Source organism: Myxine glutinosa, chromosome 5, assembly GCF_964187855.1.
Source record: "Myxine glutinosa chromosome 5, kmMyxGlut1.1, whole genome shotgun sequence".
Classification (NCBI taxonomy): domain Eukaryota; kingdom Metazoa; phylum Chordata; class Myxini; order Myxiniformes; family Myxinidae; genus Myxine; species Myxine glutinosa.
In genome coordinates, this window is record NC_136265.1 from 166,429,758 (window position 1) to 166,501,846 (window position 72,089).

The following is a 72,089-nucleotide window of genomic DNA, read 5'->3' on the forward strand; positions in this document are numbered from 1 at the left end:
ATCATCTGCATACAACAACTCCCACGGTAAACCATTCTTTACGGATGGCATACCTTGTAAGTAAGAGAAAATATCCCTTCAGAAAAATATCCCTTTTGATCACCACAATATAAATGGCATTCCTTTAAGGAATTTGAAGCTAACCCTGCCATGTCTTGTGTCATCTTTAATCTGCTTGGATGTCAGCTTACAGCACCTTTGTCAGACAACCTTGCTGCTTACATACGTTGCCAGCAAAAATCACTTCCATTTTGCTGTGTAGCTGTGTTGGATGTTTTGGTTTGAAGCTGCACTTAAAATGAACAATCAAACAATTTGAATGATTCTCACTCAGATTTCAACATCACTAGAATGCGCATTATCAAGTTGTTTAAACTTTCTTCGTACAAGAAGAAGATTGTTTGTCATACCAGATACCGATACCACCGGGTGGGACTAAACGATACACATTTACAGAGAAAAAATTGGGGTGTCCTCCCCATCCTGAACCCACTCCCACAGATATGCTACCCAGACAGAAACCATACTTGGGGTACCCTTCGGCAACATGCAAACTTTGAGTATTTTTTTTCGTTTTTGAAGAATATATTAAAAAAAAACTAGGGTACCCTTCGGCAACATGCAAACTTTGAGTATTTTTTTTCGTTTTTGAAGAATATATTAAAAAAAAACTATTTTCCCAAAACTTCATTGTCAACTGTGTTTGAAGATACTTGGTAGGGCGGGCAGCGCAGTGCAGGGTGTGGTTTGCTGTCTGAATGTAGAAAACACAATGAACCGATGCAGTCTGATTATCACCTTCACCACTGCATTTTTATTGTGACATTGTTTCTTATTTGTGACATTTATTTAACGACGGCTTCACAAAATCTTTATTTTCTGCAGGAATGCTGAGTCTAAATTATCAGATGTATCTGTTGATGAAGAGCCGCTAACTGGTGAGTTTTGAGAGTTAATATTTTCACTTTTTCAATTTGTTGGTGGTGGCTGCTTGTTCCTCATGACAGTGACACAAACAACTTTCCTCTCATCACAGTAATCTTTCCTGTACATGGTCCAAACTTTTTGTTTTGATCCTCCAGTAATGCCATGGCGGTTTCAACAGCTTCACTCGGTCACAGGTGTAACTATAGCGCAGAGGCATCAAATGTGTAATATTTGGCCAAGCTTAGCTGAGCATCACCTCAACCAATACAAAACAATACTGATTGGTAATATTGATTGAAGAGGAGGAAGGCAAGCATTAAAATGAACAGACAAGAATAGATGAGGAAGTTAACAATGCAGAATAAACTTTTGAATGATGATCTGTAAGAGGCAACCTCTGGATCGCAGATGGTACCTGATGATGGTGAGAGAGCAAATCAATTTCAATGAAAATGTAAAACGACATGATAAATGAGTTGGAGGAAAGAAGCAAGTAATAGGTTTGGGTTGGGAAGGGTTAATGCGGTTCATAAAGATCATGGTCAGGAGGATGGATGAGATGGTGGTTAAACTGGGTGTCCCAACTGCCAACATTAGGTGGTGAGCGTTAAAGATCACATGGTGTCCTTCGTGAAGAGTAGGCAAGCTATCTCTGGCACCATGGACAAATTCCTGCCATGACCAGCAGAGGGCATCAGCGGTATATCCTTCTTCTCAGCCAATGATCCTTGCTACTCCACAGTCTTGTGCTAAATATGAACGTGGAAGAAGACTGCTTTGTCTGGTTCTAAAATAGAAATCCCTTTAATATCCATCTACAAACCTAAATTTGCCTTCTTCATTGTTGTCCAACACTGTTTCAGATGCATCTGTGTGTGTTTTTTCCACCATTGTTTGTTTATTCTTTTCCTGAAGAGAATCCCCCATTTATATATTGTACTGTGTCCAAGGCTGCACAGACGTAGCGAATTTACCTCTGAACTGTCCGGTCTGCTTTACTTCTCACCCTGACCATGCACTGTCGAATAAAGAGCTCGTCTTGCCCGTGAGGCCCTGTGTCTTACTGTTTTTGGCTTTTTTGGTCCGATGAAGGGTAAATGCCAGAAATGCCAGCTTCCCCGCATTTCCAACTGTGGAAAGCATATCCTGATCAATGTCCTTCCTGGTGATTCCATCCGTTTCATAAAATCAAATGGTGCTTCACAGGTTGTGTGTTTGGTCACAAATGTGTGGTACCTCAGATGGACCTTGTGCTGGGTATTCTGTCTGGTATCATTAGTTTGGAGACATTAAACATCTCTTGGTGTCTTTCATGAAGAGTTGTCAAGTCAACGCCGGCACCCTGAGCAAACTACAAATTCCTGACTTTACCCACTACAATCATGTCAGGCCTAGCCAACCAGTTCCTGAAAGACTTGAGCCAATTCTGCATGTTCTCAGCACTTGACCTCTTACTAGAGGATATGGTATGTGAACACCTGGCTGGAGAAGAAGAAGACGAAGACGAAGACGAATATGGGAAATTTATGTCTAATTTGCACAATGCACACACGTCTCAACACGTGATATTCTGTCCATTGATCGTTTTCTGTCACAATATCTGTTTTATGTTCATTATGTCTCTTCTTTCCAGGATGTTCTCTCCATCATGATGAGGATAATGAGAGTCTTTGCAGTTATGAGGATGAAGAGTACGATGTGGGGCAGGTCGTGGTAAGCAAGACATTTGATTACCTTTTTACAGTAATAGTTCGGTTTGCATCGGGGATGCATTCTGAAAAGTGTGACGATTATCAAAACGTCCTGAATCAAAACAATTTTTAACTCAACTGGACTATGTCCAGCTGAGTTTTTGTCGACACCCAGTGTCCGCCATCCATCGTCCGTCTGTCGTCTGTCTGTCTGTTGTCTGTAAACAATTCGACGTCTACGTTGTAAAAGTCACAAATATTGATCATTTTTGATGAAACTTGTTGTGCAGCATCTTTAAGACATAAACTAGTTATTCCTGCCAGGGAGTAATGCATTCGATCGTGTCTGTGCGTGTGTGTGTTCGTGTGTTTGTGAACAAGATATCTGGAAAAGTTCTGAACGAATTTGGATGAAAGTTGGTGGGATGATTGCCCTTGGGATAAGGAAGAATTGGTTAGTTTTTGGTGAAGCTCAGGATATTATTCCGGATCCAGGAATTTTTTGAAGGATTGTTTACCATTGGAAGATGGGGCTCATTTTTTTTTAAACATTATCTTCTATATATTCTACATTTAACATTGTGATATGAAAATAGTTTTCATATTTGTTGTAAATGTAGTTTAAACTCGTGTTTATGCGTTAGAGCGGTGTATTTTGTTAGCAGCGTCGTCTTCAAGGTTCTTTTTTTTTTCTTTTTTTCTAATAAAGACATATTTAAATAAGACAAGTTCTCTGTTAATCCAGTTGGCGGTTTATTGCAACTTCAACAATGAACACGGTCTGAAAGACATAAAAACAAACATAATGATCAGTAATGATTAAGAATCCTCTATCTCCCCCCAAGTCTTTGGCATGGAAAATATAAGTGTATAACAAGTGTGTGTGTGTCTTTTGGCATGACAAAGACTGAGAATATGAAGAATATATGTGACTAACTTTGAAGCTAATTGAAGAACTGGTGAACCAGAAACCAAACACAATGTCAGTAATAGTCAATGCCAGAATCACATGCCATAGTCAGAGTGCCAGGCAGGCTTGCTAGTGCTTCGGCCGGACCGTCTGGGTGCAGCAGCTGGTTTGTCAAGCGCAGGGCGTGTGGTAACCGCATTGGGTTTTGGACCACTGACTTGAGGAGGTGCTTGACCGGGTGGCAGTTGGAGTGTTCGTTGTGAGGCGATTCAAAGAAAGGGGATTAATTCGTTGTTTTCCAAACTGTGCATGACCGTGTTCATAAATAAGACCAGTTCTCTTTGTTAATCCAGTTGGCGGTTTATTGCAACTTCAACAATGAACACAGTCTGAAAGACATTAACATAATGATCAGTAATGATTAAGAATCCTCTAATATTCTGTCATTTTAAAACCACCAAAGTGTGTATTAGGTTTCCCCGTTTCATAGAATGCATAGTTTGATACGTATAATGCTTTAAAACTCTTTTTTTTCTTCTTTTTTTTTTAACCTCAGAAGAGATGTCAACATTTACCTCAGCGAATGTCAATCGCGGTGTCAGTATTTGATGAACTTATAAAGACCTAGGTGACTTGTAAGTGTGACAAGCATGTGCACGGGATTCTTCCCAGAAGAATGAGTGGTCGCATTAGCTTGTACGACTTAAAATGAGCGAGTTTTGTTTTCACGTTTGGGCCAGTTTTACATGTTGTATCCCTAAGGAATGAAACGAACGTTTTTCCTGGCTAACAATTTTATTTGAAGTCACACATGCCTCAAAATGCACTCACTTATATAGAATTGAACGCTGAATCCGAAAATGTAAGTGAAATTGCCTTGTTTGGGATTGCATTTGGGCATTGCACGCCCAATAATGGGCGCGGCAGGGCGGCCATATTGAAAAATCAATTTTTGTCAATCTGAGAAAAGTAATTGTGGTTTTACTTTTCATGCGTCACTGAAAACTCAATTTTTTCTAATTTCCTGTTTAAACATGAGATACCTTCAACGTTACTGTACATATAAACGATATAGTTTGTGGTTCTATTTATGCATATTCTAACCATATTGATATGGACCAGTTGATTTCAGGTTCCCTGGAACCTCTAGTTTATGCTTCCGCTGACTGTCCAAAGGTCAGAGGGCATGTTCGGTAAAAAAATCTGTCATTGTTCTAACGTGTGAATCAATGATGGGATTTTGCCTAAACGTGGTTACACTGGTATAAGTGTATATTGTGATGCAAAGATGAACTGATTATATTTTGGCATCAAACGTGAGAAGTGAGGTGATTTTGTGATTTTGGTGAGGTCAGAGGTCATGTTCGGAAAAATGTGATACTTGAGAGCAGCAGAATGAATTTAAATCAAACGTGGTGCAAGTATGTATAATGTTGCAATAATGTGTGTGGAGGCATATCAGTCGATGTCATGACGTCGAAGAGTGGTGTTCTTGTTGTTATTCACATTAATAAGATAAGTGTGGGACGGCTGGGACGCGTTCCTAACGTCGCCATTTCCCGTATTGTATTTCACTTTTTACGGGTGATATTCCCTCTCTTGTTGATTAATGACAGCTGTATTCAAGTACATAAACGTACAGTTGTTCTGTCTACGATTTTGCAATCTCCCAATTTTGTACTTTGTGATGTATTATGGCGTTTCTATCAGTCTTGTAAGTTCTGAAAACGTTCGAGAATAAAAGGTATGGTTTATAAAGCAATGTAAGTGTGAGTTGAGGCGACGCAAGGCTGCTGGTGGTGTAATTACGTTACGACATAATTGGTGGTGTTGCTATATTAATTTATTGTACCAATTATTGTCCCCCACGCGGAGCGAAAGGGGGACTATGGTTTTCCCCTCCGTGCGTGCGTGCGTGCGTAAGCGAAGGACCGCATTCGAATTTGGTGTGTGGGTGCAACCCACGTCAAAATCCAAGATGGCCGCCGCCATGTATGTCTGATGCCATGTATGTCTGAACCTTGTGAGTGGAATATCTTGAAAAATAAGCGAAGTACCAATTTCTAATCTGGTGTGTGGGTGTATCTAGGCATAAGGAAGAAGCCTATTGAAAATTGGGTCGCCACGTCAAAATCCAAGATGGCCGCCGCCATGTATGTCTGAACCTTGTGAGCTGAATATCTTGAAAAATAAGCAAAGTACCAACTTCTAATCTGGTGTGTGGGTGTATCTAGGCACAAGGAAGGACGCTATTGAAAATTGGGTCGCCATGTCAAAATCCAAGATGGCCGCCACCACATATATGTCTGAACCTTTTGAGCGAAATATCTTGAAAAATAGGCGAAGTACCAACTTCTAATCTGGTGTGTGGGTGTATCTAGGCATAAGGAAGAACCCTTTTGAAAATTGTGTTGCCATGTCAAAATCCAAGATGGCCTCCACCATATATATATATGTCTGAACCTTGTGAGTGAAATATCTTGAAAAATACACGAACTACTAACTTCTAATCTGATGTGTGGGTGTATCTACGCATAAGCAAGAACGCTATTGAAAATTGGGTCGCCATGTCAAAATCCAAGATGGCCGCCACCATATATATGTCTGAACCTTGTGAACGAAATATCTTGAAAAATAAACGAAGTATCAACTTCTAATCTGGTGTGTGGGTGTATCTAGGCATAAGGAAGAACCCTTTTGAAAATTGGGTCGCCACGTTAAAATCCCAGATGGCCACCACCATATATATGTCTGAACCTTGTGAGTGAAATATCTTGAAAAATAAACGAACTACTAACTTCTAATCTGGTGTGTGGGTGTATCTATGCATAAGCAAGAACGCTATTGAAAATTGGGTCGCGACGTCAAAATCCAAGATGGCCGCCGCCATGTATGTCTGAACCTTGTGAGCGGAATATCTTGAAGAATAAGCGAAGTACCAACTTCTAATCTGTTGTGTGGGTGTATCTAGGCATAAGGAGGAACGCTATTGAAAATTGGTTCGCCACGTCAAAATCCAAGATGGCTGCCTCCATGTATGTCTGAACCTTGTGAGCGAAATATCATATCATAGCATGTTTTCTGCGTCTTCCACTTTGTCAACTCACATCACTTCCCCGACGGGGGACCTAGGCGTAACGCTTGTTTCCTCCTTTTTAGTTCCCATGAGATATCTTCCAGTCGTTGATGTGAGCTGTCGAGCCTGGGTTTGAATTCCAACCCAGCTATGAACTGTCATTCGGGTGTTTCATAGGCCGTGTGATTCATCAATGTGTGTGCCGTCCCTCAGTTGGACGTGAAACTGGTCATCCTTATGCCGGAATTAGTTTGTGGACATTAAAGATCCCATGGTGTCCTTCACAAAGAGGAGGCAAACTATCGCTGGCACCCTCAGCACATTTCAAATTCATGCCCAAGCTTCCTGAGCCGGAGTGGCTACGTGACCACCATTGTGGCCAAGTATCTGCTCTGACGAGGCTATGGAATGTGAATATGATGATGATGATGATGATGATTATCGAGTTGATGTGAAATAATCATTTAAACATGGCTTTGTTATTACTGTTTTATTTCAGAAGCACTGTTGTGGAGCTCTGTTTGTGCCTTTGTTTTCAGTTCAGGATGTGGGAGGTTATCTCCGAAATTGGAAAAGGAAGTTCTGGATTTGTTTACAAAGCAAAGAATGTCAACTCAGCAGAAGAGGTACGAGCTTGTGGTATACTTCCTCTGTCTTCATTTCACTTTTTGGGAGAGGGAACAGCACACGGGAGAGCGAGATAGAACACAGAACTGAACATGGTGGAAAACACAGATGGCAGTGTGGATGGACATGACAGAGAGACACATGGAAGAAGGAAGGATTGGAGCGAAGGGATCAGGAAATTCTCCTGCATCTGAATGTGTCTTCTCTCTTTCTGATGAGATGAACGATGCTTTTTCTTTTGCACCTCAATGTTTTGTCCTTCTTCCAATTTGTACCACTCGACTAGATTCACTTGTGGTGTGTTGATGTAATCGTTTACCTATTCACCTTTTTATTCCCCATCTGTGTGAAATTGTTCCTTTCTCTCATTTAGCTCTTCAGTATAAACAGAAATAATAATTGTACATCACGACACACCAACATCATTTGTTCTACTCATTTTCCTGCATTGTACCTGAGATGTTATAATACGATCTCTTGTCCCCTCTTTCAGGTTGCTTTGAAGAAGGCGAGATCTTTGAAATATTCGATAGAAGTAAGTTTATATTTATGTGGAGAAAGTGGTGTTTTAATTGCTGAAGTAAGAACACAGTTTAACCCCTGAACTCTCCTGGTAGAACTTTTGTCTGTGATACATCTTTGTCTCTTGGCCCCTGAGGCTGTGCATCTCTGTGTGTGAGTTTCAATCTTGTGGTTATTGTGATGGTGTGACTTTACCTTTATCCGGCTTAGAGAAGGAATTTGTATGATTTTTCTCTTTCTCTTTTCTCCTTCTTTTTGTAATTTTTAAAATTTTGTTGCAGCTCTGGGGTGAAGCTTCGATAATGAAGGCGCTAAATCACCCCAACATCAGTAAGTGCGGATTTTACTGAAACTTAATGAAGTTTGAGTGTTATTTTATTGACAGTATAATTATATAAATGTTTAGAATGGAATACACCGCTTTCTGTCAACTTCATTGACTTCAAGAAGGAATTCGATCGTGTTCATAGAGGAGGCCTTTGGAAGATGCTGAGATCTTATGGAATTCTACAGAAGATGATCACTCCAATCAGCAAATTCTCTGAACACTTCTATGAACTACATGTGCAAAATATTTATTTAAATATAAATAGACTCACAGCTGTAATTGCTGTCAAAGGTGTTTCCACCAAGTATTAGCTCAGGGGGTGGACACTTATCCACACCTCAAGAGGGTGGTAGATGGGATGCTAGTTTAACCTCCCTCCATGAGACGGCACAATGATTGAACCACCCTGCCTGTGAAACACCGGGATCATAGTTTATAGCTAGGCCGAGTTGCCAACCCAGGCGAAACGGCCACGAGGCGAGTCTGCGTACATCGAGAGGTCCAGGCCATCGTGTCAGGCCGCTTTTGGGTTGCTTGTTCTTAAATAGAAATATCGCTGGCACTCTATCATATCCTGCGAACGAACTGCTGAGTGCAAGATGTAAAAGTAACAAAAGAGGCACTCAAATTGTGTGGTGATGTGCCCACGATACAAACAAAAGTGGTCAACAACCGAAAAGAAGGAGAGTAGCTGGAAACCGGATCGTCTTATCAGCTCTTTGCTTTTCACTTTCATTTGCTTGTGTGTGATTAATCATGAGACTCCAATACACTGGAAATCAAATGTTCTCTGCCAACCGAAGCCGAGTTGTGTGTTTGCCAAATGTCGTCTTATCGGAATAATTCTCATCAGTTGTTTGCCTGAACCTAAATCTGCTCGATACGAATTGTGATCCGTACACACACTACCCAGATGTGTGTAAAAGTGGCAAATATATTGTAAAATGTGTGTAAAAGTGGCAAATCCATTGTAAAATGTGTGTAAAAGTGGCAAATTTCTTGCAAAATGTGGGTAAAAGTGGCAAATCACTGAGACCTGCTTTTCCAACCTCGTTTGGCCCATTTGTATACTGGTCTCAACACTTCCTGCACTTACCTGTGCTTATTTAATCGATGTACTTATGATTGGTGCGGTTCTGCCCAAATGTTCTCAGACAAGATCATGAATGGTGATGGTGAAAGGAGGATGTTGAGGCTCACCTGTTGACTATTTGTCATCACACGCAATGTGCATGTTTATCATGTCGTTTAAAGGTATTTGACTTTGGATGAGTTTCTTATGCCATATTAACTTGTGCTCCACCATCTTGTATCCTTTCAGTGAAGTTGATCGACATCCCAACAAAAGATCCACACAATGACAGCATCGTCCTCGTTATGGAGTATGTGGAAGCAGGTGAGGTTGCTGACGTCATTTTGCTGAAAATCCACTGTTTGTGTCTGTCAAGTCAACTTTTACTTTGGCAGCTAAATGATTTAGTCATTAGAAAACATGAATTATGATGTTCTGATTGTTGGACCATCTCATTCAGTTCTGACAAATCTCAGTTTCACCCTGTCACTTCGGCACAATTGTCAAAAACAACCAACTGATCTATTTTCCTGGTCAGACACAGGAAGTGGTTCGTTTTCTTGACTTTATAGGCTTCACCCATCAGCCATGATGTGGATCACATATCAAAGCTTTCTTCCAAACAGCTGCGGTTTCCATCATTCTAAATAATTCCTGAAACTCATGGCCTACAAGGTGTCTGTGTTGGTCAATGGAGACCTCGTGAGAGCTTTATATTCCACAGGATCCAGGAAACCTGTTTGTGATTGTGCAACCTCTCATTTAGGTGAAGAGATGGCAGCATCACAAACTGATTTGGTGTTTGTTAAATAAGAAGCTCTCAACATGATTATCATGTCATGTGATGAGGCTGAAACACTGCTAGTTCCTCACATGACAGATGGAGCGGCTCATCTCATTTATGCGGCCTGTCAAAAGACAGAGAGTCTTGGAAGATACTGATAAGTCTCCCACTCCTTCACTACACAAGTTCCTCCAGTAATCCCCTCCTGGTTATACTCAAAGAGCACACTTTCCACACACACACATTATGGTTCCTCTTTTCTCCCATTTCTGTAACTGCCCTCTGGAAACTGTTCAATCACATTCTCCCCTCCAAGACCTATTGCAGGTGGTGCACCACCATCTCATGTCACCCTCTATCCTTTCCTCAATATTATTTTGTCTTTGCCCATGAACCCTCTTATCATTTTATCCTTCACTTCCAGTGTCCTGTGTTAACCCCCTCCACCCCCCCTCTCTCTCCCTCTCTCTCTTTTTCACACACCCCACTTCCTGTTCATTCATTCCCCTACTTGTATCCAGCTGTGGCCCTCCATCACCTTGCTCTTCAATGACCTTTGCGTTTTCAAGCAAATTTTTATCTTCATCATTTTGTGTTTATTTTATCAATGAAACATTCAAATCTTCAAAAACCAAATAACTTTTCCTCTCCTCCTTTTTTCTCAGAAATGCAAAATTCTTCACTCTGCAGACTTGGATAAAACCACAAACTGGTCAAACAAGTGGAACATGTCTTTCAATCCTGGCATATCTCACACTCTCACTTTGTCTCTCCAAAAATACTGCTACACAATCCTCCCATCTACTTGCTCAACAATCCTCTCAAATAAGTTCTGTCACTCAAGCTTTTGGGTCTCACTATCTGCCAAGATCTTTCCTGGCAAAACCACATTTCCAAGCTGGTCTCGAAAGCCAGTCACCGATTGGGCATCCTCCATCGTGAGAGGTCCTTTTTGGGCACCTCTGAGCTCCTCATCATGTACAAAGCTTTCATCCGCAGCTCAACGGAATACTGCTCTCCCCTCTGGCCTGTGCTCCTGCCTCACACCTATCTCAGATTCACGCTGTTGAATCCAAAGGTTTCAGAATCATTGGTATCTCCAGTGATGAAGCTGATTCTGAGGGCCTATCACTCGGTCACCGCATGCCGGTTGGTGGTCTTTGTCTTTTGTCGACTCTTCTCCGGCCTAGCTCCCCCAGCTCTGTCTGTGCTCTGCTCCCCAAATATTCCTGCAGGAGGGCACAAGATGTGCCAGCAACCCTCTTCTGGTGAAACTACCAAAATCAAGACTCTCTGCTCACCTTCACGCTTTCATTCCTCTTTTCTCTCACCGCTGGAACAAACTCCCATACTCTATGCAATCCCACTTATCCCTCCAGGTCTTCAAAACAGCTGTTCACCATCTCTTATCTTACCCCATCCAAAACCTTGATCTTTTCTACCCCCGATAAAACACTCCAAATTTGACTCTTTGAATCTCTAACTTATTTCCTGCAATTCCTAGTGGTGTTCATTTGCGTTATACAGGTTACCCTCCCACCCACACCCCCCCCCACTTCCTCTTCCCCCAGTCCTCTCCCTTCCACAGATCTCCCGCCGTCCCTGTTCTCTGCTGTTTTTGTGCTTGTGTGCTTCCCTCTCTCCCCCTCTTGTCTCCCGCTCCCTTCATTGTATGTTTTATGTGTCTGTGCATGTTTTCATGTTTAATTTGTTCGCTCTGCACGAGCCGCGGTTCTGTACACACATTTAAAAAAAATCTCATTACCTTGCCCTTGTACGTTTCTGTCTGCTGTGTACAGGTTCACTCGCTTCCCAAATTCATTTTCTGAGGAAATTTACAGAAAGAGAATTGTGGTTTCCCATGAAACAGGTGAGCAGAAGTTAGTTACCATTTGGAGCAGAGGTTGGAGCAGAAGTTTGTAAAATACCCATTCCTTTCCTCATTCCACCCTCATTGTGATGTTTATGTTGTGGTTTGAAATATGACAGAAATAATTAATCTCAAAATTGTAAAATCTCAACAACCACAATCTGTGTCCATGTTTGAATATTTCATCTCCTCCTCCCTCCAGATGGCTGATGCTTTTGAGTACATGCACGCCCAGAACATTGTGCACAGGGATATAAAGGTAACCAACTGCACCAGTGCAGACCGTGATACGTTCTGCCTGACACTGCAATGAAAACCATTTTTGGTGCAGCGATGGAAGGAATGGGAGTGGGAAGTGGAGGGGGCAGGAAAGAACAAAATTCATATTGTTGGGTGAAACCTACAATGGACAGAAAGAGGGTGGGATCTGTCACATATGGACCCTTTTTGTGTTCATTATATTATGATTTAAACTTCAAATATAAATAGAAAATGAATGTAAATAGAAAATAAGAAATCAAAATTAAATACCCATTCCAGCTCGGTTGTGGTATGTGAAAAAGGCAGCCACCCACTTGGAATTTATGTGTAATTTTGATATCTATTCACGGTAGTCCCAAAATCCAATTACACACCCTATGTTATGGTCTCTTGTCCATAAATGCTGTTCTCCCTTAACCTTCTCCACCTTATTCAGATTATTACCTCATAAGAGGTCCAACACTCCTCTCCTCATGGGATTATTGACAAACTGCATTGAAAAGAAATCCTGGAGAAGATCATGAAATTCCTCCTCTGCCCTTTCCCTGTTTCTGAACCCAGTCTATCCCTGGCAAATTCATATCACCCACAATCAGCACTCTTCCCTCACCACAATACTGTTATGAATTTTTGGGTAGGCATATATAGATTTAGGTAGATCTGCATAGGTATCATGCTTCGTCTGTCGTGCTAGAGAATCTGGATATAATAAGTTCTGTGTTGAGGCAGTTTGTCAGATTCAGTGTGTACCTGTGATCATACGAGGATGATCCGGTGATAGGTAGAGTAAGGACTAAGCTAATTCCCCTGTGTCAGACCTGGTGATCATCCCTGTGACCCTTATGGCAATGCAGTCTTAGACATTAGATGGCCCCATTAGTGCACACATTAATTAATTCCCCGCCGCCATGAGGACTGACCGGAAAGACAAGCAGGAAGCGGGCCCGTACCATGGCGCCATGGCAGGCAGACATCGTGCAAGGCAGGCAATAGCCACGCCCAGAAGGACTCTTGATTGGCAGGAGGGGGAGGGGCCAACAACACCAAGAGCACCGATTGGAGAGAAAAGAAGAACTTCTGATTGGCCAACGACCAATGGCATGGGAGCAGGGCGCCAAGTGCTCAGCCAATGAGAGGCGACCAATGCGATCGGAAGCTTCGAGAAGAGAGCTGATGTCAGAGACGAACGGTTAAAAACAACTGGGAAGCTGACATTTTCTCTCTCTTGTTCTGGATGTGAAAGCAAGTGGTCAGATATCGACATTTGAGCTCTTCCCATGGCCCTTTTGCTCTGGACTGTCCGATTGAGCTCTTCCCTTTCTCATTCTCATGTTGGCTGCCTTCCTGTTGGACCTATTTTCTGCCCTTGCTTTTCGTTCCCGTTTTGGAGTTTTGCTTCAAAAGACGTTGGAGCACGTACGATTCTCCTCCCCGGCGTTCACGTGCGAACGGCGAGCGTACGAGCTGCAGCAGCCGGGAGACCATTGCATGCTTGCTCACTTGGCGCGAGAGGCCTGGTGAACAGGGCGGGGGAGCGGTGGAATGCCAGCAGGTGGGACCGAGCGGTTTGCGCTGACCAGAGCTGCGTCGGACGGAGCCTGATCGACCGATGCTGCAGACAGATAAGACGCACCACAGAACACAACACGATGATTCTTTTATTTGAATATTCCTTCGTCCGTGTATTTGAAGTGAGGTGTGAGGACATCCCGATTCAGAACATTTTTCTTTCGCTGCGTTTCATTGTTTTCCGTTCCGTTTGAGAAATATTTCTTTTTGTACCATAAATTCCGTGTTGGTGCGTGAGATAATTTCCACAGGGAGAAGACATCGGACCATGAAGATAGTGGCATAATCCCCCAATCCCCTTCCCGTGTATGATCCGCCATCAATTGGGAAACGCCTCGTTAAGCTCGATTATCCATCCGTGGCGTACTCTCGGTGTTAACTGAGCCAGCCACACGACAATACATTTTGAATTCTTCATGAACCTTTCAATCTTACTCGTCCGTCACACCAGGAGCCTGATTATACGTGACTAACTACTCTTCCATCCCTAATATCTATCCACACAGAACACTCTTCATTAATTACCTGCTTCAGGTCGCCCTTTTCTCTTGATATAATATTGTCCCTCACCGAGATTGCGAAACTTCTTCTGAGTTTCTCTTTCCTTTCACACCTCCATATCTTGAGACCTTCGATTCCTGACATTTAGCTCAACAAAGTCTCACTTCCTGTGACTTTGTACTCCTCATTTGTATATCATTTGTCAACCTCGCTTTCTACTCGCTTCAGCCGCCTCTATATTATGTAAACTCCTGACTGAAATTGATAGAAGATGTTTTTTTTTTTTTACTTTTCTCTTTCTGGAATTTTTTTTCCTGCCTTCACTTCACATTTACATTTACATCTTTCCTTCAATATATTTTATCATCAAAGGTTAAATGTTTTTTTTAAACATATTGATTTCTGTTTATTCTCCAGCTACAAAACGTGCTTTTCAGCTCTCGGTTGAGCGTCAAGGTCATCGACTTCAACATGGCCACACCTTTCATACATGGGAAAATTTTTTATGATGACTGGGGCACACCTGGCTACATGGCACCAGAGATCACAGATCATGGCTACGAAGGTCCCCCAGTCGATGTGTGGGCACTTGGCATCCTGTTCACGAAATTATTTGATGGACTTCAATTTGATGGACATAATATTATTGAAGTGAGTATTGTTACCTCCACCACCAAAGGTGGATGGAGGTTATGTTTTCACCCCTGTCTGTCTGTCTGTTTGTTTGTTTGTGAACAAAATATCTCAAAAAGTTGTGGACGGATTCGGATGTAATTTGGCAGAGAGGTAGCGAATGTGACAAGGCCGAAATGATTAGATTTTTGTGAAGATCTGGATTCGGATCCGGCAAGTATAATTTTTAAAGTGATTCTTCCACATTAGGAGGTAGGGCAAAAAACTATATACAGCAGAATATCTCAAAAAGTTGTTGACGGATGATTTTGATTAAATGTGATTCTGTATTGTGATTTTCTGGTCTACTCTGGGATACAAAACGTAAACTGTTCACCTGGTGGAGGTATGCTCTCCAATGGGTGCCGTTCTAGTTTATAATGGTGTCATGATTGTGAGTGTGGTGTGAAAGGAGATGCTGATGCGAAGGGTGTGTTGCGCGAAGGGAGTAACAGGTGTGACAGGTGTGAGTTTTCGTCGCTGGGTGGCGCTGTGCAACTGCTGCCGCCTTTCAACATCGACGAGTAGTTGGATGTGCTGCACACTGTATCGATTTATTGAAGCGTTTGCATTCTTTCACTCATGGAGGATGACTTGTTCACACATCTGGTGGGATATCTCGTGAAGCTCGCTTATAGTGCGGCTAAAATTTGCGGCCATGAAAGCCATGAAAACGCAAAGTACACAGCAGTGAATGTACAGTACTGTACTTACTGCACATTATAAGCAGGTCATGCTCTTGGCTCATAGAATAAGTTTTTTGCATTTGTCTAGTTGCTGTATGCATGGCTGGTAAAAGATGGGTTTTATAAATGTCAAGCTCGCTGCTTGTGAATTTTTTTTTTGAGCCCCTGAAAAACCGCGAATTCGTGGAACACGGTCGCGAATAGGGAGGGAAAAAAAACCGCGATTTCACAGAACACAGACACGAAAAGAAAAAAAACCGTGTATTTGCGTTTTTCCACGAATAGAGAAACGGTGAATATGTGGATTTTATCAACTGTGAATATGTGGATTCTGCGAATAGCGGAACCATGAATTACGGAACCGCGAATACGTGGATTCCGCGAATAGCAGCACAGCGAAGAAAAAAACTTTTGTGTTGTGCACCATAACTTATTTGATGAATGAAAATGTATTTTATTAGTTTTGAGTCAAACCTTGGTTATTGCATCATGAGTGCTTGTTTGGAATGTGCTTATTATGCAAATGTTAGTATTCGATTGCGACGATTGTTTGGGATTCGGTCAAAATACATTTGTTTTACTTCTTTGCAGATATCATATGGCAAAACTGACTTCAATGTGGAAAACAGTCCACCAACCTTTGCAAGGGAAACATTGGTTTCCCTTCTGGCTGCGATGCTTCGGGAGGATCCATTGGCGAGGCTCACTATGATGGTGAGGGATTGATGCAGTTTTCATATGCAGTTTTATTTGCATGAACAAGAATGTTTACTCATGCTGGGGTAACTGACCTGTTAGTGTGGATCAAAATGCAATTGCTCACCAGTGGAGGTGTTTCCTGATCGTGTTCATATTTGATTCCAACACATCCATTGTTTTGCAGGAGATTGTGAACCACACATGGTTCAAGGAAAATGACCCGATTAAATTTTGCAGGTAACCGGCACTCCTTTTGTTCTGTTTTTACATCTTCCATTGTTATTGCTTCTCTGCAACATGGAGTACCATGGAAGAGCATGGTGATAGAGAGCGTGAACTGATAGGGCAGCAGGGCAAGTTTTGAACAAAATAAACATGAACTTCCGTCCAGGTCACGGACCACCACACTCTATATGACTTGAATCGTGCCATGTATCCTTAAAGTTTATCAAAGCTAAGTGTTTGGACCAGATCCGTTGTCTCTCCATGTTTGTAGCTCCACCATCGGTGGGCACAAGTTATGGAATTACACTCCTGTCTGTCTATTTGTTTGTTTGTCTGTGAACAGGATATCTCAGAGTTGTGGATGGATTCGGAGAAATTTGGTGGAGGTTTGAGTGTGTGACAAGGATGAAATTTTGGTGAAGATTCGGATCTGAGATTTTAAAAAGTGATTCCCACCATTGAGTGATAAGCTCATGCTAAATCAGATATATTGCAGAATTGATTCAAATTTGATGAATATCCCAATACCAATACGAGAATTTTTTAAAGTTTAAGTGATTTTTCACCATTGAGTGATAATGCCAAAAACAATTCTTAGCATGATATTGTGGACGAGTTATAGCAAAACCAGTTGCATGATTTGCATAGCTGTCAAAAACAAGCCAATTCGATTTTGGTTCACGTCCGGAATCGGATCCGGCCTATTGTTAGGATACAAAACATAAACTGCTGAACCTTGCATAGGTATTGGCTCTACCGAATGCCTTTTCTAGTCTACTTATCTATTCTTCGCCAGTCTGTTTGTCTGTCCGTTCAGGAAGGGGCTTCAAAATCAAGTCACCACTGTTTTTAAGCGGTGAAGCTGCTCCAATATAGATGGCTATGTTCGTAAGCCTAAATGAAGAAGAAGAAGAAGAAGCTCTTTTTCATTCTAAAGGTTCCAAAGGGTAATTTTAATTGGTTCTAAGGTGCAATTCTAAAGGTATCTAAAGGATAATTCTAATAGGTTCAAAAGGATAATTCGAAAGGCTTGTTCTATCGGTTTATTATGGGTAATTTTAACGGATTTTGTGCGTTTCTCGGCTTTGCCAATTTCATATCAAAAATGGCAAACTGAACTGCTTCCTTCGGACTGGTGCGATTTTTTTTTTTTTCTCATCCTGTTTAAAAAGTCAAATGTTCCGATTTTTCTCGGGATTTGTTTGAGTCGAGTCTTAAACTTTGTCTGCAGCAGTGAAAAAGGATATCACAAAACGATGACATCATCAGAATAAATCGTGCAAGAGCCCAAAATGCTTTAGCTTTGTAAGGCCTCAAGGCACAGAACTTTTAAATATTAATAAAATCAAAACCTGAGTCCCCACAAACATACCAGTTTTTACGGCGTCGGGCAAAGCCGTCTGGAACAGTGTTTGTCTGTCCGTATGTATGTCCTTCACAAAAGTACACATATCAGAGCTGAGGATCTGGTCACATGACAGGGACGATGTGATGTGATTATGTCTGTGATGTCATTATGGTGTGCGACGGCTAACTCCACACACCGCCATTTTGATTTAAAATGCCATTCATGACAAACATATTGTTGAACCTGTCATATGTCACAATCACTATGCTCTACCTTTAGATTTTTTTTCTGTGTGAAACACAAACAAACGGATTGTTTAAACGACTATCAAATATCGAAAGCATCGGTGTTATGGGTTTTCCAACAATAATACGTTTCGGTCTGAGGCTTCATCCCTTCAGGGCTCGCCGTCAGGCCGTTTCGGACAAATTAGTCCAGGTTTCTTCATAAAGTAGTATCGTTTTCGTCATAATAATAATACTAATATAAATAAAAATGATGCAGTAAATATTATTGCAACACTGCAATCCCTTTGTCAGGACTGCAAAGTTACTGGATTGAAGAACTGCATGGTTCACTGATTCAAAACATATGGAATAAACCAGTGTATCAGTGCAGTCTCTTTACTTCTCTGGGAACAGACAGCTTGGAGACTGGCAGTAATTTAAATTTTTTTTTAATACTTACATTATTTGCTATCGACTAAGAGGGTTGGCATCAGGAAGGGCATCCGGCCATTATAACATTGCCTCAAAAAGAGAACCATGACAATTACAACACCATATGGGCAGGGTACAGCCTGAAGAGGAGATCGGTTTCTGAGGTTTGCGACATGGAATGTAGGGACTGTTGTGGAAAACCAATCGAGTCCACAACTTTAGTCCATCTGTTGGTTTAATTCCATTAAGACCTTGACATCATTCTGTAAATACAGGAAATGCAATAGGAATAAGGTTTGCCATCACATAGGTCAATCCATAACATTCAATGCAAGCAAGCTTAATATTCTATGCAGGCGTACCGTTAGCGAGTCTACTAGGTGTAACATGTCACAGGAGAAGTCCCCTGAGCACCGGCCGCAGCGTGTCTTATAGCCGCGCCCCTAGCGGTGTCAGCGAGCAACGAGCATCACCTGGGTTCAGCATTAATACGAATACTATTTCACTACATTCTCCCCACCGTTAGAATTACACTGCAGAGCGGCTAGAATCGAGCGAGCGTCAGCATTAACAGGGTGTGGAATATGGTATCAGTCAACCCAACCGTACCGGTCCGGGCGGCGAATTTCTCTGCCAGCACGCGTCCGAAATTCCCCGGGTACGGCATCACGTATCCCAGAGACCCCGGCGTCGGAGGAGCTACCGGAGTCAGGTGACTAAGGGGGTACCACCAAGCCTTCGGGCACGGGTAGATGTGGCGAAGGGAGGGTCGGCAGACTTTCAGCGACGGAAGCGTCGGAAGAGTCCATAGTCTCATAGATTGGTTCGATCGGTTCGTCCGATTCCCTACAAGGGTCGGCGACCCCACATGGGGCAAGATGACGTACGGAGACAGTGGTCTCACGTCCATCAGCCGTCATCACACGAGCATGCTCAGGATTAGCCTGGAGTATCTGCACTTTGTCCACTAAGGGGTCGTACTTGCTCGTGCGAACCGCCCGTTTGAGGTAGGCCGGCCCGGGCTCAGCGAGCCAACTGGGTAAAGACCGTATACACCCCGTGCTCCTTGGGTGGTGGAAAAGTCTCTCGTAGGGAGTCTGGTTGGTGGCCGTACACAGTAGAGCCCTGATCGAGTTCAACGCCGCAGGTAGCGACCAAGCCCATTTATCGAGGCCCCGGCCGAGGGTCCGGAGGTTGAGCATGACGGCCCTCCATATAATCCCGTTGAAGCGTTCGATCTGCCCATTTGCCTGGGGTCTGTACGGCGTGGTGTAACTAGAAGCGATGTTATTTTGGAGCAGATAGCCTCGCTCTTCCTGAGACAAGAAGACCGCACCCCGATCAGTATGCACATAGGCCGGGTACCCGAACATAGAGAACAAATTCTGTAAGCATCGCATTACCGTGGTAGCAGTCATGTCCACACACGTATAAGCGAAGGGAAATCACGAGTACTCATCGACGATAGTGAGCAGATAGCGAGAGTTACTCGACACCGGCAATGGGCCCTTGAAATCCATCGCCAAGCGTTCCTACGGCCTCGTAGCCCTAACCAGAGTCCCCATTGGAGGGTTATAGAAACGCGGTTTGATTTCCGCGCATATAGCGCAGTCGCGACAGATACGGCGGATATCGTCAATCGAGTATGGTAGATTGCCGCGCCGCACAAAATGAGCGAAACACGTTACGCCTGGATGCCCCGCAGTGGCATGCAGCGCGCGTAGGCCCTCCAAAGTGGCGATACCCGCGCACGTAACCGGTCTCGATAAGGCGTCGGCGGCCTGGTTATCCTTCCCCGGGCGGTATTTGATAGTGTAGCAGAAGTCGGCAAGCTCTATACGCCAGCGAGTGATTTTCTCATTCTTAATGCGCTGGGCGTGTAATGTGTCGTACATGAACGCAATACTTTTGGTCCGTGATGATTTGGAAACATCGCCCGAGTAAGTACGGGCGCCATCGCCGAATAGACTCGACGATCGCATATGCTTCCTTTTCGACAGACGAATGTCTCCGCTCATCGGAGGTAAGAGTCAGTGAAAAGAAAGCCACCGGACGCCCTCCTTGGGAGAGGGTCGCCGCGATGGCCTGATCCGAGGCATCACTTTCGAGGACGAAAGATCCGCTCTCATCGATCGTCGCCACAGCGGCACTGGCGATGTCGGCCTTAAGGCCTCCAAAGGCCGCCAATGCGGCCGGACGCAGAGGGAATGTGTCGCAGGCCACAAGGGGGCGAAGTTTCGCGGAGAAATTTTGGACCCATTTTGAGTAATGGGCGAATAGCCCGAGGGCGCGCTTCAGGGACGCCCGATCGCTGGGAGGGGCCATGTCGAGCAAAGGTCGCAGACGCTCCTTATCCGGAGCGACAGAGCCATGGGTCACGGTGTACCCCAGAAGATCTATCTTGCGTAGAGAGTATTGACACTTAGCCTCGTTCATGGTGAAGTGATACCTCTGCGCGACCTCGAGGAAGCGCTTCAGCTTAGCATCATGGTGCCCTTGGTCATACCCACAAACCGTAAGATTGTCTAGGTAGACGAAAACATCGGTTAAGTTCTCCCTTGCAATGAGGTTATCCATGGCCCTCTGGAAACAGGTGACCCTGTTCGTCACCCCAAAAGGCAATCGAGTAAACTGGTACAACCGTTGCCCCGACTCAAATGCGGTATAGATACGATCTGCCCTAGAGATGGGGATCTGATGGTACGCACTACGGAGATCGAGAGTGCTGTAGACCGAGTACTGGGCCACCTGTCGCACCAGCGCGTCCATCCCCGGAAGGGGGTAGGCATCCAGCTGTGTAAAGCGGTTAATCGTTTGGGAATAGTCGATTACCATGCGTCTGCGGTGTGCATCGCTTCGCACCACCAAGACCTGGGCTCGCCACGGCGACCGGCTAGGTTCTATGATACCGTCTTTCAAGAGCTGAACCGTTTCGTCCGCAATGAATTGCATGTCTGCTCGAGAGTAGCGCCGTGATTTTACCGCTACAGGGGTACAGTCGGAGGTTAGATTGGGGAACAACGAAAGCGGCTGGATTTCCATTTTCTCTAGGGCACACACAGCAAGCACGTCAGCCCCCACAACAAGCGTGTCAGGCCCACCAAACTCCATTTCCAGACGTCCATGTCGCTTAAGAAAATCGTGTCCTAACAGAATATCAGCACATAAAGCAGGTAAGACCATAAGGTGTACATCTGGGAAAACCCATCCCTTTATCACGAGTTTCAATCGGCATTCCCCCTTCGTGCTGAGTTGAAGTCCCTGGGAAGCCATGAAGATCCGTCTCGTAGACCTCAAGACCTGCCAACCATGCCTGTGCACTAGTCGCTGGTCGATAAAACTATCCGTAGACCCTGTATCCACCAAGGCACGCACACAATGGCCCTCGACCATGAGGGGAATAAGGGCTTGAGCCAGGCCGGACGAGCCTGCTGGGAGTGGGGCCGAACCTCCCGAGTGGGTCGGCCTCGCCTCGCGGGTGGATCCTATGCCAGCGGCAGTTTTCCGGGCGTCAGAGGGTGCCCGTGGAGTCTCGTATAAGTTGTCAGGGTGTGTTCCCATGCAATCTGCAGTTTTGCGGTCGTTGCCGGAGTATTCGTTGTTCATGGGGAATCCGTTAAAGCCATCAGAGAGCTTTCCCATGCATTCCGTTGCTTTGCGATTCAAAATCGCCGTTTGATGAGTATGGGCCTCCGTAGTATTCGAAATCGCCGTTTGACGAGTGTGGGCCACTGTAGTTGGTACCGAACTCGTGTCGCCGCCAGTGGACGCTGTACGCTCTTGAGAGACACAACGAGAACGTACCGCTGGGGCTTGGCGAGGCTCCAAAGCTCCTCGCGTGGCCCGGAGTCTGGTCAAGGACGCATGTGCCGTGCCCGATTGAGGATGAGACTGTTGTGGCTGTTCGGTGTCTCTCGCCAAGGTCGATTGAGCGACCAGGGGCCCGCGAGGAGGGACCCTGTCCATCAAAGCCGGGTAAGGCGCCGTGTTCCGAGCTCGGCTCGTAGGCTCTGCAATGAGCCCATTCAAGGTCGCGCGCGGCCGCGAGCCGCGTGCGGTTTTCCGGCACACTTTTGCGTAGTGCCCCTTTTGCGAGCACAAATGGCATATGGCGTCCCGAGCCGGACACACTGTCCGGAGATGTCGTCGTCCCCCACAGAAGTAGCATGTGGCTCCGCGTAAGGCCTTGGGTCTGGTCGTAGCGGCAGCCATCAGGACCGGATCCTCCTCCGGAGCATCCTGGAGTTCCGCGAGCAGTTCCGCTCCCTCGGCGGTAGCACTCTCCGGCCGTGCGTGTAGCAAGGTTCCCGCCAAGAGGCGCGCGCGATCATAGGCGTTCGACTGCAACCGCGCTTCAGTGTGTACCTTTCCTTGCTCGAGTGCCGCCGTGAAGGTCAGGTCGGTCTTCTCCTGGAGTTTGAGCCTTAGGGCCTGAGAGGAGACTCCGGCGACGAAAGCGTCTAGGAGAAGGTCACCCTGAGCCTGCTCGTGAGTCCGTGGCTCCCGGGTGCTGTCCAGCAGGAGTTGCCGGAGCTCCTGGCCATAGTGATCCATCGGCTCGTTGGGTTGCTGGCGTCGTGATAATAGCAAATGCCGAGCATACACCGGGCCCTTTTCCTTTATGTACAATCGTTTGAGCTCCGCAATAGCGAGGTCGTACGTCGCACATTGTGCAATACTGTTGTACACCTTGTAGTCGACTTTGGAGTGCAGCGTTGCTAGCTTCGCGGCAGCCGTCGGCTCGGTCTCAGGCTCAGCGAAATGGTTCTCCAACGTTTTCAGCCAGTGCTTCAGTTGCAATCCACCATCCGAGGCTTGCGGGTCGGCGCAGAATTGTGTGACCAACAGCGTCTTGTTGCCAGCCATGTCCGTAGATCGTTAATGGAATTAAGTGTTGTGGAAAACCAATCGAGTCCACAACTTTAGTCCATCTGTTGGTTTAATTCCATTAAGACCTTGACATCATTCTGTAAATACAGGAAATGCAATAGGAATAAGGTTTGCCATCACATAGGTCAATCCATAACATTCAATGCAAGCAAGCTTAATATTCTATGCAGGCGTACCGTTAGCGAGTCTACTAGGTGTAACATGTCACAGGAGAGGTCCCCTGAGCACCGGCCGCAGCGGGTCTTATATCCGCGCCCCTAGCGGTGTCAGCGAGCAACGAGCATCACCTGGGTTCAGCATTAATACGATGGTGGAAGTATTGGTCAGAAGAAGAGTGGACATATGTTGTATGCAAGAGACGGGATGGAAGGGAAGTGGTGTGAGAATGGTGAAGGTAGGCAGTGACAGAAATACAAGTTTGTGTGGCAAGTGTTACGTGCTCCTCCCCAAATCCCCTGGTCACGGTGTACCTCCGAGCCCCTTAGAGGAGTCAGGGCAGAAAGATGTGTTATTCTGTGTCAAAGATCAATGGTGAAACCACACCAATGGTTTCCAACAAACAAATATTGTATTAAGGTCACACAAGAATAACAGTACAACAACAATAGTAATCAATTGTACAACCAATATATACTTCCTATGATGGTACCATCAGGTTCGTACAATATAACTCACTGTGCTCCAAGTGAGCGAAAAGAAGAACATTCCCAATGTCTCTATTCCGGCATCAAGCCAAAGTCGATCCGCTGCAGCGATCGTCAGAACGATGTCTAATCGAGATCAGAATCCCGTTCGGATGACAGTCACAGTCACGCGGCCAAAACTGCGCAAAGCTGCCCTCAAGGCGACTGGGAAAACACACCCTCGGGTATGGACGTTCCACGGCTCCAAATCGGCGAACTGCAGATTTCGCACTCAAAAGCCGTGTTACACACGCACACCAGATTAACGTCTGAATGTGGTGAAAATGTTTGAAGCGAGATGAAAAACCTTGAGCGAAGCGCAGGTTCTGCGCGAGGTAAAATGGCCGACGGCCCGTTCTCATGGCGTAACGGCAATCCAACGATTCTCTTCGGAATCGACCGCAAAACCTGTCACGCAGGTTTATCTGTCACAGTGATGACAATGCTGTCGCAGGAATCCCTTTCCCGGGAAACCCAAAGTTCACTCATGACTCTCGTTCGCCAACGTTCACTCCAGACCTCGAAGCAGCTCGGCTTCTTCTCCGACTCACTCGCTCCGCCTTCTCTCCCTCTTCTTCTTCGTCGTCGTTCGGTTCCGGTTTCATTTAAAACATTAACTTTTTTACCTTTTGAAAATAGTAATATCTATTTCCCTTAAACGACAAAAATAATAGTACATGGAATCAAAAATGTTTGCAGTGGATGAAAACCACAACAACTGAAGTGACGAATCCGTAACACTTCCCCCCCCTCAAGAAAGAATTTTGAACATCATGAAAACTTTCTTTGCAGGCAAAAACTCTTTTAACAAGCGAAAGTAAAACTCACACCAGAATTATCAATTCACGTGAGCAACAATAATTAATATTCCCCAAAATAAAGCAACAAAACTTCCAAACAACCTACAGAAATTTCCAAAGTTAGTTCACTCTGGACAAAGCATCAGAAACGACATTGTCCCTGCCCTTTACATGCTCAATTTCCAAGTTGAACTCCTGCAAAGCCAAACTCCATCTCATCAACCTCTAATTTTTATTTTTTCATTTTTTTGAATGAAGGTTAAGGAGTTGTGATCAGTAATCCAAAGCAAAGCAAATCTATAGCAATTTTTGAAGGAGGCCGAGCTGAGAGCCAGGTTTCATGGTGGTTGGGTGGTGAGGCCTGGAAGTATTCACTGCATGGACGCATTTAGGAACTTGGAGTTCACGGGTTAATCCGTGTTGGAATCTTAACTCGGCTGCTCCTGAGCACTCAGTGCTTCCAACTCTTCTCTTGATCATAAAAATCATAATCACGGTTGTAGAGTAGGGTGCTGTAGTCACGTGAGTAGTGGTCCCCATCTCGGCTACCACCGTAATAGTCATCCCGTCGAGAGTTGCCAAAACTGCGCTGCTGCAGCTGGGAGCCTCCTTAGTAATCACGACTGCGGCCGCCACCAAAACTACTACTCCCACCCCGGGAGCCATAGCCACCCCTGAAACTACCTCCACGTTTTCCTCCTCTGTTGCCCCTTGACGCCCATGGCCTGCCTTCTCTACTGGTATGGTCCGACCATCCAAATCCTTGCCATTCAAATCCTTTTCTGCATCTTTGGCGTCCTTTGTGTTTTCAAACGTGACAAAGCCAAACCCTCTCGACTTTTGCGTCTCCCTGTCTTTTATCAGCAGCACTTCCAAGAGTGGTCCATATTTGCCAAAGATAGAGTTCAGAACATCTTCCCTTGTGTCAAAGTTCAGTCCACCTACAAAGAGCTTGCCAACATTGCCTCCATCCATGACTTGTGTGTGCTGACACTTAGTTTCAGGGTACTCGACAAGAAGTGCCTGTGCCAAACGTGACGTCAGTACCTTCTCCTTCTCTTCAGAGCGCTTCCTACCCGTAGCACGAGTCGCGGCACGGGATGGAAAGATACCCGGAATCTCCCGCTCCAACCGTGCGGTGTTATTTTCCATACTCGGCTTTTCAACAAACATCGGATTACCAGAAACTCGACCATCGGCCAAATCATTCCCGACAACAAAAGAGATTCCCTCTACAGGAAGAGTGGCTTGTAAACCTACGGTGACCGGTCCTGACACCAAATCAGACTTCAAATGGATGACATGAAGTGGAGCTTTAACATAGCCACCAACCCCCTGTAAAAGAACACTAACACCAGTTGCCGTCTTCTCTGACAATGGCAAAATTCCCTCAAGCTTCAAAGATTGATGTGCTCCTGTGTCCCTCAATACCCTAACAGGTCTCTGGTTCATTAAGTCTCCATCCAGTGACACAAACCCCTCTGAAATGAAAGGTTTGTAACCCTCTTGAACAAGGTCGTTCTGTGATGCCGTAACTTTGGCATGGGAACCATCACAAGGCACTGTCCTCCAAGGACGATTTCTCACATTTGCCAATGCATTCGGAGTTGCACTAGTTTGACTCCGCTCCTGATTTTTCCTTTTCAGGGCGTAACATTGGGACATCAAATGCCCAGGTTTCTTGCAAAAAGCGCAAGTAGGCCCGGAGGAAAAACTCGTGGTCTGCTTCGGGCCCCCCGGAAGATAGGTCTGTCTTGGAACTGTAGTCTTCTGATCCCTAAAAGTCACGGTATCAGATTTGTCCCCATAGTCATCTCTAGGCCGCCTCCATGAATATTTGTTCTCCGCACCTGATTTACCATAACTCCCCTGGCTAACTCTAGGCGGGAAGTTAGGTTTGTGGAACCCCATCCTGTGTGTCAAGGCATAGTCATCTGCCACGGTTGCTGCCTCATACAACTCTGGTACTTTCTTTTCATCCAGATGTACTTTAATGTCCGCGTGGACACACTGTTTGAATTCCTCCACCAAGATCAATTGTCGCAACAGGTTGAAGTCTTTCCCAATCCCCTTCGAGTCACACCACCGATCAAACATGGTTTCCTTCATTCTGGCAAACTCCACATGGGTCTCACTCTCCCTCTTCCTGGCATTCCTGAATTTTTGCCGGTAAGCGTCAGGGACCAATTCATAGGCTTTGAGAATGGTTTTCTTCACTATCTCATAATCTGCACATTGGTCAATCGGTAAAGCCGAATAGATACCTTGAGCTTTACCCACCAGAACACTTTGCACTAACATAGTCCAGGACCCCACAGGCCATTTTAGCATTTGAGCCACTTTCTCAAAGTGTAAAAAAAACTTGGCTACCTCCTTTTCATTGAAGGGTGGAACCAGCCTCACATGCCTACGAACATCCCAAGTGTTCTGACTAGTTGTCGAACTATCCGGCATGGATACTACTTCTCTCCGTTCTGCCATTAATTCCAGCTCCTTGAGTTTAAGTTCCTTCTGATACTCCATGTCACGTTCCTTTAACTCCCTTTCGGCTCTCCTTTCCTCTGCTCTTTCCTCTGCTCTTCTTTCTTCTTCAGCTCTCCTTTTCTCTGCTCTTCTCTCCTCGAGTTCTCGTTCCTGTTCTGCTCTTCTTTCCTCCAGTTCCCTTTCAGCTCTCCTTTCCTCTGCTCTTCTCTCCTCGAGTTCTCGTTCCTGTTCTGCTCTTCTTTCCTCGAGTTCTCGTTCCTGTTCTGCTCTTTCCTTTTCTGCTTTCCTTTCCTCTGCTTTTAACCTTTCCTGGCTCTGCAGTTGCATCTCCATTTTCCGGAGCTCCACATTTTCTTTTTCCTCGGGTAACCAATCCAAGGCTACCTCTTTCCATGTTCCTTGTCCCACCAGAGATTCTACCACCAATGTCTGCATCTCTGCTTTCTTCATATTAACTCGGACCTCCAAGTTAATATGTTTGGCCAATATCAAGAGTTCCGATCTTTTTAACGCTTGGAACTGTGCCTCATTAGGGGACGCCGCAAACCTTTCTGCATCAAACACCATGGTGACTATCAGTTAACACCTGTTAACCTTCATACAAAATATTTCAAATTTTTTTTTGAAAAATTTGGGAATGTTAGAAAAATTCCAACTTTGGGAATTTTGGGAATGTTAGGGAATTCTATCCCGGACGAATGTTAGGGAATTTAATCCCAGACAACATTTGGGAATTTTGTCAGCAAAGACGAGCCCCCAATTTCTCGGACGAGCCCCCAATTTCTGTTACGTGTTCCTCCCAAAACCCCCTGTTCACGGTGTACCTCCGAGCCCCGAGAGGAGCCACGGCAGAAAGATGTGTTGTTCTGTATCAAAGATCAATGGTGAAACCACACCAATTGTTACCAACAAGCAAATATTGTATTAAGGTCACACAAGAATAACAGTACAACAACAATAGTAATCAATTGTACAACCAATATATACTTCCTATGATGGTACCATCAGGTTCGTACAATATAACTCACTGTGCTCCAAGTGAGCGAAAAGAAGAACATTCCCCAATGTCTCTATTCTGGCATCAAGCCAAAGTCGATCCGCTCCAGCGATCGTCAGAACGATGTCTAAACAAGATCAGAATCCCGTTCGGATGACAGTCACAGTCACGCGGCCAAAGCTGCGCAAAGGGTGCCCTCAAGGCGACTGGGAAATCACACCCTCGGGTATGGACGTTTCACGGCTCCAAATCGGTGAACCGCAGATTTCGCACTCAAAAGCCGCGTTACACACGCACACCAGATTAACGTCTGAATGTGGTGAAAATGGTTGAAGCGAGGTGAAAAACCTTGAGCGAAACGCAAGTCCTGCGTGAGGTAAAATAGCCGACGGCCCGTTCTCGTAGCGCAACGGCATCCAACGATTCTCTTCGGAATCGACCACAAAACCTGTCACGCAGGTTTATCTGTCACAGCGATGACGACTCTGTCGCAGGAATCCCTTTCCCGGGAAACCCAAAGTTCACTCGTGACTCTCGTTCGCGAACGTTCGCTCCAGACCTCGAAGCAGCTCGGCTTCTTCTCCAACTCACTCGCTCCGCCTTCTCTCCCTCTTCTTCTTCGTCGTCGTTCGGTTCCGGTTTCATTTAAAACATTAACTTTTTTACCTTTTGAAAATAGTAATATCTATTTCCCTTAAACGACAACAATAATAGTACATGGAATCAAAAATTTTACAGTGGATGAAAACCACAACAACTGGTGACGAATCCGTAACACAAGGGTGCCCAGAGGGCGTGAATGGTGTTGGTGTCCTGTTTTCTGAGGAGTTTGTTGACAGTGTGGTGAGTGTGACTGGAGTGAGTGACAGGTTGATGATGGTGAAAATGATCATTGGAAAGCTCTTGGTGAACGTCATCTCGGGATATGCTCCACAGGTTGGTCGGAGCGATGAAGAGAAGGACAAGTTCTGGTGTGCGATAGAGAAGCTGATGGAAAACGTGAAAGATGAGGAAGTTGTTGTGGTAGGAGGAGACCTAAATGGACATGTGGGAAGGAGTATGGATGGTTTTGAGGGAGTTCATGGGGATTACGGATATGGTGTGAGGAATGGAGAAGGTGAAAGGATTTTGGAGTTTGCTGATGGAGCTGATTTGTTGATTTGTAATTATCAGTTCCAGAAAGAGGATAATAAGCTTGTTACATGCACGTCAGGTAGGTCGACGACAACCGTTGACAACCTGATGGTGCGTAGGCGAGATAGGGGGCACCTCCAGGACACAAAGGTGATCCCGGGGGAGGAGGCTGTTTCACAGCACCACTTGGTACAGCATGTACACCAGAGGCCTTTGACGCCTTAGAACCAACACGGAGAGAAAAAACAAAACCCATAAGATTTACCCTTTGGAATCCTGTGTAATTATCCTTTATAAGCCTGTAGAATGACACTTTAGAACTAAAAACTCTCTCGGATTCAATTCCAGGCAAGACAGCTCAGAGGTGAGTGTGGGAGTTTGGGACATGAAAGGGGAAAGAAAAAAGTGTGGTTTAAAAAAACACTCTTTGGTTATCTTCACCCCCCTCTTTACCATGTGACATTTATTGGCTTCATTGTCAACTGTGTTTGAAAATACTTGCTTGGGCAGCGCAGTGCAGGGTGTGGTTCGCTGTCTGAATGCAGAGAACACAATAGACCAATGCAGTCTGATTATCACCTTCCCCACTGCATTTTTATTGTGACATGAATTTGTGACATTTATTTGACGACAGCTTCACAAAATCTTTATTTTCTGCAGGAATGCTGAGTCTAAATTATCAGATGTATCTGTTGACGAAGAGCCGCTAACTGGTGAGTTTTGAGAGTTAATATTTTCACTTTTTCAATTTGTCGGTGGTGGCTGCTTGTTCCTCATGACAGTGACATAAACAACTTTCCTTTCATCACAGTAATCTTTCCTGTACATGGTCCAAACTTTTTGTTTTGATCCTCCAGTAATGCCATGGCGGTTTTCACAGCCTCACTCGGTCACAGGTGTAACGATAGTGCATAGGCATCAAATGTGTCATATTTGGCCAAGCTGAGCTGAGCATCACCTCAACCAATACAAAACAATACTGATTGGTAATATTGATGGAAGAGGAGGAAGGCAAACATTAAAATGAACAGACAAGAATAGATGAGGAAGTTAAAAATGCAGAATAAACTTTTGAATGGTGATCTGTAAGAGGCAACCTCTGGATCGCAGATGGTACCAGATGATGGTGAGAGAGCAAATCAATTTCAATGAAAATGTAAAACGACATGATAAATGAGTTGGAGGAAAGAAGCAAATAATAGGTTTGGGTTGGGAAGGGTTAATGCGATTCAGAAAGATCATGGTGAGGAGGATGGATGACGTGAGATGGTGGTTAAACTTGGTGTCCCGTCTGCCGGCATTAGGTGGTCAGCATTAAAGATCACATGGTGTCCTTCGCGAAGAGTAGGCGAACTATCTCTGGCACCCTGGACAAATTCCAAATTCCTGCCATGACCAGTAGAGGGCATCAGCGGTATATCCTTCTTCTCAGCCAATGATCCTTGCTACTCCACAGTCTTGTGCTAAATATGAACGTGGAAGAAGACTGCTTTGTCTGGTTCTAAAATATAAATCCCTTTAATATCCATCTACAAACCTAAATTTGCCTTCTTCATTGTTGTCCAACACTGTTTCAGATGCATCTGTGAGTGTTTTTTCCACCATTATTCGTTCATTCTTTTCCTGAAGAGAATCCCCCATTTATATATTGTACTGTGTCCAAGGCTGCACAGACGTAGCGAATTTACCTCTGAACTGTCCGGTCTGCTTTACTTCTCATCCTGACCATGCACTGTCGAATAAAGAGCTCGTCTTGCTCGTGAGGCCCTGTGTCGGACTGTTTTTGGCTTTTTTGGTCCGACGAAGGGTTAATGCCAGAAATGCCAGCTTCCCATCACTTCCAACTGTGAAAAGCATATCCTGATCAATGTCCTTCCTGGTGATTCCATCCATTTCATAAAATCAAATGGTGCTTCACAGGTTGTGTGTTTGGTCACAAATGTGTGGTCCCTCAGATGGACCTTGTGCTGGGTATTCTGTCTGGGAGCATTAGTTTGGAGACATTAAACATCTCTCGGTGTCTTTTATGAAGAGTTGTCAAGTCAACGCCAGCACCCTGAGCAAACTACAAATTCCTGACTTTCCCCACTGCAATCATGTCAGGCCTAGCCAACCAGTTCCTGAAAGACTTGAGCCAATTCTGCATGTTCTCAGCCCTTGACCTCTTACTCGAGGATATTGTATGTGAACACCTGGCTGGAGAAGAAGAAGACGAAGACTAATTTGTGAAATTGATGTCTAATTTGCACAATGCACACACGTCTGAACACGTGATATTCTGTCCATTGATCTTTTTTTTTTTTGTCACAATATCTGTTTTATGTTATTTTGTCTCTTCTTTCCAGGATCTTCTCTCCATCATGATGAGGATGATGAGATACCTTGCAGTGATGAGGATGAAGAGTACGATGTGGGGCAGGTCGTGGTAAGCAACATATTTGATTACCTTTTTGCAGTAATAGTTCGGTTTGCATCGGGGATTCGTTCTGAAAAGTGTGATGATTATCAAAACGTCCTGAATCAAAACAATTTTTTATGCTTCCCGCGGACTTTCCAAAGGTACCGGTGTATACCCCGGTTTAGAATAGGTACACCGTATCCCTGCGTGTCGTAAGAGGCGACTAAAAGGGTTGGCTTCAGGAAGGGCATCCGGCCATAAAAACATTGCCTCAAAAAGAGAACCATGACAATTACGACTACATATGGGCAGGGTACAGCCCGAAGTACCCCGTGGGGGACCCCACTCCCTCTCGTCAAAACTCAAGGTGGGGAGCCCGATCGAAGCAAGGGTGGAAATCATTCCATTTATGACGACGAAACGTCTGATGCCCGACACGTCTGATGCCCGACGTGGAGATCGGCTTCTGAGATTTGGGACATGGAATGTAGGGACAATGACAGGGAGATCAGGAGAAGTGCTGGAAGTATTGGTCAGAAGAAGAGTGGACATATGTTGTGTGCAGGAGACGAGATGGAAGGGAAGTGGTGTGAGAATGGTGAAGGGTAGGCAGGGACAGAAATACAAGTTTGTATGGCAAGGGTGCTGGGAGGGCGTGATTGGTGTTGGTGTCCTGGTTTCTGAGGAGTTTGTAGACAGTGTGGTGAGTGTGACTAGAGTGAGTGAAAGGTTAATGATGGTGAAAATGATGATTGGAAAGCTCTTGGTGAACATCATCTTGGTGAACATCATATGCTCCGCAGGTTGGTCGGAGCGATGAAGAGAAGGACAAGTTCTGGTGTGCTATGGAGAAGCTGATGGAAAACGTGAAAGATGAGGAAGTTGTTGTGGAAGGAGGAGACCTAAATGGACATGTGGGAAGAAGTATGGACGGTTTTGAGGGAGTTCATGGGGGTTACGGATATGGTGTGAGAAATGGAGAAGGTGAAAGGATTTTGGAGTTTGCTGATGGAGCTGATTTGTTGATTTGTAATACTCAGTTCCAGAAAGAGGATAATAAGCTTGTTACATACACGTGAGGTGGGTCGACGAAAACCGTTGACTACCTGCTGGTGCGTAGGCGAGATAGGAGGCACCTCCGGGACACAAAGGTGATCCCGGGGGAGGAGGAGGCTGTTTCACAGCACCACTTGGTTGTCTGCGACATAAGGGTGAAAGGTGCGAGGAGAGCTCGGCGGGTGAAGTACCAACCGAGAATGAAGGTGTGGAGGTTGAAAGAGGTGACAGTGAGGGAGGCATTAAAAGAGAGGCTGAGTATGGTGGAGGATGATGTGGTTGAGCTTGAAAGTGGTTGGATGTCAATGAAAGATAGTCTGTTGGGAGCCGTTGGTGAGGTATGTGGATGGACAAAAGGACCACCGAGGCACTCGGAAACATCGTGGTGGGATGATGAAGTTGGAAAGAAGATTGACGAGAAGAGGAAGAAGTTCAAGGAGTGGCAGAAGGCGAAGGGTACGGGAGCAGAAAAGGCAGAGCATGAAAGTTATAAGGCAGCCAAGAAGGCTGCAAATAAAGAGGTAGCAAAGGCAGAGGAGGCATGCAGGAAAATGTTCGGAGAACGCTTGGATTTGGAAGAGGGTCAGAGAGCGGTATTCAGGATTGCAACGCAGATAGCGAAAGAGAGGTTAGATGTGATGGGGGTGAGTTGCTTTAAGGATGAAGTGGGACAAATCGTTGTGTACCCAGATGGAATTAAAGGAAGATGGAAGAGATATATGGAAATGCTGTTGAATGCAGAGAATGAATGGGATGGCAACATCGAGAGTAACCCAGTTTTAGGACCGGCAGAGAAGATAACCGAGAAGGAAGTTGAGGAAGCGATAAAAGCAATGAAGAGTAGAAAAGCGGGAGGGCCGACGGGAGTTGTGGGAGATATGTTGAAGGCAGCGGGAAATTGGGGTGTGAAGAGAATGACAGAGATCTGTAATCTGGTGGTGAAAGAAGGCCGCATTCCAGTGGATTGGGAACTGAGTACTTTCGTCGCTCTATACAAGGGGAAAGGTGACCCTCTGGACTGTGGCTCGTATCGAGAGATAAAGTTATTGGAGCATGGAATGAAGGTATTGGAAAGGGTGTTGGAGAGGAGGATAAGGAAGAAAGTGAAGATTGACGAAATGCAGTTTGGATTTATGCCAGGAAGAGGAACGACAGACACGCTTTTTATTGTGAGGCAGTTGCAGGAGAAGTATATGGAGAAGAGGAAGAACTTGTTTCTTGGGTTTGTTGATCTGGAGAAAGCATTCGATAGGGTTCCACGTGAAGAAGTGACATGGGCATTGAGGAAGTTCGGAGTGGAGGAATGGTTGATCAGAGTAGTGATGGCAATGTACAAAAGAGCGCGCATAACTGTAAGGACGAAGGACGGGAACAGTGGTGAGTTTGAGGTGAAGGTGGGAGTGCATCAGGGGTCGGTACTAAGTCCACTACTATTTGTAGCTGTGATGGAGGTGCTGGCTCAGAACGTAAAGGAGGGTTTACCGTGGGAGTTGTTGTATGCAGATGATCTGGTGTTCATTGCAGAAAGTATGGATGGACAGAAGGAGAAGATGGACAAGTTGAAGGAATGTATGGAGACAAAAGGTCTGAAGGTGAATATCGGAAAAACAAAGGTGATGGCAAGTGGGAAAGCATGTGGTGAGGTGGAAAGAACTGGGAAGTGTCCGTGTACTGTGTGCAGGAAGGGTGTCGGAGTGAATTCCATTCAATGTGCAATGTGCGCTGAGTGGGTTCATCGAAAATGTAGTGGTTTGAGAGGGTCATTAACCAGTGTGGCAGCTACATTCAAGTGTAAGGTGTGCACAGAGGGAGCTGCAGATGGAGGAAATGTTGAGTTGGATCTTGGAGATGGCATGAAGCTGGAAGGTATGAACACATTTTGTTACCTTGGAGACATGCTGAATGGAGAAGGTGGATCAGACTCTGCAACGGCTGCTCGAGTGAGATGTGTATGGAAGAAGTTTCGGGAACTGAGTGGTGTGCTGACGAGGAGGGGAGTGTCATTGAAACTGAAGGGAAAGGTGTATGCTGCATGTGTGAGAAGTGTTATGATTTATGGGAGTGAGACATGGGTAATGAACGTCGAGCAGCAACGAAGGCTGGAAAGGGTGGAAATGCGAATGGTTCGGTGGATGTGTGGAGTATCATTGAGAGAGGAAGACAAATGATGAATTGCGAAAGATGATGGGAATAGAGCCTGTGATGGATGCTGTGAAGAGAAACAGGTTTAGATGGTTTGGTCATGTGTTGAGGAAGGATGAAAGTGACTGGTTGAAAAGAGTGATGGAAATGAATGTAGAAGGAATTAGAGGATGGGGAAGACCGAGAAAGACTTGGCTAACGATGGTCGAAGAAGAAATGCGGGCAAGGGCAAAATAGGGCAAAATAGGGCAAAATGGAGAACATTGTCATGGGGACCGCAAGGCTAACCCACACTCTTGCAGGGAAAATGGCCTTAAAATGCCTGTTATTGTTGTTTTGTTGGACTGTCCAAAGGTCAGAGGGTATGCTCGGTAAAAAAAAATCTGTCTGTTCTGACGTGTGAATCAGTGATGGGATTTTGCCTAAACTTGGTATAAGTGTATATTGTGATGCAAAGATGAACTGATTATATTTTGGCATCAAGCGTGAGAAGTGCGGTGATTTTGTGATTTTGGTGAGGTCAGAGGTCATGTTCGGAAAAATGTGATACTTGAGAGCAGCAGAATAAATTTAAATCAAACTTGGTGTAAGTATGAATAATGTTGCAATAATGTGTGTGGAGGCATATCAGTCGATGTCATGACGTCGTAGAGTGTTGTTCTCGTTGTTATTCACATTAATAAGATAAGCGTGGGACGCGTTCCTAACGTCGCCACTTCCCGTATTGTATTTCACTTTTTACGGGTGATATTCCTCTCTTTTTGATTAATGACAGCTGTATTCAAGTGCACAAACGTACAGTTGTTCTGTCTACGATTTTGCAATCTCCCAATTTTGTACTTTGTGATGAATTATGGCGTTTCTATCGGTCTTGTAAGTTCTGAAAACGTTCGAGAATAAAAGGTATGGTCTATAAAGCGATGTCGGTGTGAGTTGAGGCGACGCATGGCTGGTAGTGGTGTAATTACGTGACGACATAATTGGTGGTATTAAAACCACCTTCAGAGGCCATTTCCCCCCTTCAAAGCGGGGGTTGGCCTTTTTCGGGAACCGTGGTTGTTGTTGTTTTTTTGGTCCCCTTTTTGAAGCAATGTTTTACGGCCGGATGCCCTTCCTGACGCCAACCCTTTTTGCCGCCTTTAACGACAAACAGGGAATTACCAGTGAACTGGTACTCAATTAGCCGACCTCGGAAGGATGACAGGCTGAGTCAACCCCCCTGGCGTTAATTCAGCGATCGACCGGGATTCGAACCCAGGATCGTAGGATTCTAAGCCGGCACCCTAGCCGCTAGCCCAACACCAGGGTGGTATTGCCATATTAATTTATTGAACCAATTATTTCCTCCTTTTTAGTTCCCATGAGATATCTTAGTCATTGATGTGAGCTACCTCGCCTGGGTTTGAATTCCAACCCAGCTATGAACTGTCATTCTGGTGTTTCATCGGCCCTGTGATTCATCAATGTGTGTTCCGTCCCTCGGTTGGACGTTAAACTGGTCATCCTTGTGCCAGAATTAGTTGGTGGATATTAAAGATGCCATGGTGTCCTTCACAAAGAGGAGGCAAACTATCGCTGGCACCCTAAGCATATTTCAAATTCGTGCCCGAGCTTCCTGAGCCGGGGTGGCGACGTGACCAGCATTGTGGCCAAGTATCTGCTCTGACGAGGCTGTGGAACGTGAATATGATGATGATGATGATGATGATGATGATTGTAATTATCGAGTTGATGTGAAATAATCATTTAAACATGGCTTTGTTATTACTGTTTTATTTCAGAAGCACTGTTGTGAAGCTTTGTTTGTGCCTTTGTTTTCAGTTCAGGATGTGGGAGGTTATCTCCAAAATTGGAAAAGGAAGTATTGGATTTGTTTACAAAGCAAAGAATGTCAACTCAGCAGAAGAGGTACGTGCTTGTGGTATACTTCCTCTGGCTTCATTTCACTTTTTGGGAGAGGGAACAGCACACGGGAGGGCGAGATAGAACACAGAACAGAACATGGTGGAAAACACAGATGGCAGTGTGGAGGGACATGACAGAGAGACACATGGAAGAAGGAAGGATGGGAGCTCAGGGACCAGGAAATTCTCCTGCATCTGAATGTGTCTTCTCTCTTTCTGATGAGATGAACGATGCTTTTGCTTTTGCACCTCAATGTTTTGTCCTTCTTCCAATTTGTACCACTCGACTAGATTCACTTGTGGTGTGTTGATGTAATCGTTTACCTATTCCCCTTTTTATTCCCCATCTGTGTGAAATTGTTCCTTTCTCTCATTTAGCTCTTCAGTAAAAACAGAAATAATAATTGTACATCACGACACACCAACATCATTTGTTCTACTCATTTTCCTGCATTGCAGCTGAGATGTTATAATACGATCTCTTGTCCCCTCTTTCAGGTTGTTTTGAAGAAGGCAAGATCTTTGAAATATTCAATCGAAGTAAGTTTATATTTATGTGGAGATCATGGTGTTTTAATTGCTGAAGTAAGAACACAGTTTAACCCCTGAACTCTCCTGGCAGATCTTTTGTCTATGATACATCTTTGTCTCTTGGCCCCTGAGGCTGTGCGTCTCTGTGTGTGAGTTTCAATCTTGTGGTTATTGTGATGGTGTGACTTAACCTTTATCCGGCTGGGAGAAGGGATTTGTATAATTTTCTTTCTCTTTTTGGTTCACGAGTTATCAAGTGACCACTATATTCGTCGTGTGTGTGTCTATCTGTGTGTGTGTGGCTGTCTGTCTGTCTGTCTGTCTGTCCACAGCATAACTACCCGATGATATCATCCGATCTTGATGAAACCTGGGTGGGAGGTTGATATCCCGATCTCGTTGTGTCCTGCCGAGAGTGGGCGTATTGCGCCCATTGTGGGCAGAGCCACGCTTGAAAAAGATGTCTTTTTAGGGGGTAATCGAGTTCAAGCTTCATCTTCTTCGAGGAGTTTGGTGGAATCTGACGGGGGTTTCGATATTTGGTTAGGCCAATGTCATGTGTCTCGTGCAATGTCCCCACGGAGCTCAAATTTTCATTTTTCATTTTTTTTTCATATTTTTTTTTTTCATTTTTTTTCTCGATGCTTTCTTTTTGTTTTTTTTTCATTTCATTTTTCACTGAATTTTCGGTATTGTGTGGCTAACTAACCTCATAACTGATAATACATTATTTTCTATCTCATTTAAAGGTCAGTAACCTTCGTTTTGACATTTCCGGGCCTGTTTCGGTTACAGTCCGTCCTTTGTCATTGAATACCGCTCGCTCGTGAACCATCGTCGTCTCCTGACTTGTCTCCTTCTTTTTTCATTTTTTTTTTTTTGCAGCTCTGGTGTGAAGCTTCGATAATGAAGATGCTAAATCACCCAAACATCAGTAAGTGGATTTCACTCAAACTTAAAGAAGTTTGAGTGTAATTTTATTTATAATATAATGATATAAATGTTTAGAATGGAATACACCGCTTTCTGTCAACTTCATTGACTTCAAGAAGGAATTAGATCGTGTTCATAGAGCAAGCCTGTGGAAGATGCTGAGATCTTATGGAATTCCACAGAAGATGATCACTCCAATCAGCAAATTCTCTGAACACGTCGACGAACTCCATGTGCAAAATATTTATTTGTATATAAATAGCCTCACAGCTGTAATTGCTGTCAAAGGTGTTTTCACAAAGTATTAGCTCAGGGGGGTGGACACTTATCCACACCTAAAGATGGTGGTAGATGGGATGCTAGTTTAACCTCCCTCCATGAGACGGCACAATGATTGAACCACCCTGCCTGTGAAACACCGGGATCATAGTTTATAGCTCGGCCGAGTTGCTGAACCAGGCGAAACGGCCACGAGGCGAGTCTGCGTACATCGAGAGCTCCAGGCCATCGTGTCAGGCCGCTTTTGGATTGCTTGTTCTTAAATAGAAATATCGCTTGCACTCTATCATATCCTGCGAATGAACTGCTGAGTGCAAGATGTAAAAGTAACAAAAGAGGCACTCAAATTGTGTGGTGATGTGCCCACGATACGAACAAAAATGGTCAACAACCGAAAATAAGGAGAGTAGCTGGAAACCGGATCGTCTTATCAATTCTTTGCTTTTCACTTTGTCTTATCAGTTCTTTCCAGTGTGTTGAAGGAGACTCCAACACACTGGAAATCAAATGTTCTCTGCCAACCGAATCTTGTGTGTTTGCCAAATGTCGTCTTATCGGAATAATTCTAATCAGTTGTTTGCCTGAACCTAAATCTGCTCGATACTAATTGTGATCCGCACACACACCACCCAGATACCCCCCCCCCCCCCACCCACCTGCTTTTCCAACCTCGTTTGGCCCATTTGTATACTGGTCTCAAGACCTCCTGCACTCACCTGTGCTTATTTAATCGATGTACTTATGATTGGTGCGGTTCTGCCCAAATGTTCACAGACAAGATCATGAATGGTGATGGTGAAAGGAGGATGTTGAGGCTCACCTGTTGACGACTTGTCATCACACGCAATGTGCATGTTTATCATGTCGTTTAAAGGTGTTTGACTTTGGATGAGTTTCTTATGCCATATTAACTTGTGCTCCACCATCTTGTATCCTTTCAGTGAAGTGTATCGACATCCCAACAAAAGATCCAGAAAATGACTGCACAGTCCTCGTTATGGAGTATGTGAAAGCAGGTGAGGTTTTTGACGTCATTTTGCTGAAAATCCACTGTGTCTGTCCAGTCCACTTTTACTTTGGCAGCTAAATGATTTAGTCATTAGAAAACAGGAATTATGATGTTCTGATTGTTGGACCATCTCATTCAGTTCTGACAAATCTCAGTTTCACCCTGTCACTCTGGCACAATTGTCAAAAACAACCAACTGATCCATTTTCCCGGTCAGACACAGGAAGTGGTTCGTTTTCTTGACTTTTCGGCTTCACCATCAGCCATGATGTGGATCACATATCAAAGCTTTCTTTCAAACTGAGCTGCGGTTTCCATCATCTAAATAATTCCTTAAACTCATGGCCTACAAGGTGTCTGTGTTGGTCAATGGAGACCTCGTGAGAGCTTTATATTCCACAGGATCCAGGAAACCTGTTTGTGATTGTGCAACCTCTCATTTAGGTGAAGAGATGGCAGCATCACAAACTGATTTGGTTTTTGTTAAATAAGAAGCTCTCAACATGATTATAATGTCATGTGATGAGGCTGAAACACTGCCAGTTCCTCACATGACAGACGGAGCGGCTCATCTCATTTATGCGGCCTGTCAAAAGACAGAGAGTCTTGGAAGATACTCATAAGTCTCCCGCTCCTTCAGTACACAAGTTCCTCCAGTAATCCCCTTCTGGTTATACTCAAAGTGCACACTTTCCACACACACACATTATGGTTCCTCTTTTCTCCCATTTCTGTAACTGCCCTCTGGAAACTATTCAATCACATTCTCCCCTCCAAGACTTATTGCAGGTGGTGCACCACCATCTCATGTCACCCTCTATCCTTTCCTCAATATTGTCGCGCATCCGCCGAAATTAATATCTGGCGATCGCGGATGCCGATCACGAAGGCTTTAACTCCGAGGCGGAAGCTCAATGGCGGATTCCAAAATCTAAAACCCCTAAACGCGCGGAATGGAGGGAAGCGGCGCACGTCCCCGCAGCCTTATCTATCAAATGAAGCACCCAGTAAACTGCATTCAAGTATGATGTACAAAAAACTAATATCAGGTTTTATTGAATAACAGGCAGGGACAGGAAAATACGCGCCGGTAATGAACTATTCTAAATTGGGATCCCGCACACAACAGATATCAGAGACGAGACGAGGGAGATGAATACGAAAATAAAAACGTCCGTTATGTAATTGGGTACGCGGAGCTCGGTCTTAGCTGTCTTGTCGTCTTCAATTCCCGGCCTGGAAGAATCCTCCGTCCGCCTCGCATGCCCCGCTAGGCCCGAGCCAACGCCCGCGCCGCTGCACACGAGGTCCGTGCACCAAGCTCCAAAGCACCACGAGGTCCCACAGCAGGACAGCGAGCTCCACTCGGGCTACACCTCAGCCAAACTCGGGTCGGGGTCTCTGAACTGCGCTGCCAGGAATCCAACTGCTTGGGATCAACTACTGAACTGCGCAATGGCGTTCGGCAACTGCTCGGGCTCAACTCTCGAACTGCGAACTGCGCACTGCCAACTCCGCTTGGGCTCTCTGCGCTCAACTGAACTGCTCTCTGCGCAACTCCACACGCCGAGTCTCAACTGCTCAGGATCGCACCGGGACTGTAACTCAACTGCTTCTTCTGAACTCGACTCCTCTCAACTGCCCAATGCGAACTCCTCTGTTCATATCTCTGGCCGATGACGTCAGCTTTGGCACACTGCTCTGCCAATCAGAGCCTCCGCCGGTTCGTCCAGGGGCACGCCCACTGCGTCACTCCACTCCCGTCCCCCTATTCCTTGGTCACAGCACATGCTATGCGAGGCGGGTAGGCCTCCCAGAGGTGCAAATGGTGGCGGCCATTATCGGCGGTGTTCTAGCCCGATTTCTTCCTAAGTCATGTCAGGGGGGAAAGGACATCATTAATGTTGTACTAAGGGAATCCTAACTAGTGTCTATGTGGTCTGCAGTGCCAAAATGGACAAAGGTTTGGCAACCAGGTGAGACATACAAGGGCTCTACTCATTATTCCCTACACTACTTAACACACGAATCTCCTGGTAGATTCACAATCATACATCTTAGCCGACAAAACGCCTACACATGACTTATTACAGGTAGATTCCCTATCGCGACATCTCGAAGCATGTTACCTACTCAGATCTACTCTGCTCTACATATGTCACAGCCCAAATTCGTAACAATATGTTGTCTTTGCCCATGAACCCTCTTATCATTTTATCCTTCACTTCCAGTGTCTTGTGTTAACCCCCCCCCCCCTCTCCTCTCTCTCTCTCTCTCTCTCTCTCTCTCTCTCTCTCTCTCTCTCTCTCTATCTCTATCATTCATTCATTCATTCTCCTACTTGTATCCAGCTGTGGCTCTCCATCACCTTGCTCTTCAATGACCTTTGAGTTTTCAAGCAAATTTTTATCTTCATCATTTTGTGTTTATTTTATCAATGAAACATTCAAATCTTCAAAAACAAAATAAATTTTCCTCTCCTTTTTTCTCAGAAATGCAAAATTCTTCACTGCAGACCTGGATAAAACCACAAACTGGTCAAACAAGTGGAACATGTCTTTCAATCCTGGCATATCTCACACTCTCACTTTGTCTCTCCAAAAATACCGCTACACACTCATCCCATCTACTTGCTCAATAATCCTCTCAAATAAGTTCTGTCACTCAAGCTTTTGGGTCTCACTATCTGCCAAGATCTTTCCTGGCAAAACAACATTTCCAAGCTGGTCTCCAAAGCCAGTCACCGACTGGGCATCCTCCATCGTGAGAGGTCCTTTTTGGGCACCTCTGAGCTCCTCACCATGTACAAAGCTTTCATCCGCAGCTCAATGGAATACTGCTCTCCCCTCTGGCCTGTGCTCCTGCCTCACACTTGTATCGGCTTCACGCTGTTGAATCCAAAGGTTTCAGAATCATTGGTATCTCCAGTGATGAAGCTGATTCTGAGGGCATATTACTCGCTCACCGCAGGCCGGTTGGTGGTCTTTCTGTCTTCTATCGACTCTTCTCTGGCTGAGCTCCCCAAGCTCTGTCTGTGCTCTGCCCCCCAAATATTCCTGCAGGAGGCACAAGATCTGCCAGCAACCCTCTTTTGGTGAAACTACCAAAATCAAGACACTCTGCTCACGTTCACTATTTCATTCCTCTTTTCTCTCACATCTGGAACAAACTCCCACACTCTATTCAATCCCACTTATCCCTCCAGGTCTTCAAAACAGCTGTTCACCACCATAGATTATCTTACCCCATCCAAAACATTGATCTTTTCTACCCCCGAAAAACACTCCAAATTTGACTCTGAATCTCTAACTTATTTCCTGTAATTCCTAGTAGTGTTCATTTGCGTTATACAGTGTACCCATTCCCCCCACCCCCCACCAACTCCCTCCTCCCCCAGTCCTCTCTCCCTTCCACAGATCTACCGCAAACCCTGTTCTCTGCTGTTTTTGCGCTTGTGTGCTTCCCTCTCTCCCCCTCTTGTCTCCCGCTCCCTTCATTGTATGTTTTATGTGTCTGTGCATGTTTTCATGTTTCATTTGTTGGCTCTACACGAGCCTCAATTCTGTACACACATTTTTTTTAAATCTCATTACCTTGCCCATGTATGCTTCTGTCTGCTGTGTACAGGTTCACTCGCTTCCCAAATTCATTTTCTGAGGAAATTTACAGAAAGAGAATTGTGGTTTCCCATGAAACAGGTGAGCAGAAGTTAGTTACCATTTGGAGCAGAGGATGGAGCAGAAGTTGGTAAAATACCCATTCCATTCCTCATTCCACCCTCATTGTAATGTTTATGTTGTGGTTTGAAATATGACAGAAATAATTGACCTCAAAATTGTAAAATCTCAACAACCACAATCTGTGTACGTGTTTGAATATTTCATCTACTCCTCCCTCCAGATGGCTGATGCTTTTGAGTACTTGCACGCCCAGAACATTGTGCACAGGGATATAAAGGTAACCAACTGCTCCAGTGCAGACCGTGATACGTTCTGCCTGTCACTGCAATGAAAACCATTTTTGGTGCAGCGAAGGAAGGAATGGGAGTGGGAAGTGGAGGGGGCAGGAAAGAACAAAATTCATATTGTTGGGTGAAACCTATAATAGAGGGAAAGACGGTGGGATCTGTCACATACAGTGCATTCAGAAAGTATTCAGACCCTTTCACCTTCACTTTTTTCACATTTTGTTATGTTGCAGCCTAATGCTGAAATCGTTTAAATTCATTTTTTCCCTCATCAATCTGCACTCAATACCCCATAATGACAGAGAAAACATGATTTTGGAAAGTTTTGCAAATTTATTAAAAATAAAAAACTGAAATATCACATTGACATAAGTATTCAGACCCTTTGCTATGACACTTAAATTTAGCTCAGGTGCTTCCCATTTATCTTAATCATCTTTGAGATGTTTCTACACCTTGATTGGAGTCCACCTGTGGTAAATTCAATTGATTGGACATGAATTGGAAAGGCACACACCTGTCTATATAAGGTCTCACAGCTGACAATGCATATCAGAGCAAAAACCAAGCCATGAGGTCGAAGGAACTGCCTGCAGAGCTCAGAGACAGGATTGTGTCGTGGCACAGATCTGGGGAAGCCTACAAAAACTTTTCTGCTGCATTGAAGGTTCCCAAGAGCACAGTGGCCTCCATAATTCTTAAATGGAAGAAGTTTCGAAGAACCAGGGCTCTTCCTCGAGCTGGCCGCCCGGCCAAACTGAGCAATCGGTGGAGAAGGGCCTTGGTAAGAGAGGTGACCAAGAACCCGATGGTCACTCTCGCTGAGTGCCAGAGATCCTGTGTGGGGATGGGAGAAACTTCCAGAAGGACAACCATCACTGCAACACTACACTGATCTGGGCTTTATGGCAGAGTGGCCAGACGAAGGCCTCTCCTCAGTGAAAGACTGAGGCTTTGACATGCTTTGTCATGCTTTGTCTGTCGTGCTAGAGAATCTCGATGTAATAAGTTCTGTGTTTTGGGCGATTTGTCGGATTATGTGTGCACCTGTGATCATACGACGATGATCCGGTGAAAGGTAGAATAAGGACGAAGCTAATTCATCTGTGTGTCAGACCTGGTGATCATCTCTGTGTCCCTTATGGCAACGCACTCTTAGACATTAGATAGCCCCATTCATGCACACATTAATTAATTCCCCGCTGCCATAAGGACTGACCGGAAAGACAAGCAGGAAGCGGCCGCGCACCATGGCAGGTAGACATCGTGCAAGGCAGGCAATAGCCACGCCCAGAAGGACTCTTGATTGACAGGATGGGGGGGGGGGGGGGGGGGGCGGCGAACAACACCAAGAGCACCGATTGGAGATAAAGGAAGCCAAAATTTTCTCTTGTTCTGGATGTGAAAGCAAGTGGTTGGAGATCGACATTTGAGCTCTTCCCATGGCCCTTTTGCTCTGGACTGTCCAATTGAGCTCTTCCCTTTCTCCTTCTCGTGTTGGCTGCCTTCCTGTTGGACCTCCCTTCTGCCCTTGCTTTTCGTTCCCGTTTTTGAGTTTCGCTTCGAATGACGTTGGAGCGCCGACGATTCTCTTCCCCGCCGTTCACGTGCGAACGGCGAGCGTACGGGCTGCAGCAGCCGGGAGGCCATTGCACGCTCGCTCAGTTGGCGCGAGAGGCCTGGTGAACGGGGTGGGGGGGGGGGGGGGGGGGGAGCGGTGGAACGCCAGCAGATGGGACCGAGCGGTTCACGCTGACCATAGCCGCGTCGGACGGAGCCTGATCGACCGACGCTGTAGACAGATAACACGCACCACAGAACACAACATGATGATTCTTTTATTTGAATATTTCTTCGTCCGTGTATTTGAAGTGAGGTGTGAGGACGTCCCAATTTAGAACATTTATCTTTCGTTGCATTTCATTGTTCTCGGTTCCGTTTGATAAATATTTCCTTTTGTACCATAAATTCCGTGTTCGTTCGTGAGTTAATTTCCACAGGGAGAAGACATCGGACCGTGAAGGTAAGCGGCATAATCCCACAATCCCCTTCTCGTGTATGATCCGCCATCAATTGGGAAACGCCTCGTTAAGCTCGATTATCCATCCGTGGCATACTCTCGGTGTTAACTGAGCCAGCCACGCGACAATACATTTTGAATTCTTCATGAACCTTTCAATCTTACTCTTCCATCACACCAGGAGCCTGATTATATGTGACTAACGTCTCTTCCATCCCTAATCTCTATCCAAACAGAACACTCTTTAATTCATTTCCTGCTTCAGATCGCCCGTTTCTCTTGATATAATATTGTCCCTTACCGAGATTGCAAAACTTCTTCTGAGTTTCTCTTTCCTTTCACACCTCCACATCTTGTGGCCTTCGATTCCTGTCATTCAGCTCAACAAAGTCTTACTTCCTCGCTTCAGCCGCCTCCATATTATGTAAACTCCTGACTGAAATTGATAGAGGATGTTTTTTAAAACTTTTCTCTTTCTGTAAATTTTTTTCCTGTCTTTCCTTCACATTCACATTTACATCTTTCCTTCAATATAATTTATCACTCAAGGTTAAATGTTTTTTTAACATATCGATTTCTGTTTATTTTCCAGCTACAAAATGTGCTTTTCAGCTCTCAGTGGAGCGTCAAGGTCATCGACTTCAACTTGGCTACAGCTTTCATACATGGTAAAATTTTTTACGATGACTGGGGCACACCTGGCTACATGGCACCAGAGATCACAGAGCAAGGCTACGAAGGACCCCCAGTCGATGTGTGGGCACTTGGCATCCTGTTCACGAAATTATTTGATGGACTTCAATTTGATGGACATAATATTATTGAAGTGAGTATTGTTACCTCCATCACCAAAGGTGGATGGAGGCTATGTTTTCACCCCTGTCTGTCTGTCTGTCTGTCTGTTTGTTTGTTTGTGAACAAAGTGTCTCAAAAAGTTGTGGACGGATTCAGACGAAATTTGGCAGAGAGGTAGCATATGTGACAAGGACGAAATGATTAGATTTTGGTGAAGATCGGATTCGGATCCGGCCAGTATAAATTTTTAAAGCGCTTCTTCACCACTGGAAGATCAGGCCAAAAACTATATACAGCAGAATATCTCAAAGTTGTTGACGGATGATTTTGATTGAATACAACAACGACAACAGGCATTTTAAGGCCATTTTCCCTGCAAGAGCGGGGGTTAGCCTTGCGGTCCCCATGACAATCTTCTCCATTTTGTCCTATTTTCTGCATCTCCCCTTGTTAACCCCCTTGCCAACATTTCTTCTCCGACCATCTTTAGCCAAGTCTTTCTCGGTCTTCCCCATCCTCTACTTCCTTCTACATTCATTTCTATCACTCTTCTCAACAGGTCACTTTCATCCTTCCTCAACACATGACCAAACCATCTCAAACTGTTTCTCTTCACAGCATCCATCACAGTCTCTATTCCCATCATTTTTCACAATTCATCATTTGTCATCCTCTCTCTCGACGATACTCCTCACATCCACCGAACCATTCGCATTTCCACCCTTTCCAGCCTTTGTTGCTGCTCTACGTTCATTACCCATGTCTCGCTCACATATATCATAACACTTCTCACACATGCAGCATATACCTTTCCGTTCAGCTTCAACGACACTCCCCTCCTTGTCAGCACGCCACTCAGTTCCCGAAACTTCTTCCATGCACATCTCACTCTTGCAACCGTTGCCGTGTCTGATCCACCTTCTCCATTCAGCATGTCTCCGAGGTAGAAAAATGTTTTCACACCTTCCAGCTTCATGCCGTCTCCATGATCCAACTCAACATTTCCTCCATCTACAGCTTCCTCTGTGCACAGGGACAATGACACCGACTGTTGTGAAAGGAAATGCTGATGCTCAGGGTGTGTTGCGCGAAGGGAGCCTTGAGAGTTTCACACACAGTGTCTTGAGAAGGTATTGTTGCTTCAACCCTGTCGTGAACACCTCAGGGTGACGGATGGCCAAAAACGAGCTTCACACTCCGAGGCGTAGACTCCAATCTCTGGGGGAATTGTCTTTGGCGCTCGTGGGAAAGGCTCGAGGCCTTATCTGATCGGAAACACACGTGGTCATCCGATTCCACAGACACAGAGAATAAAATGTACAAAGAAATTTATTTACATGAATAAATGAACAAAGGAAAACATGAGGTAACTCATAAAACTAAACGAGATGTCTCCACATTCTGACGCACACGACGAACAAGGGGGAATAATAAAGTAAAGAAAATAAATGTTTAATTATCGGCCGAACTCAGCTCTATGTCCAAAGGAGGGCGTCGAATTCCAATCGGGGTTCACAGCGACACAAAGCCATGCGCAGGGAGGTACCCAAGATGGCGCGTATCACCTCAGCCCTTTTTCTCCTTCCTCAGCCGTTCTGAGCTCTAGCTATTTTGAAACCAGCGCCTCAGCACACGACGTATCCAACGCAATCGTCCTCGACCCACAAATCACTCCAACCACGAGCATAAACGACCTCTGTGGTCCACTCAGCAGGAGAGAAGCAAGAATGCGACCGCTCACTATTTCGCACCAAGAAGACGATAGGATGGCCAGTCTCTCTCTCAAGGTTTGTTGCGCGTCTCCCTGACGTCACCCTCCGCCAGACGCATGCCCTGTCACGAAGCTTTGGGTGTGGCCTCTCAGCTACAGGCCATCGAGGGGGCAGAGCCCAGTCTTTCAGGAATGTTCGCATGATGTTTCCTTGCCGATCGGCGAATGTGCTAGCTTTGTCGGAGCTGGTGGCATTGTGAGTGAATTGGTCCATTTACCATGCTTGTTGCAGTTTGCTTGTCAAGTGCCTTTTTTGATTCAACAACAACAAAGGGAAAAATCACAGGGCAATTACACACTGGGGTTTATCCTTGTGGACCCTATCTAGTTAGCATAGCTACACCCCTTGTATGAAGACACATATATGATCTTATCCGGACATTCGGCCTACTTAGATACAGAGGTGGTTCTACACAACATTCGGAGCACGCTAACCGACACAATTTCCCTCTCAACTAAGGTATGTCATGCCCACCCCACACACGGAAGAGTGTGTATTTTACACTTAATCACTTTTACACTTACACATACCACTTAATCTCAAAAAGTTGTGGATGGATGATTTTGATTAAATGTGATATTGTATTGTGATTTTCTGATCTACTCTGGGATACAAAACGTAAACTGTTCACCTGGCGGTGGTATGCTCTCCACTGGGTGCCGTTCTAGTTTATAATGGTGTCATGATTATGAGTGTGGTGTGAAAGGAGATGCTGATGCTAATGGTGTGTTGCGCGAAGGGAGTTGTTGAGTGTTTCGCACACAGTGTCTTGAGAACGTATTCACACCACTTGCCTTTTTTCACATTTCGTTGTGTTTCAGCCTGCATTTAAAATGGGTTAAATTTATATTTTTGTTACTGATCTTCACATAATACCCCATAATGTCAAAGTGGATTTAAAAAAAAAAAAATTTTTATAAAATATTTAAAATGAAAAGCTGAAATGTCAATAAGTGTTCAACCGCTTTGCTGTGACACTCTAAAATTGAACTCATGTGCATCAAATTTCTTTTGACCGTCCCAGAGATGTCTCCACAACTTGATTGGGGTACACCTGTGGCCAATTCGATTGATTGGACATGATTCAAAGTTGATCTAGGATTGACCCCCAAAATAGGAATTTGCTTTTTCTTCTGAAACTACACACACTATTTCGATGAAACTTGACTACAACCTTCATCACCCATGATGTACCAATGTTTGCTGCAGGTATTAGAAAAATCTGGGTCTAAGGAGGTGTATGGATCTTTGGGGGGGGAGGGGGAGGGCGAGGGCGAGGAACCCCATTTTTTTGTTTGTTTGTTTGTTTATAGTTTTTTAAATTGCGTTAGTATCATTCTACATGCTGCCCTGTCTTCCAGCAACCATTGAAATTGGTTTATAATACGGTGATACTGTTTAAAATACCTTTTGTCAGTGTAGTATACTGCTTTATTCTACCTGGTGAGTGCCCACTGGTTTTGCCCCTGTTTTTAAAAAGCAGCATTATATTCGACACATAATCTCTATATAAACATAGTGCACTTTAAATTTTTTTTATCTTCATCATTGCAGGCCCCTTCTGATTGGGGGCCTGGCATCTCGGAGTCATCAGAGCCATTGCAAACCCGGCCCTGGAGCTTTAAACATTCCCCGATTATGTGGGATATAGATCTACTGTTATATGTGTGACAATTGGAATATAATTGAAAATCAGGATTGATTGTTTTAAAGACTTTTTTTCTATATCTGTGTATTTACCCCACCCCCAACTTTTAACTTTTTTGTCGATAAAAAGGTGTGGTTATTACACCAGAAAATACGGTATTATGTATCAATCAGTGCAAAAAATCTAAATTTAATCCATTTTAAATTCAGGCTGAAACACAAAAAAATGTTTAAAAAAAAGTCAAAGGGTGTGAATACTTTCTGAAGGCACTGCATCAGGTATGAACAGCCTTGCCCAGGTTTGCTCGCCTGAGGCCAAATAAACCCACATATACAGTCGGACCCTGCTATTCGCGGGGGATACGTTCCTGGAAAATCCACGAATAGCGAAACCCGCGAATAGCGGGGCATTGTTTCAATGGAAAAATGGGGGATAGGTTCCCGAGTCGCAAAAACCTGCGAATAGAGAGGACCAAACCGCAAACGGCAATGCAAAATCCGCGAATGGTGATGCAAATCCTGAGAATATCGACAATAATCAGCGAAGGTTGATAAAAGTCCCGAAATGGCGAGACAAAACCCGCGAAGGCCGATGGAAATCTGTGAACGTCAATGAAAATCTGAGAAGGTCGATGAAAATCCCGTGAATGTGTGCCGTGGCATTGTTTCAATGGGGAAAAGAGGGATGGGTTAGTGGTTCAATGGGTTACAGGTTCCCGGCGGGTCCTGATTCAGAGAGGAATATTTTTAAAGTTTCAAATGTTTTCGATCACAAATGCACACGATTACAGTTTCACAAAAGATGCAAACAATTTTAAAAAATACGACAACACCAAGTACCATTTCCAATTTATTGAAGGAATGCTCTAACAGTTTATTAAATGTGCTGAACCATACCATATCGTGAAAGTAAAAAAAAAAAAAAAAAGCACAACACCAGGTGAAGTACCATTTCCGATTTATTGAAGGAATGCCCTTACAGTTTATTAAATGTGCTGAACCATACCATATCGTGAAAGTAAAAAAAAAAAAAGAAGCACAACACCAGGTAAAGTACCATTTCCGATTTATTGAAGGAATGCGCTTACAGTTTATTAAAAGTGCATAACCATACCGTATCGTGAAAGTAAAAAAACACACCACAATTATGTACCGTTAAAAATTTAAATTTTACAAACACACGCAACTTTCAAATGATGATGATGATGATGATGGTGATGATGGTGATTAATTAAAATCCAAAGAATTCCTCTAACTTTGAGGGCGACCCAAAGGATATTGCAGCAAAATCTTGCACTCGGGGAGAGCCAGGAGAGCCAGGAGAGGTTGGAGAAGGTGAGGACGCTGGTGAGAACGCTGAGAGGAAGGCAGGAGAGGGTGCTGGTGGTCTTGTGGTGGAGGGAGCGAGGCTGAAGAATTGGTTGATGGGGAGCTGCCTGGCAGATTGCCGCACGTTTTGATGCAGCTCTGTACGGGAGCAGTGCATCATCCAAGGCCCTCTTGAACTTGAGGTACCTCTCCACGACTGGGTCGGTCTCTTGCACCATGTCGACAATCGCCCGTATGTCATGCATCAACTCATCCCGGAACTGGACTGTGAGGTTGGACCTCGGCACCTCTTCCTCATTGCTGCCCGCCTCCGCCTCCTCCTCCTCAGAAACCTTTGGAATGGCGTCCAAAAAGTGCTCGATTAGCGGGTTTAGGAAAGGGTTCAGCATCATGGTTTTCAACATGAACTCCCTCGTCTGCGTGTTGTCCTCGATCCATATTCTGAGAGTCTTCTCCATCCTTTCCATGTGGACATTCCGGACATGGGTGACCACCTTGTATTTGATACTTGGTCCTCTCAAGGTGGTCGAGCAGCTCCACCTTCTGGCAAAGGCTCATGACTTTCTTTTGCCTCTTGGCAGTCGACTCATCTCTGGCACTGGTCTTCCGTTTGGGAGCCATTATTGAACGATGAGCAGAGCGACAGTCAAAAGGTCAAAGCAATGAGACTAGAACAATGATCGAGATCGAGGACACAATCTGTATTTACAGTGCATTCAGAAAGTATTCAGACCCCTTCACTTTTTTCACATTTTGTTATTTTGCAGCCTTAGGCTGAAATCATTTAAATTCATTTTTTCCCTCATCAATATAAACTCAATACCCCATAATGACAAAGAGAAAACAGGATTTTCGAAAGCTTTGCAAATTTATTAAAAAGAAAAAACTGAAATATCACATTGACATAAATTTTCAGACCCTTTGCTATGACACTTGAAATTTAGCTCGGGTGCCTCCCTTTTCTCTTGATCATCTTTGAGATGTTTCTACAGCTTGAATGGATTCCACCTGTGGTAAATTCAATTTGATTGGACATGATTTGGAAGGGCACACACCTGTCTATATCTGGTCTCACAGCTGACAATGCATATCAGAGCAAAAACCAAGCCATGAGGTTGAAGGACCTGCCTGCAGAGCTCAGAGACAGGATTGTGTTGAGGCACAGATCTGGGGAAGCCCACAAAAAATTCTGCTGCATTGAAGGTTCCCAAGGGCACAGTGGCCTCCATAATTCTTAAATAGAAGAAGTTTGGAACAACCAGGACTCTTCCTAGAGCTGGCCGCCCGGCCAAACTGAGCAATCGGGGGAGAAGAGCCTTGGTAAGAGAGGTGACCAATAATCCGATGGTCACTCTGGCTGAGCTCCAGAGATCCTGTGTGGAGATGGGAGAAACTTCCAGATGGACAACCATCACTGCAACACTCCACAGATCTGGGCTTTATGGCAGAGTGGCCAGACGGAAGCCTCTCCTCAGTGAAAGACACATCAAAGCCCGCTTGGAGTTTGCAAAAAAGCACCCAAAGAACTCTCAGACTGTGAGAAACAAGATTATGTGGTCTGGTGAAACCAAGATTGAACTGTTTGGCCTCAATTCTGAGCGTCATGCCTGGAGGAAACCGGGCACCGCTCATCATCTGCCCAATACTATCCCAACGGTGAAGCATGGTGGTGGCAGCCTCATGCTGTGGGGGTGTTTTTCAGCAGCAGGGACTGGGGGACTGGTCAGGGTGGAGAGAACAATTAACAGAGCAAAGTACAGAGATATCCTTCATGAAAACCTGAAACAGAGCGCTCAGGACCTCAGACTGGGCCGAAGGTTCACATTCCAACAGGACAATGACCCTAAGCACACAGCCAAGACAACGCAGGAGTGGCTTAGGGACAACTCTGTGGAGGTCCTTCAGTGGTCCAGTCAGAGCCCTGACTTGAACCCAATCGAACATCTCTGGAGAGACATGAAAATGGCTGTCCACCGACGGTCCCCATCCAACCTGGCAGAGCTTGAGAAGATCTGCAGAGAAGAATGGCAGAAAATTCCCAAATCCAGGTGTGCAAAGCCTGTCGCGTCATGCCCAAGAAGACTCGAGGCTATAATCGCTGCCAAAGGTGCTTCAACTAAGTACTGAGTTAAGGGTCTGAATACTTATGTCAATGTTATATTTCAGTTTTTTCTTTTAAATAAATTTGCAAAACATTCTAAAATCCTGTTTTCTCTTTGTCATTATGGGGTATTGAGTGTCGATTGATGAGGAAAAAATGAATTTAAAGGATTTCAGCATAAACCTGCAACATAACAAAATGTGAAAAAAGTGAAGGGGTCTGAATACTTTCTGATTTGAGCTGGGTTTTGAAGCTGGGTTTTCTGGGTTTTGAGCCTATCTGGTAATTTCAAGAATAGATTTAATTATGCATTGTATTCTATAACTCGCAAAGGTCGACTTGTTTGCACACCTGGTAGAACCTCCCTCGAAGCGTTTTCATTGTGTAACATCTCTGAGGATGCTTTACCGTAAGTTGCAAACTGTATCGATTTATTGAAGCGTTTGCATTCTTTCACTCATGGAGGATGACTTGTTCACACATCTGGGGGGATATCCTGTGAAGCTCGCTTATAGTGCGGCTAAAATTTGTGGCCACGAAAACGCAAAGTACACAGCAGTGAATATACAGTACTGTACTTACTGCACATTATAAGCAGGTCATGCTCTTGGCTCGTAGAATAATTTTTTTGCATTTGTCTAGCTGCTGTATGCATGGCTGGTAAAAGATGGGTTTTATAAATGTGTCAAGCTCGCTGCTTGTGAATTTTCTTTTTTTGCGCCCCTGAAAAACCTCGAATTCGTGGAACACGGTCGCGAATCGGGAGGGAAAAAACTGCGATTTCACAGAACACAGACACGAAAAGAAAAAAAAACCGTGTATTTGCATTTTTCCACGAATAGAGAAACGGTGAATATGTGGATTTTATCATCAACCGTGAATATGTGGATTCTGCAAATAGCGGAACCACGAATCACGGAACAGCGAATACGCGGATTCCGCGAATAGCGGAACCGCAAATAGCAGTTATACACGTTAGTCCGAGTCCGAGTTGTTATTTAGTTGTTAGTTGTTATCCTGGTGTCTGAGTTGTTATCCTGGTGGCGTCTGGTCAAATCTGTTTCTGGTGTTTGTTCCCCCTCCATCCCCTCCCTCACCTCAAACGGCTTAACGGCTGACTCCGCACGTGAAAAAGCTGAATGCCTCAACTCTGTGTTTGCCTCTAAATCTTGTGTCCCAAACCCATCCCTCTCTGTACCCACCGTACCCAGTCGTACCCAGCTGCTCCTGGACTCTGTGTCCTTTCCTCCTGACAAGGTGGAAAAGTTTCTGTCAACCCTCGACTCTGATTCTGCAACTGGTCCTGACGGCATCAGCCCACGGGTCCTAAAATCATGTTCTTCTGCTCTTTCACTCCCTCTTTCTGTTCTCTTCACCCTCTCTTTTGCTCAAGGTCATCTGCCATCTGCTTGGAAATCAGCCAACATCACCGCTTTGCACAAAAAAGGTGCAAAAACAGATCCAAGCAACTACAGACCAATCAGCCTTCTACCAATTATCAGCAAAGTCATGGAATCCATCATTGCTTCAGATATGAAATCTTTCCTCTTCTCCAATGGCTTGATCTCTGATCATCAATTTGGTTTCAGAACTGGTCACTCTACTCTGGACATGCTGCTTCTGCTTTCTCAACAATCGATGGAGGTCCTCAACGCCAAACAGGAAATTAGAGCTGTCTCCCTTGACATTTCACGTGCCTTCGATACGGTCTGGCACCCTTTTCTGCTCACCAAACTCTCCTCCTTTGGTATCCATGGAAATCTCCACACATGGCTGGCGGACTTCCTCTCTGGTCGTAGTCAACGTGTGGCCTTGAATGGGTTTCTCTCATCTCCTCTGCCTGTTCAGGCTGGAGTTCCCCAAGGTAGTGTTCTGGGCCCTGTGCTTTTTCTGGTCTTCATCAATGATCTCTCTGACTCTTGAAAATCCTCTCTATCTCTTTGCTGACGACTCTACTCTCTGTCGCTCCATTCCTCATCCCTCAGATCGGCAGTCTGCAGCCTCCTCACTCTCTGCAGACCTGGACAAAATCACAGACTGGGCAAACAAATGGAACATGTCTTTCAATCCTGATAAATCTCACACTCTTACGATGTCTCTCCGAAAAGACCGACTGGAAAACCCTCCCATCCACTTTCTGAATAATCCTCTCCAAGAAGTTCTGTCAGTCAAGCTTTTGGGTCTCACTATTTGCCATGATCTTTCCTGGGAAAACCACATTTCAAATCTGGCCTCCAAAGCCAGTCGCCGACTGGGCATCCTACGTCGTGCGAAGTCCTTCCTTGGCACACCTGAGCTCCTCACCACATACAAGGCTTTCATCCGCAGCTCTATGGAATACTGCTCTCCCCTCTGGTCTGGTGCTCCTGCCTCACACCTAGCCCGTCTTCACGCTGTTGAAACCAAAGCGTTCAGAATCATTGGAATCTCCCGCGATGAAGCTAACTCCAAGGGCCTTTCACTCACTCACCGCAGGCAGGTTGGTGGTCTTTCCGTCTTCTACCGACTCCTCTCTGGCCTTGCCCCCCCAGCCCTCTCTTGGCTCTGTCCCCCAAATATTCCTACAGGTCGCACAAGATCTGCCTGCAACCCTCTTATGGTTAAACTGCCAAAATCAAGACTTTCTGCTCACCTTCACTCGTTCATGCCTCTTTTCTCCTGCCTCTGGAACAAACTCCCTCACTCTCTTCAATCCCACTCCACCCTCCAGGTCTTTAAAACAGCTGTTCACCACCATCTCTTATCCTCCCCCATCCAAAACCTTGATCTTTTCTACCCCCGCTAATTTCGGTCCCCTTGTATTTTATACCTCTCCCCCCCGCCCTCCCCCTCCCACGCCTCCTGCCCCCAAGCCCTCTCCCTCCCACACTTCTCCCTGCTCTCAAATGTTGTGGTTGTGTGCTTCCCCTTCTCTTCCCATCTTGTCTTCCGCTCCCTCTTTTTGTGTGTTTTGTTTGTCTGGTTGATTTGTTTGTGAAATAAATGTTAGCTCTTTCACGAGCCTCGATTCAGTATACAAAAAAAAAACAAACAAAAAAAAAAACAACTTAATGTCCAATTATTATTGTCCAAACATCCTTAATGTCCAAACAATTATTGAGTTGACAGGGTTTCTTTTTCAGCGAAGAAAAAAGCTTTTATGTTGTGCACCATAACTTATTTGATGAATGAAAATGTATTTTATTAGTTATGAGTCAAACCTTGGTTATTGCATCAATGAGTGCTTGTTTGGAATGTGCTTATTATGCAAATGTTAGTATTCGATTGCTACGATTGTTTGGGATTCAGTCAAAATACATTTGTTTTACTTCTTTGCAGATGTCATATGGCAAAACTGACTTCAATGTGGAAAACAGTCCACCAACCTTTGCAAGGGAAACATTGGTTTCTTTTCTGGCTGCGATGCTTCGGGAGGATCCAATGGAGAGGCTCACTATGACGGTTAGGGATTGATGTAGTTTTCATATGCAATGTTTTATTTGCATGAACAAGAATGTTCACACATGCTGTGGTAACTGACCTCCTGTTATTGTGGATCAAAATGCAATTGCTCTCCAGTGGAGGTGTTTCCTGATTGTGTTCATATTTGATTCCAACACATCCATTGTTTTGCAGGAGATTGTGAACCACACATGGTTCAAGGAAAATGACCCGATTAATATTTACAGGTAACCGGCACTCCTTTTGTTCTGTTTTTACATCTTCCATTGTTATTGTTTCTCTGCAATATGGAGTATCATGGAAGAGCATGGTGATAGAGAGCGTGAACTGATAATAGGGCAGCAGGGCAAGTCTTGAACAAAATAAACATGAACTTCCGTCCAGGTCACGGATCACCACACTCTTCATGGCTTGAATCGTGCCATATGTCCTTCAAGTTTATCAAAGCTAAGTGTTCGGACCAGATCCGTTGTCTCTCCATGTTTGTAGCTCTGCCACCATCGGTGGGCACAGGTTATGGAATTTCACTCCTGTCTGTCTATTTGTTTGTTTGTCTGTGAACAGGATATCTCAAAGAGTTGTGGATGGATTCGGAGAAATTTGGTGGAGGTTTGAGTGTGTGACAAGGATGACATTTTGGTGAAGATTCGGATCTGAGATTTTAAAAAGCGATTCCCACCATTGAGTGATAAGCTCACGCTAAATCAGATATATTGCAGAATTGATTCAAATTTGATGAATATCCCAATACCCATACGAGAATTTTTTAAGTTTAAGTGATTTTTCACCATTGAGTGATAATGCCAAAAACGATTTTTAGCATGATATTGTGGACGAGTTATCGCAAAACCAGGTGCATGATTTGCATCGGTGTCAAAAACAAGCCAATTCGATTTTGGTTCAAGTCCGGAATCGGATCCGGCCTATTGTTGGGATACAAAACATAAACTGCTGAACCTTGCATAGGTATTGGCTCTACCGAATGCCCTTTCGAGTATACTTATCTATTCTTCGCCAGTCTGTTTGTCTGTCCATTCAGGAAGGGGCTTCAAAATCAAGTCACCACTGTTTTTAAGTGGTGAAGCCGCTTCAATATAGATGGCTATGTTCGTAAGCCTAAATAAAGAAGAAGAAGCTCTTTTTCATTCTAAAGGTTCCAAAGGCTGGTTCTATCGGTTTATTAAGGGTAATTTTAACGGATTTTGTGCGTTTCTTGGCTTTCCCAATTCCATATTAAAAATGCCAAACTGAACCGCTTCCTTCCTTTAATATCCATCCACAAACCTAAATTTGCCTTCTTCATTGTTGTCCAACACTGTTTCAGATGCATCTGTGTGTTTTTTTTTTCCCACCATTATTGGTTTCTTCTTTTCCTGAAGAGAATCCCCCATTCATATATTGTACTGTGTCCAAAAAGGCTGTACAGACCTAGCGAATTTACCTCTGAACTGTCCGGTCTGCTTTACTTCTCACCCTGACCATGCACTGTCGAATAAAGAGCTCGTCTTGCCCGTGAGGCCCTGTGTTGGACTATATTTGGCTTTTTTGGTCCGACGAAGGGTTAATGTCAGAAATGCCAGCTTCCCCTCACTTCCAACTGTGGAAAGCATATCCTGATCAATGTCCTTCCTGGTGATTCCATCCATTTCATTAAATCAAATGGTGCCTCACAGTTTGTGTGTTTGGTCACAAATGTGTGGTCCCTCAGATGGACCTTGTGCTGGGTATTCTGTCTGGGAGCATTAGTTTGGAGACATTGAACATCTCTCGGTGTCTTTCATGAAGAGTTGTGAAATCAACGCTGGCACCCTGAGCAAACTACAAATTCCTGTCTTTACCCACTACAATCATGTCAGGCCTAGCCAACCAGTTCCTGAAAGACTTGGGCCAATTCTGCATGTTCTCAGCCCTTGACCTCTTACTCGGGGATATTGTATGTGAACACCTGTCTGGCAAACAGGAAGAAGAAGAAGACTAATTTGTGAAATTGATGTCTAATTTGCACAATGCACACACGTCTAAACACGTGATATTCTGTCCGTTGAACTTTTTCTGTCACAATATCTGTTTGATGTTCATTTTGCCTCTTCTTTCCAGGATCTTCTGTCCTTCATGGTGAAAATGACAAGGTTGCTGTCGGCCCAAAATTTCAGGGATCTTCTTTCCTTCATGGTGAAAATGACAAGGTTGCTGTCAGCCCCAAATTTCAGGGATCTTCTGTCTGTCATGGTCAGAATCAACTTTATTGTCAAGTACATTGAATGTACAAGGAATTTCACTTGGTGAATGCGCTGTCCGCTTACAGTCTGAGTGGGGGAGAGAAACAGGTGGGAGAGAGAGAGAGACAGAGAGTGAGAGAGAGAGAGAGAGTGGGAGAGAGAGAGAGAGAGAGAGGGGAGAGAGAGAGAGAGTGGGAGAGAGAGAGAGAGAGTGGGAGAGAGAGAGAGAGAGTGGGAGAGAGAGAGAGAGAGTGGGAGAGAGAGAGACTTTGACTTTTAAGCTCTTTTTATTATAAAAGTATAAAACAAGAGTACCACCAAAAGCAATTCATCCAGGAAAATCAGTAAAATCATAGCAATCCCGGAAGGAAAAAACAATCGGTGCACTGCAAACCAAGCGACAGAAAAGGTTGCAAATACCAAAAAAAACACACGAGGAGAAAATCTAGGCATAATTTCTAAACTAGGCATAATTATATATGTACAAATTATATGTATGGAGAGAGTGGGAGAGAGAGAGAAAGAGAGAGTGGGGGAGTAGTAAGAGAGAGAGAGAGAGAGAGAGAGAGAGAGTGGGAGAGAGAGAGTGGGAGAGAGAGAGTGGGAGAGAGAGAGTGGGAGAGAGAGAGTGGGAGAGAGAGAGAGAGAGTGGGAGAGAGAGAGAGAGAGTGGGAGAGAGAGAGAGAGAGTGGGAGAGAGAGAGAGAGAGTGGGAGAGAGAGAGAGTGGGAGAGAGAGAGAGAGGTGGGAGAGAGAGAGAGAGAGAGTGGGAGAGAGAGAGAGAGAGAGTGGGAGAGAGAGAGAGAGAGTGGGAGAGAGAGAGAGAGAGAAAGAGAAAGAGAAAGAGAAAGAGAAAGAGAAAGAGAAAGAGAAAGAGAAAGAGAAAGAGAAAGAGAAAGAGAAAGAGAAAGAAAGAGAGAAAGAAGTAAAAGAACAAGAAGAAGAAGAAGGAAAATAAGGAAAAGAAAGAGATGAAGAGATGAGTGGGAGAGATGAGAGGGTCTGAGGGGTCTGAATGGTCAAAAATGTCTAAGGGGTGTAAAAAGGAGAGTTAGGGGTCCAAAGAGGTATAAGGGGTGTGGAGGGTTAAAAAGGTGTTCTAAGGGGGTGTAAAGTGTTGAAGGGGTCTCAGTCTAAACACTCAGTCTAAACAAGGATAAAGGGTATCAGGAGTGTTACGGGTGTAAGAGGTCTAATAGGGTGTGAATGGTCAAAGGGGTGGAAAGGTTCTAAGGGAGTGTGTAGGGTCTAAGGGGTGGAAAGGGTTGAAGTGGTCGAAGAGGTTTAAAGGGTCAAAGGGCTCTGAGGGGCGTAAAGGGTCGAAAATGGTCTAAGGGGTTTAAAGGGTCTAAAGTGTGTTGTGTAAGAGGTCTAAAAGGCTATAAGCGGTGGGAAGTGTCTCATGGGTGGAAAGGTTCTGAGGTGTGGAAAGGGCTAAAAGGTGTCTGAAGGTGTTCGAAGGGGTGTAAAGGGTCTAAGGGGTGTATATGTTCGAAGGGGTCTAAGGGGTGTAAATGGTCAAAGGTCTAAGGGGTGTAAAGGGTCTAAAGAGAGTAATGGGTCTTCAGGGTGTAAAGAGGTATAAGGGGTGTCAAGGGTCTAAGGGGTGTATTGGGTCAAAGGGATCTAAGGGGGTGTAAAGGGCTCTAAGTGGCTTAAAGGGCCTATGGTGTGTAGTGTAAGCAGTATAAGGGGTGGAAAGGGTCTAAGGGGCGGAAAGGGTTAAAAGGGGTCTAAAGGTGTTCTAAGGGGTGTAAAGGGTCTAAGGGGTGTATATGGTCAAAGGGATTTAAAGGGGTGTAAAGGGTCAAAGTGGTCTAAAGGGGGTGTAAATGGTCAAAGGGATCTAAGGGGTATAAAGTGTCGAAAGAGGTCTAAAGGGTTTAAAGGGTCTCAGGTGTGTAGTTTTTTTTTTTTCTTTGGTTACTGAATCGAGGCTCGTGAAAGAGCTAACATTTATTTCACAAAGAAATCAACCAGACAAACAAAATATATAAAAAGAGGGAGCGGAAGACAAGATGGGGAGAGAAGGGGAAGCACACAACCACAACATTTGAGAGCAGGGAGAAGTGTGGGAGGGAGAGGGCTTGGGGGCAGGAGGCGTGGGAGGGGGAGGGCGGGGGGGGAGAGGTATAAAACACAAGGGGACCGAAATTAGCGGGGGTAGAAAAGATCAAGGTTTTGGATGGGGGAGGATAAGAGATGGTGGTGAACAGCTGTTTTAAAGACCTGGAGGGTGGAGTGGGATTGAAGAGAGTGAGGGAGTTTGTTCCAGGTGCGGGAGAAAAGAGGAATGAAGGAGTGAAGGTGAGCAGAGAGTCTTGATTTTGGCAGTTTAATCATAAGAGGGTTGCAGGCAGATCTTGTGCGACCTGTAGGAATATTTGGGGGACAGAGCCCAGAGAGAGCTGGGGGGGGGGGGGGGGGCAAGGACAGAGAGGAGTCGGTAGAAGACGGAAAGACCACCAACCTGCCTGCGGTGAGTGAGTGAACGGCCCTTGGAGTGAGCTTCATTGCGGGAGTTTCCAATGATTCTGAACGCTTTGGTTTCAACAGCGTGAAGACGAGATGGGTGTGAGGCAGGAGCACCAGCCCAGAGGGGAGAGCAGTAGTCCATTGAGCTGCGGATGAAAGCCTTGTATGTGGTGAGGAGCTCAGGTGTGCCAAGGAAGGACTTCGCACGATGGAGGATGCCCAGTCGGCGACTGGCTTTGGAGGCCAGATTTGAAATGTGGTTTTCCCAGGAAAGATCATGGCAGATAGTGAGACCCAAAAGCTTGAGTGACAGAACTTCTTGGAGAGGATTATTCAGAAAGTGGATGGGAGGGTTGTCCAGTCGGTCTTTTCGGAGAGACATCGTAAGAGTGTTAGATTTGTCAGGATTGAAAGACATGTTCCACTTGTTTGCCCAGTCTGTGATTTTGTCCAGGTCTGCAGAGAGTGAGGAGGCTGCAGACTGCCGATCTGAGGGATGAGGAATGGAGCGACAGAGAGTAGAGTCATCAGCAAAGAGATAGACAGGATTTTCAAGAGAGTCAGAGAGATCATTGATGAAGACCAGAAAAAGCACAGGGCCCAGAACACTGCCTTGGGGAACTCCAGCCTGAACAGGAAGAGGAGATGAGAGAAACCCATTCAGGGCCACACATTGACTACGACTAGAGAGGAAGTCCGCCAGCCATGCATGGAGATTTCCATGGATACCAAAGGAGGAGAGTTTGGTGAGCAGAGCGGGGTGCCAGTCCGTATCGAAGGCACGTGATATGTCAAGGGAGACGGCTCTAATTTCCTGTTTGGCATTGAGGACCTCCATCCATTGTTGAGAAAGCAGAAGCAGCATGTCCAGAGTAGAGTGACCAGGTCTGAAACCAAATTGATGATCAGAGATCAAGCCATTGGAGAAGAGGAAAGATTTCATATCCGAGGTAAAGATGGATTCCATGACTTTGCTGATAATTGGGAGAAGGCTGATTGGTGTGTAGTTGCTGAGATCTGTTTTTGCACCTTTTTTGTGCAAAGCGGTGATGTTAGCTGATTTCCAAGCAGATGGCAGATGACCTTGAGCAAAAGAGAGGGTGAAGAGAACAGAGAGAGGGAGTGAAAGAGCGGAAGAACAGGATTTTAGGACCCGTGGGCTGATGCCGACAGGTCCAGTTGCAGAATCAGAGTCGAGGGTCGACAGAAACTTTTTCACCTTGTCAGGAGGAAAGGACACAGAGTCCAGGAGCAGCTGGGTACAACTGGGTATGGTGGGTACAGAGAGGGATGGGTTTGGGACACAAGATTTAGAGGCAAACGCAGAGTTGAGGCATTCAGCTTTTTCACGTGCGGAGTCAGCCATGTAGCCGTTTGAGGTGAGGGAGGGGATGGAGGGGGAACAAACACCAGAAACAGATTTGACCAGATGCCACCAGGATTTGGAAGAGGGAGACAGATAAGAGAGTTCGGACTTGAGAACGGAGAGATATTGTTTCCTGGCTCTCTTGAGGGTGGACACACACTTGTTTCGGGCTTTGTGAAAGGAAATGAGATTTCCTTCCATTGGATTTGCTTTCCAGGAGACGAAAGCAAGTTGTTTCTGGGCAAGAGCCTCACCACAAGATTCCGTGTACCATGGACGGGAGGAAGGGTATGACAACTGAAGACAAGATGGGATAAATCTGTGCATGAGAGAGAGCAATTTACTTTGGAAGAATTCCCAGGATGAGTTGATGTCAGAGGCGGTAGAGATGGGAGACCAGTCCAGATGATTGATGGCTGCTTGAAGACCGTGCCAGTTGGCCTGAGAGAAATGCCAGACTCGTCGACGCTGAGGAGGCTCTCTGAGAATGGTCAGAGAGATGTCCACTTTAACAAGAACATGATCAGATGAGCCGATTGGAGTAGAAGAAGAGCAGCAGACATTTTCAGGGAAGTTAGTCATAACCAAGTCCAGAAGAGAAGATGCTCCGTTGATTGAGATCCGGGTCGGGAAATTGACAGATTGTGTCAGTCCCAGTGAGTCACAGAAGTCCTTTGCTGAAGCCATGGCTGGTGAGAGAGGTACCCACACCCAGCCAACTGGCATGGTGACAATTGAAATCACCACATATGAGGAAGAGAGAGTTGGGATGGGTAGATAGAAGTTGGTCCATATTATCAGACAGCGAGATGTAGATGGAGTCATCACTGAGTGAGGTGGTGTAAGGGCTGGAAAGGGTCTAAAGTGTGGAAAGGAGTGAAGATGTAGTGAAGAAATTACCTTGAGTTCATAAATAAATCAACTCTGGAGTGCAACACAACAATAATGGGCCAAATAATCTCCATCTCCATCACCATCACGGTATAAACCCCATTTTCAGGTATATCATGGTTAAAAATCTGACGGTAGAAAGTTTCTTTGTCATTAACTTTGGGAGCTCAAAGCAGTACGATCACAAACAAAGCAAAACAACAACTCACCTTGTTGTGAGGATGAGGAGATCTTTGGAGGTTCATTCAGCAACCTCAAGCCAATGAAGCCTTTGTCACCCCTGTGTGAAGCGGGGCCATCGCCGTGAAATATAAAACACACAGGAATGGTGCAATGTGCTGAGGCGCGGCGGTGATGGTCATGGTTAACCCTCGTCCAGGCAAAGATCCCCGGAGGGTTAAACAGCACGGTGAAGTCTGCATGGCAGTTGTGTACGTTGCTCTGGTGGGGGATGGTCACCTTATTGAGGATGGTCACCCTAAAGGTCGAGATCTAACCAGTGACATTCATTTTGAGGCCACTCTGGTTAGACCGTTGTGATTATTATCTGTTCCTCCCCGTTTTTAGCTTTAATTTGGGGCATTGTACTTTAGTCTACCAAAACGAAACCATAAGAGTGTATTTGGAAGTGACGTCATAATTTTGTTGCACAATGTGGCAATTGAGTGGTCATTATTTGAAAATTATGCTGTGTTATGACGTTTATTGTCGTAGGTATTGTTTCGTTTGTGGGGGTAGAGATGAAATACCTCATGGAATTTAGAATTGTGTATGTTTAGCATGCTCCGAGTGTCGCGTAGAAGGATCTCGATGTACCTAAGTCGACCGACTGTCTGGGTAAGAGCGTTTGCATGTCGCCATAAGGGGCGTGGCTTTGTGCTTATTAATTATTGAGCTTAAAGATAAATTCCCCAGTGTGTAATTTGCCCCCTGTGATCTTCCCTCTGTCTTTATTACAAATAAAAAGCCATGCCACAAACGCTCCATTCACAACCAATGCCGTCAGGGCTAACAAAAACCCAGCACATTTGCCGATCGTGCCAGTAAACCCCGCCTCGCGCCGTCGACGTCATCCGAACATTCTCGAGAGATTAGACTGAGACTCGTGACGGGGAGGCCATGCCTCGACCTTTGTCATTGGTGCCAAGAATGGTCGTGAGTCCACGCCCTGAAGGACGATTGGTTGGGACGATTCGACGGCACTGGCCGATTGGTCAAAAGGATGACATCATCGTGACGCTCTGAGGAAAAGCAACAGGAGACGACATTTTCTCTCTGGTCCTGGCGTGCGTGGCGCGCAGTTGCAACCTTGTCTCGCTCTCTCGTTCTGGTTCTTGGCTTGAGTGGGCGCTGTTGTCTCGGGTTCACTGGTGCTGAGAGAGCAGTGTTCACATTCGTGGTCGGTTTCACTGAGGAGAAGGTGAGGCGACAGTTCATGAACTCTTAGCGCTTCGGATCGAGTGGTTTGTTGAAGGAGCGTCTGCCTGAATTACCTCATGTACGTGACTGATGCTGTGGAGACCGACTCTGCGCCATTGTTGGAGTTTTCCCACGTGGTGGTTTGAGGCAACGACCACTTAGCTCTGCGTTGTGGACAGAGCTAAGTTTTTATTTATTATTTATTTATCAAATTATTTATTTACCAACATTATTTATTTTTATTTATCTTTTCCCCTTGTCTGTTGTGAGGGTCCCTCATTTAGTTTTTAGTGAGGGTCCCTCATTTAGGAAATTTAGTTTTTACCTCACCTTTCATTACCCTCACCAGAGGAGAGGGTATTGCATATAAGTCAATTTGTCTGTTTGTTTGTTTGTCCGCACAGAATAAATATCATTTTTCTGGGCAATCGTTGGTCCGATTGACAGGAAATTTTCACCATAGGTGCAACTCCACCTGTATAATTTTTTAAAATGATAATTATGACGTCATAGGTCGGGTGGCACAGGCGCCATCTTGCAAAACAAGAAAAACTTTGCACCTTTATATCTCTGAAAGCGCTGAACAGAAAAAGTTGAGAGATGGCTCATTCTAAAGAACTCTCCATGGGGAATAACATGTTAATGATGATGTCATAGGTGCCTCCATTATGACGTCTGCATTCGACAAGTACAAAACTTCATCCAATCAGGATGAAATTTCTTGAGCATCATCTATTGATAAATTGGTGGAGAAAAATAAATAATGACGTCATTGGTCACGTGGTTCAGCCGCTATATTTATTTTACCACAAAAGCCTTAAAAACCACTAAAAACACATCCTGGCGTGGGTCTGCAATCTCTGTTTTTGTTATTTGCATTTACTTTCATTAAATCGTTTATTGTTGCATTTTATCATTCTGTCTTGTCTCGTTTATTCGTGGTGGGTTCGTGGAAGCCCAGTGAACTTCCGTGCAGGTAGGCCCTTGGGTGCCGTCCATCCCGCGCGTGCCGCTACTGCCAAGTTGGGTAAACGCCTCAGAGTTAAAGCTCGTTTCGGTCATTCGTCAGCTCGGGGATCTTAATCCCCGGTGACGTGACAGTATTATGTGTTGGCATAAGTGTTTCCTTCTTCAGGAGAATGGACTTTTAAAAATACAACCTGCGGTGAGTGAGTGAAACGGCTGACTTCTCCTCAAATACTTTATTTTATGAAGGTCTTCACTTTTCACAAAATATCATTTGTGAAGGTCTGCACTTTTTTGTGTACATCGTCAAGGCACGTGGAAGAGGAAGTACACATAATAGATCAGGACACAACACAACTAAAGGAACAGCAGGACGGAGGAAGAAATAGACAGACGGACAAACAAGTGATGTGGGTAACCATGAAAGGTGGAGGAGCATGCAAGAGGTGGACAAGATGGATACATAAGCAAAATTTTGGGAGTGGTGGGGGTTGTTTAACATGTTTAGAACAGATCTTGACAATGCCTTTTCTTGGATAGGCCTTTCCACCATGTTCCTCGTTTTTCTTCTTTCTTCCCAAATATCTTACCTCTTACGTCCTCTACGTCATCTACATCATCCTGTTTTCCCTCCTTGCTTCTGAAAATCAAAATACAGTGTGTCCCCGCTTAACGTCGTCGCAGTTAACGTCGTTTCGTTATAATGTTTGTACTAATTAGATACCAAGGCTTCACAGAACGTCGTGATTATTTAGCTATCGCTCACTATTACATCATCGGTTATATAAATGTCATGGAAAGTCTTCGGTGCTACTATGAAATTTATAAAGAAAAAAGGCAGAGTAGCAAGCAGTCGACCATTATGCTTTTCGGGAGGGAGGAAAATGGTCATCTCAACAGCCAGCAGAAGCCTTCACTTCACAGCAAGGGGGAGATCCCTCCGGATCTCAGTGACTCACCACCCTCCACTCCACCATGCACAATAAGATTGGTTTATTTTGTACTCAACGGTGATTTTTTTTTGTCATTTGTTTTACATTTATTTACAGTAGAGTATTTATATAGACAGAGTATATAAATAGCATAATGTATTCCCTGCTAATGTCTGCTGCTCTTCTTCTGCTCCAATCGGTTCTTCTGATCATGTGCTTGTCAAAGTGGACATCTCTCTGGCCATTCTCAGAGAGCCTCCTCAGCGTCGACGAGTCTGGCATTTCACTCAGGCCGACTGGGACGGTCTTCAAGCAGCCATCAATCGTCTGGATTGGTCTCCCATCTCCACTGCCTCTGACATCAATTCTTCCTGGGAATTCTTCCAAAGCAAACTGATCTCTCTCATGCACAGATTTATCCCATCTCGCCTTCAGTTGTCTTACCCTTCCTCCCGTCCATGGTACACTGAATCTTGTGGTGAGGCAGTTGCCCTGAAACAACTTGCCTTTGCCTCTTGGAAGGCTAATCCAACTGAAGGAAATCTCAGTTCCTTCCACCAAGCTCGGAACAAGTGTGTGTCTACCCTCAGGAGTGCCAGGAAGCACTATCTCTCCTCACTCAAGAATGAACTCTCAAACCTGTCTCCTTCCTCCAAATCCTGGTGGCGTCTGGTCAAATCCATTTCTGGTGTTTGTTCCCCCTCCATCCCCTCCCTTACCTCAAATGGCCACACAGTTGACATCGCACGTGACAAAGCCGAATGCCTCAACTCTGTGTTTGCCTCAAAATCCTTAGTCCCAAACCCAACTCTCTCTGTTCCCACCTTTCCCAGTCGAACCAAACTGCTCCTGGACTCTGTGACCTTCTCTCCTGACAAGGTGGAGGAGTTTTTGTCAAACCTCGACTCTGATTCTGCAACTGGACCAGATGGCATCAGCCCACGGGTCCTAAAATCCTGCTCTGCCGCTCTATCTCACCCTCTCTCTGTTCTTTTCACCCTATCCTTTGCTCAAGGTCATCTGCCAGCATCCTGGAAATCAGCAAACATTACCGCTTTACACAAAAAAGGTGCAAAAACAGATCCTTGCAACTACAGACCAATCAGCCTGCTCCCAATTATCAGCAAAGTCATGGAATCCATCATTGCTTCGGATATGAAATCTTTCCTCTTCTCCAATGGCTTGATCTCTGATCATCAATTTGGTTTCAGACCAGGTCACTCTACTCTGGACATGCTGCTTCTGCTGTCTCAACAATGGATGGAGGTCCTCAATGCCAAACAGGAAATCAGAGCTGTCTCCCTTGACATATCACGTGCCTTCGATACGGTCTGGCACCCAGCTCTGCTCACCAAACTCTCCTCCTATGGTATCCATGGAAATCTCCATGCATGGCTTGCGGACTTCCTCTCTGGTCGTAGTCAACGTGTGGCCCTGAATGGATTTCTCTCATGTCCCCTTCCCGTTCAGGCTGGAGTTCCCCAAGGCAGTGTGCTGGGCCCTGTGCTTTTTCTGGTCTTTATCAATGATCTCTCCGACTCTCTGGAAAATCCTCTGTATCTCTTTGCTGATGACTCCACTCTCTGCCGCTCCATTCCTCTTCCCTCAGATCGGCAGTCTGCAGCCTCCTCACTCTCTGAAGACCTGGACAAAATCACAGACTGGTCAAACATGTGGAACATGTCTTTCAATCCTGACAAATCTCACACTCTTACTATGTCTCTCCGAAAAGATCGACTGGACAACCCTCCCATCTACTTTCTCAACAATCCTCTCCAAGAAGTTCTGTCGCTCAAGCTTTTGGGTCTCACCATCTGCCATGATCTTTCTTGGGAAAACCACATTTCCAAGCTGGCCTCCAAAGCCAGTCGCCGACTGGGCATCCTCCATCGTGCGAAGTCCTTCCGAGGCACACCTGAGCTCCTCACCACATACAAGGCTTTCATCCGCAGCTCAATGGAATACTGTTCTCCCCTATGGGCTGGTGCTCCTGCCTCACACCTGGCTCGGCTTCACGCTGTTGAATCCAAAGCTTTCAGAATCATTGGAATCTCCCGCGATGAAGCTATCTCTGAGGGCCTTTCACTCACTCACCGCAGGCAGGTAGGTGGTCTTTCTGTCTTCTACCGACTCCTCTCCGGCCTTGCTCCCCCAGCTCTCTCTGTGCTCTGTCCCCCAAATATTCCTACAGGTCGCACAAGATCTGCCAGCCACCCTCTGATGGTTAAACTGCCGAAATCTCGGCTCTCTGCTCACCTTCACTCTTTCATTCCTCTTTTCTCCCGCCTCTGGAACAAACTCCCACACTCACTTCAATCACACTCCTCCCTCCAGGTCTTCAAAACAGCTGTTCACCACCATCTCTTATCTTCCCCCATCCAAAACCTTGATCTTTTCTACCCCCACTAATTCACCCCAGATCCACCTTGTTTGAAATTCCAACTTATTTCCTGGAAGTCTTGGCAGTGTCCATATGTTTTATACCTCTCCCACACCCCCCCTTCCCAATGCCTCCCCCCCAAAGCCCTCTCCCTCCCACAGTTCTCTCGATGTCTCCATGTCTCTCGGTCCCTGCTCTCAAATGTTGTGTTTGTGTCCTTCCCCCTCTCTCCCCATCTTGTCTACCGCTCCCGATGTTATTTGTTTTGTGTGTCTGTTTGTCTTTCTGTGTGATTAATGTTCGCTCTTTCACGAGCCTCGATCTTGTATACAAAAAAAAAAAAAAAATAAATAAAAAAAAAAAAAATAAAAAAAAATAAAATAAAATAAATGAGATAGATAGGTAGACATATAAATAAGTATAGATAGATCGACAGATATATAGATTGGTAGATAGATAAATAGTAGATAGACAGATAGGTATAGATACTGTATCCTCATTGCTTTACATTGTCCACGGAATTCATGTTATAGTTTCTGAAAGTTTGTCTGAAATGTAAAACTTTGGATGGCTGTGCAGTTCAAAAACAATTGAAAGAATAATAGTTGGAAATTTTTTAAATATCTATAATCATATAAGACAGTGTCAATCCATAACTTCCATAACTCCAAAACCAAACATAACTCCAAAACCTTCCACTGTCGTCTTTTCCATAACTCCAAAACCATGAAATCTAGCAGCCCCAAACTTTGCATACACCTGGACCTCCAACAGATTGCAAGGATGAAAACTGGGTGTTTGGGTGTGTTATAACATCCTTTTTGAAGATGATTAACGAGGTGCTCATAAGAAAAAAGAAAAAAAACCCCATGTGGTGGTGTACCAATATGGCGGCCTTGCCATCTTGGTCAGCCCACTGCACCTCCCTGGGTTCTTAAGCCGCCATTTTGTTTCGGCCAACTCAAATGTGCCTTGCTTTGGAAACACGATCGATTATCATGACATAATTGAGGCATATCATCAAAATCTGGATTCTGATATGAGGATTGGATGCTGAAGACGAAATAATATCCAAATCTGGAGTGAAATCTGACAAAATTTACAATTTCTAGCGATTTTATAAAAAGTGTATGTATGCATTTATTTAAGCGAGGCTGCGATTCTCCTTCTGGGGTTAGTTTTATTTATTTATTTAACTTTGTCAGGTAAAATGCATCTCGCTATACGAGATCAGTGCCGGTGGTCGATATACAGTGATATATGATCCACCACGTGGTGACCCGGGTTGCCCCATGATTTTTGACCATTTTACATTAATTAATTTTAGGGGGAGTGTAACCCGGGTTCGCGTGATAGGAAAATCCTTTGTGTACCCATACTTTCTGGCAAGAACAAGCACGTTTCCATGCAATACACAGCAGAACTAGGTCTATCCTTCTCACCTCTTATTACAACTTTTAATATACAACGTTTAAAATGTGTATATTAAAACTAACACAAGTGCGAAAAGTGGTTTTTCCACACTAATACAAGTGCAAAAGTGGTTTCCTGCACCAACACAAGTGCGAAAAGTGGTTTTTCAACACTAACACAAGTGCGAAAAGTGGTTTTTCAACACTATCACAAGTGCAAAAAGTGTTTTTTCCACACTAATACAAGTGCAAAAGTGGTTTCCTGCACCAACACGTGCGAAAAGTGGTTTCCTTCACCAACACCAGTGCGAAAAGTGGGTTTTCCACAATAATACAAGTGCAAAAGTGGTTTCCTGCACCAACACAAGTGCGAAAAGTGGTTTTTTAACACTAACACAAGTGCGAAAAGTGGTTTTTCAACACTAACACAAGTGCGAAAAGTGGTTTTTCAACACTATCACAAGTGCAAAAAGTGTTTTTTCCACACTAATACAAGTGCAAAAGTGGTTTCCTGCACATTGGTGCAGGCGCGAAAGTGCGAAAAGTGGTTTTTCAACACTAACACAAGTGCGAAAAGTGGTTTTTCAACACTATCACAAGTGCAAAAAGTGTTTTTTCCACACTAATACAAGTGCAAAAGTGGTTTCCTGCACCAACACAAGTGCGAAAAGTGGTTTCCTTCACCAACACCAGTGCGAAAAGTGGTTTTTCAACACTAACACACGTGCGAAAAGTGGTTTTTCCACACTAATACAAGTGCAAAAGTGGTTTCCTGCACCAACACAAGTGCGAAAAGTGGTTTTTCAACACTAACACAAGTGCGAAAAGTGGTTTTTCCACACTAATACAAGTGCAAAAGTGGTTTCCTGCACCAACACAAGTGCGAAAAGTGGTTTTTCAACACTAACACAAGTGCGAAAGTGTTTTTACCACACTAATACAAGTGCAAAAGTGGTTTTACCACACTAATACAAGTGCAAAAGTGGTTTCCTGCACCAACACAAGTGCGAAAAGTGGTTTCCTGTACCAACACAAGTGCGAAAAGTGGGTTTTCAACACTAACACAAGTGCGAAAAGTGGTTTCCTTCACCAACACCAGTGCGAAAAGTGGTTTTTCAACACTAACACAAGTGCGAAAAGTGGTTTTTCCACATTAATACAAGTGCAAAAGTGGTTTCCTGCACCAACACAAGTGCGAAAAGTGGTTTTTCAACACTAACCCAAGTGCGAAAAGTGGTTTTCCAAAACTAACACAAGTGCGAAAAGTGGTTTTTCAACACTATCACAAGTG

At 44.9% G+C, this 72,089-nt stretch overlaps 1 protein-coding gene across 2 annotated transcripts; it reads left to right on the forward strand.

Moving 5' to 3' along the window:
• The first annotated feature begins 7,232 nt into the window (after positions 1-7,232).
• Positions 7,233-59,379, forward strand: LOC137428212 (ribosomal protein S6 kinase alpha-3-like). Of its 2 annotated transcripts, XR_013623616.1 has the most exons (22): positions 7,233-7,528; positions 7,725-7,766; positions 8,035-8,083; positions 9,403-9,477; positions 11,737-11,807; positions 12,010-12,066; positions 14,556-14,789; positions 16,088-16,210; positions 16,380-16,432; positions 30,076-30,128; positions 31,761-31,840; positions 36,833-36,919; positions 37,414-37,455; positions 38,332-38,380; positions 39,600-39,674; positions 43,295-43,365; positions 43,568-43,624; positions 46,247-46,480; positions 56,617-56,739; positions 56,914-56,966; positions 58,837-59,108; positions 59,149-59,379. XR_013623616.1 is itself a non-coding variant. In XM_078779028.1 (21 exons), exons 1-21 carry the CDS (start codon positions 7,340-7,342, stop codon positions 58,856-58,858), a joined length of 1,839 nt encoding a protein of 612 aa, XP_078635154.1. In that variant the 5' UTR covers positions 7,233-7,339; the 3' UTR covers positions 58,859-59,379. The 2 variants fall into 2 exon arrangements, 1 of the variants encoding a protein (XP_078635154.1); XM_078779028.1 differs by having other exon boundaries at positions 58,837-59,379.
• Positions 59,380-72,089: the final 12,710 nt, after the last annotated feature.

Coding starts and splice junctions, on each gene's coding strand:
- LOC137428212 (XM_078779028.1), top strand. CDS start 7,340: ATGGCAGTGTGGATGGACATGACAGAGAGACACATGGAAGAAGGAAGG. Junction 36,920..37,413: donor ATGTCAACTCAGCAGAAGAG/GTACGTGCTTGT, acceptor CCCCTCTTTCAG/GTTGTTTTGAAGAAGGCAAG. Junction 39,675..43,294: donor TATGGAGTATGTGAAAGCAG/GTGAGGTTTTTG, acceptor TGCTGTGTACAG/GTTCACTCGCTTCCCAAATT.